This window comes from Elaeis guineensis, chromosome 3 (genome assembly GCF_000442705.2).
Source record: "Elaeis guineensis isolate ETL-2024a chromosome 3, EG11, whole genome shotgun sequence".
Classification (NCBI taxonomy): Eukaryota; Viridiplantae; Streptophyta; class Magnoliopsida; order Arecales; family Arecaceae; genus Elaeis; species Elaeis guineensis.
In genome coordinates, this window is record NC_025995.2 from 120,607,186 (window position 1) to 120,668,133 (window position 60,948).

General features: G+C 38.2%; 3 protein-coding genes and 1 long non-coding RNA gene across 9 annotated transcripts; 2 read left to right on the top strand and 2 right to left on the bottom strand.

The window, feature by feature from the left end:
* Window positions 1–19,482: 19,482 nt before the first annotated feature.
* LOC105040495 (uncharacterized) lies at window positions 19,483–21,013 on the bottom strand. The gene is made up of 3 exons (XM_010917044.4): window positions 20,718–21,013; window positions 20,319–20,448; window positions 19,483–20,232 (listed from the first exon to the last, which is right to left on the bottom strand). Exons 1-3 carry the CDS (start codon window positions 20,851–20,853, stop codon window positions 19,641–19,643), a joined length of 858 nt encoding a protein of 285 aa, XP_010915346.2. The 5' UTR covers window positions 20,854–21,013; the 3' UTR covers window positions 19,483–19,640.
* Window positions 21,014–22,761: 1,748 nt separating this feature from the next.
* Window positions 22,762–30,525, top strand: LOC105040494 (uncharacterized). 5 transcript variants are annotated; one of them, XR_012140208.1, is made up of 5 exons: window positions 22,762–23,006; window positions 23,089–23,195; window positions 24,678–24,745; window positions 24,973–25,239; window positions 28,873–30,525. It is a non-coding gene; the product is annotated as an uncharacterized lncRNA (long non-coding RNA). The 5 variants fall into 5 exon arrangements; XR_012140207.1 differs by lacking the exon at window positions 24,678–24,745 and having other exon boundaries at window positions 28,854–30,525; XR_012140206.1 differs by lacking the exon at window positions 24,678–24,745.
* A 6,811-nt stretch (window positions 30,526–37,336) lies between these two features.
* LOC105041457 (zinc finger CCCH domain-containing protein 2) lies at window positions 37,337–39,096 on the bottom strand. Its single transcript, XM_019848924.3, has one exon. The coding sequence runs from the start codon at window positions 39,004–39,006 to the stop codon at window positions 37,801–37,803; it is 1,206 nt and encodes a 401-aa protein (XP_019704483.1). The 5' UTR covers window positions 39,007–39,096; the 3' UTR covers window positions 37,337–37,800.
* Window positions 39,097–46,948: 7,852 nt separating this feature from the next.
* On the top strand, window positions 46,949–51,027 carry LOC105040492 (probable inositol oxygenase). Of its 2 annotated transcripts, XR_012140212.1 has the most exons (12): window positions 46,949–47,100; window positions 47,222–47,327; window positions 47,511–47,592; window positions 47,685–47,889; window positions 48,354–48,413; window positions 48,496–48,548; window positions 48,652–48,774; window positions 48,883–48,952; window positions 49,060–49,138; window positions 49,281–49,362; window positions 49,508–49,612; window positions 50,499–51,027. XR_012140212.1 is itself a non-coding variant. In XM_029263197.2 (11 exons), the coding sequence occupies exons 1-11, from the start codon at window positions 46,971–46,973 to the stop codon at window positions 49,532–49,534; spliced, it is 1,017 nt and encodes a 338-aa protein (XP_029119030.2). In that variant the 5' UTR covers window positions 46,949–46,970; the 3' UTR covers window positions 49,535–49,752. The 2 variants fall into 2 exon arrangements, 1 of the variants encoding a protein (XP_029119030.2); XM_029263197.2 differs by lacking the exon at window positions 50,499–51,027 and having other exon boundaries at window positions 49,508–49,752.
* The last annotated feature ends 9,921 nt before the right edge of the window (window positions 51,028–60,948 follow it).

Genomic DNA, 60,948 nt, shown 5'->3' on the forward strand with positions numbered 1-60,948 from the left:
CACAGTAATCAATGAACTCTTTGATTTAAAATTTTAAAAATAAAATATTTTGCTTGGTATCTTATACAGACAGTCGCATCTCTACATGATCAGGATGAAATATAAAAATCATATATATGAAAAAGTTGCAGATAAATGATCCTAATAATATAAATCTAGAACCTCTCCTAGAATCAACCAAAATTGGGATTACTTAAGTATCTAGATCCTTTACTGGTCGTAAAACTCCTAGAGAGAAAATTTAAAGACAGAAAGTGGAGAGAATTAGAGAGAGAAAGTGAGCTTTTTAGAGAGAGAAAGTGGGGACTCAAACTTGGAGAAATAGAGAGGGGGAAGAGAGAGAAATTCTCTATCTCTTTTTCTTTTTTTTTTTTTCTCTCCTTCCTATGTTCTTTTTTTTCTTTTCTTTTCTTTTCTTTTTCTTTTCTGATTTTTTTCTTCCTTCGTTGAAATAGGGGAAGGGCAAAAAGGGAGTCTTTAAGGCCGCCACCTCCCACGACGGTGACTCTCTTGTATAGGTGATAGTTGCTCTAGCCCACAATGGTCCCAGCAAGTGGCCACGTCCGACGACAGCGGCCAACTCAACGGAGGGAAAGGGAAAAGAAGAAGATTAAAAAAAAAAATACAACACAGAGGAATATATTTTCCATGGATTCCAGCCATGACCCTTGCTAATCTTACTAGAAGTCAACTTTAGAGCTAGAGAAGGTAGGAGAAGAAGGTTTGGAGGTTGTTACCTCGACTCTGATGAGGTCTTCCGATCGAATCCGGTGGAAATACTTCACGAAATCTCCATGGAAATAGGTTGAAATCAAGAGCTTTTAAGGGTGGAAATCGGTGGAACTCGAATTGGGATACTCGATAAGAATGAAGATTGATTTTTATAGGCTAAATCCAAGATTAATCAAGTCAAAAACAGGGTCCTATTTCCCTCCTATCGGAAGGAGTCCAATTCTTCCTTTTTTTTTTTTTTTTTCCTCCTACTTTAATATTCATGTAGAAGAGTTTAGGAAAATCAGGGTCCTTACAAAAACAATATATAGCTTATCATCACATGTTAGAAGGATTAGGAAACAACAAAGCAACCGGCCTATTCTACAATCTCCAATTCGCTGACGACACCCTTCATTTTCTGTGGGATGGATGGAAATTATATAACAGCTCTCAAATTCATTCCCTACTCCTTTGAGTTACTGTCGGGTTTGCACATCAACTATAGCAAATCCAAAGTTTTAGGAATTGGTATAAAGCAAGCACACAGAAATAAGATCGTTAGGATTCTCGGAAGCAAAACAACTGACTTCCCCCTCTTGTACTTAGGTATGCCGTTGCGCCATGGTAAACTCAAGACGACAGACTGGAACCCGCTCACTGAGAAAATTACAAAAAAATTGGTAGGCTGGAAAGGTAAGCTTTGTCATTTGTAGGCAGAGTCGCACTCCTAAATGCAGTGATCTCGCCCACTGCAATGTTTTGGATGGCAAATTTCATCTTACCCTCTAACGTCATTAAAACAATAGACAAAAGTCGTAGAACATTCTTCTCATGCGGAAATGAGCGATGGAAAAAATGGCCAGAGCCGACTCAACTGGCCGTTGATCTGTCGCCCAAAATAATTTGGGGGTCTTGGAATCACAAACATCAAAATACTCAATCAGATTTTTTTCCTTAGATGGTGGTGGAACTTATTCTCAGCCAGCTCTAAGCCATGGAAGATGATCATTAAAAAATATACCACTTCAAAGACCAGCCGATATCTCTAAAATCATCAACATGTCGAAACCTTTCTGATTTTTGGAGGAATGCTCAGCAGACTATGACGCTATTTCAAACATTGGTTAGATTTCGGGGGGGAGATGGAACCCAGATATCATTCTGGAGTGACACATGGCTTCTTGACCAACCACTCAAGGATAGGTTCCCCTGGTTATTCGTCTTCTCCCCTCATAAACTGTAATAACCCAGATATAAAAAAAAAAAAAAAAAAAAAGAAAAAAAAAATAGAGGATATCGGGAGGAAGAAGACTCCCGTTGAGAGTCTTCTTCCCACCGTGAAAAGGAGAGGGGGAATCCGAGTAAAAAACGAATTCCTCCTCTATAAAACCCCCTCTCCCCCTCCTAAACAACCCATAGTGATCACCGGTTCTCTCTCTCCTTTCTCCTTATTTTCTCCGGTTGAAGTCAAGGTCTCCCGTACTTGTGCTCGCCGGAAATTGGAGCCGACGACATTGCCGGAGCTCGAGGTAAGCCCCTCCCCTTTTTCCTCTCCCTCTTCCCTTTCTCCCCTGGCCCAAAGTCTCGCCGCCGGCCACCGTCTTCGTCGGAAAATCCATGAACAAGAAATCCTCTGTTTTTCGATCTCTTTTTGTTTCTTCCCGGCCGAACCTTACCGCCGGCCGTCTGCTGCTGGCCACTGTCGGCCGAACCCCATCGCCGGTCGCTGCTGAATCTCCAGCCAAGCCACCGGAGCCCGAGCCACCGAGGGGGGACCTCACGGTCTTCCCCTGTTTCAGCCAAGGGTGGCCGCGGGAAGAAAAGAAGAAGGAAGAAGAAGAAGAAAAGAAAAAGAAAAGAAAAAGGAAAAAGAAAAAGAAAAGAAAAAGGAAAAAGAAAAAGAAAAAGAAAAGAAAAAAAAAGGGAAAAAGAGAAAGAGAAAAATAAAAATAAAAAATAAAATAAAATAAAATAAAAAGAAGAAGAAGGAAGAGAATTTTTCTCTCTCTCTCCTTTTTCTCTCCTTTCTCTCTCTTTTCTCTCTCCTCTCTCTACCTTCTCTCTCAAGATTCTCTCTCTAGACTTTTCTCTCTCTTTACGGATTTTGTCTCTCTAGGATCTTTTCTTCCTCTCTGATTGCATCATGAACCCTAGAATAAACTTGAAGATGAAAATAAGATGATTTGAGATTGCACCGAAATTCGTGCGATAGATCTGATCCCAGCTGATCCTATTCGAAATTTGTAACACTTGATTCATTTGAGTCATCCTGATAGGACCTCTGATGATCTCGATCATGAGTGCCTCATCGGAAGGATGCGAAAGTTTCTCTCTCTACTTTCTCTCTCTAGAAATTTTTTCTCTCTTCATGGATTTTCTCTCTCTAGAAGTCTTATAGGTTAGTGGAGGATCCTGATACATAGATAAGTCCTAATTTTGGTTAATCCTAAGAGAGATCCTCGATCTGTGTTATTAGGATCGATTATCGATAATTTTCTCTATATATGATTTTTATGTTTGATCAGGGTTATGAAGAGATGATTGTCTGCATAAGATATCGAGTGGAATATCTTGTTAGAAAAATTTATAAATCAAAGAAGAATATTGATTTCTGTGTTTGGATCAGTCACCGGTAAAGGTAAGAATCTCTGTACGTGATCATCATTATATATGTTATTTTACCGTTGGTTTTATCTCCTTGATTTTGCATCGTTGGATTTGAGATCGATGAATTTGTTATATCTGAGACATTGTTATTTATTTATGTGATTTTGAGCATGAGTATGCTATATCAATACAAATGTATCAGCGATTGATGGCATGATTATGTGTATGACATATTTATTACATTGCAAAATTTGAATTGATTAATGAAGTCAAATATTATAGTTTCATGAAAAATAAAAAGAAAGAGAAATATGGTTTGGACTGGCCTTGTCATGTGGAATAGCCTGCCAGGAGCTTATGCCTGGGACAGCCCCCACAGGCTTATGTGTGGAAGAATATGATCCGAGAAAGATCATGAAGAATCTGATCCGAGAAAGATCATGAATGATTTGATCCGAGAAAGATCATGGCCACTTTGATCCGAGAAAGATCATGAATATTTCGATCCGAGGAAGATCACAGAAATCGATCCGAATAAAAGATCGTCGCATGATCCTGGTAGTCCAAAGCCAAAGCCAAAGCCAAAGCTAAAGCTAAAGCCAAAAGAAAAAGATTAAAGATGATGTGATAATAGAAGGAAAAAGAAAGATAAGACATGAAACAATCGTTGAACAAAATTATTTTACTTATTAACATATGATGATGCATCTCTTTTGATAAAACAGATAATCTATCAATGTTTGCAGTATTTTGGACAGTGAACATCGACTTTTATGTGTTATTGCTTATCTTTATTTTCAGATTATATTATTATATTGGTGTGATATGGGAATTCTTACTGGGCTGTAAAGCTCACACCCCTTCATCTTTCTTTTTCTTCTCAGAGTTACAGGATGCTTATGATTGACTATAACTTGGATTTACGGGTGAGCATAAGGATAAATAGAGTGTCATAGTATCTGATCAGAGAATTGAAGAAATTTAATTTGTAATTATGCAAGATTTTACGAATTATTATTGAAAGTAATTGTTATGGATGTTGAGATTGTAATGATTTATTTTGGCCTTGCATATTCTTTAGGACTTGCTCTAAGGAGTATGCGGCCATCACGTATCCGACCCGGATGTTGGGTTCGAGGCGTGACAGAATGGTATCAGAGCTTAGGTTTAAGATCACTAAGATTATGAAGTGATATCAAAACTTTATGTAAGATCAGTAAGATGTGACAGAGTGGCATTTGAGCTTAGGACTTAGGTTACGTTTATTCGGAGATAATGATACAAGTGATTAGGATATGACAGAACAGTACTAGAGCCCAAGTTTAAGGTCACTAGGGATTGCCATATAAGTGATATCAAAACTTTGGGATTATAATCACTAGAGTATGATTGATAATATCGAAGTTTAAGATTTTGATCATTAAAGGTATGATAGAATGATATTAGAGTTTAGGTTATGATCACTAGGAAATATGATTTAAGTGGTATTTGAGTTTAAGGTTATAATTATTCAGAATTGTAATTCTAGTGATATCTGAACTTAGGTTATGATCATGAGGAACATGATAGATATAAAAGAGATGATTCAATATTTAGATTCGAATCAATAGATATTAAGATGAAATTTATGCATAAGTGGCATATATATATATCTATAATAGAATTGATGAGTTATATCTTAGATTTCAATTAGTAAGGTTGACCTAAGTATGAAAAGAGTTGATCCTTGGAATGAAGTGGGAGGTATTGATAAGTTATGTTGAGTATACTAGATGATTTTAGAATGTTAAACTTATAAGATTGAAGATCATGATACTTTTCTAATTTCGATGATAATTGTCTGATGCGTTATGAATTTTAGACTTATCAAAGAAAGTTAATTAGGGTATGGTCTAAGAAGAAATTACATCATATGAGAGAGAAATATTTTTGAACACTGAACCTATAAGAGGTCATACATGAAACTCAATCTTAGATGAAAAAAAATATACTTAAATTTTATTATGAGAATATGAGATACACATCTTGGTGAAATTTTTGGTTACTCAAAATATCATATTCTGAATATGATTCCTTGATCTTTCAAGTTGCATTGAATTTCAAGTCAATAGTTTATTTTTCTAAGTGGATCAAAAGTATTTTGATATTGTTGTTAAATTAAAGAAAAAAATTTATTTTGTCAAAGTATGATATACAGGTTATGATGAAATCCTCAATAATTCGTATTACTATCTTTGGATTAGATTTTTTTTTTGTGATTATTGAAGATGGTGAAGTGTATTAATTATTCAAGTCAAAATTGAATTATTATTATTTTTTAAATTGAACTAAGACATCTTGCTAGTGTTAAATTTTGAATGACTTATACAAGGGACAAGATTTTCTATGGATTTATCAATTAATATTAAGGGTTGTGATGAAGGGAGCTCTATAAGAAATAATCAAGTTGATTCTACTTAAGCATGTTGGCTTGAGTTCTTCTAGTTGTCAAGTTAGAATTAATTTTCTTTTTTAAAAGAAAGATTGATTTAGAAAATCATCTAAATGATTGTAAGATAAATCTAAGGTTAACTCCAATTGATTCTAGATATGTTGGATTCTTGAAGAGTGATGAAACTTATGCAATGATTTCAAACATAGAAAGTGAATCAAGATTTAATTTTTATATGCTATGCCCAAAGGTAGTAAAGATGAAGAAACTTAAAATTTCGTCCTAAGTCTTATACGAAATTTGAAGGTTGGATATATCCTGGATTGATCTAACATATAAGGATATTTTATCTTTGATATAATTATATAATTTGATAAATTAAGATCAGAGTGCGCAGCAAAAGCATGGTGGGTTAAATTGATTAAAAATATTAATTCTTTGATTCTGAAGATATTATAGAATACATTAGTTGTAAATAAAGAATGATCTAATCCGATCATAGCTGGATAATTTTTGGTCAGTAGGTTGCTTCATTGTAGATAATATCAAGAAATCCTATATATCTCAAGTTTATTAACAGCTTGATAGTTCTGATATTAATTCAAACTTAGAATGTCCTGACATAGATCTCATATTTTTTTTAAAATTTAATATTGTTACTCGAACTGATATACAAGATTGAGATTTTTCTTAAGATGAGAGTCTACATATAAAATTTGTTGGAAGGTCAAGAGAAGAAAGAAATCGATGATTGTGAAGAGTGCCCGATGTTTGATCTTTATTTATTTTTCTATCATAGGTAGTTTGAGATAATTATGAATTTTTGAGTGAAATATATTAGACAAATAACGGTGGTATATTACTACAAGTCCAAAATGTTACAGTTCTTCAAAAAATTGAGAAATCAATAAGAAGGGATGAGTTTGAGATTTCAAATAATTTTTGTTATAACAAGATCATGAGAAATAAAAGACATTATTGTAAGCTTGAGAATGACATGAAGAATGTATACTTTGAAATAGGTATCTCAAACGACATAACCTAATTTCGAGGACGAAATTATTTTAAGGAGGGGAGAATGTAATAACCCAAATATTAAAAAAAAAAAAAGAAAAAAAAAAAACAAAGGATATCGGGAGGAAGAAGACTCCCGTTGAGAGTCTTCTTCCCACCGTGAAAAGGAGAGGGGGAATCCGAGTAAAAAACGAATTCCTCTTCTATAAAACCCCCTCTCCCCCTCCTAAACAACCCATAGTGATCACCGGTTCTCTCTCTCCTTTCTCCTTGTTTTCTCCGATTGAAGTCAAGGTCTCCCGTACTTGTGCTCGCCGGAAATTGGAGCTGACGACATTGCCGGAGCTCGAGGTAAGCCCCTCCCCTTTTTCCTCTCCCTCTTCCCTTTCTCCCTTGGCCCAAAGCTTCGCCGTCGGCCACCGTCTTCGCCGAAAAATCCATGAACAAGAAATTCTTTGTTTTTCGATCTCTTTTTGTTTCTTCTCGGCCGAACCTTGCCGCCGGTCGTCCGCTGCTGGCCACTGCCGGCCGAACCCCATCGCCGGTCGCTGCCGAATCTCCGGCCAAGCCACCGGAGCCCGAGCCACGGAGGGGGGGACCTCACGGTCTTCCCCTGTTTCAGCCAAGGGTGGCCGCGGGAAGAAAAGAAGAAGGAAGAAGAAGAAGAAGAAAAGAAAAAGAAAAGAAAAAGGAAAAAGAAAAAGAAAAGAAAAAGGAAAAAGAAAAAGAAAAGAAAAAAAAAAAGGGAAAAAGAGAAAGAGAAAAATAAAAATAAAAATAAAAAATAAAATAAAATAAAATAAAAAGAAGAAGAAGGGAGAGAATTTTTCTCTCTCTCTCCTTTTTCTCTCCTTTCTCTCTCTTTTCTCTCTCCTCTCTCTACCTTCTCTCTCTAGATTCTCTCTCTAGACTTTTCTCTCTCTTTACGGATTTTGTCTCTCTAGGATCTTTTCTTCCTCTCTGATTGCATCATGAACCCTAGAATAAATTTGAAGATGAAAATAAGATGATTTGAGATTGCACCGAAATTCGTGCGATAGATCTGATCCCAACTGATCTTATTCGAAATTTGTAACACTTGATTCATATTGAGTCACCCTGATAGGACCTCTGATGATCTCGATCATGAGTGCCTCATCAGAAGGATGCGAAAGTTTCTCTCTCTACTTTCTCTCTCTAAAAATTTTTCTCTCTTCATGGATTTTCTCTCTCTAAAAGTCTTATAGGTTAGTGAAGGATCCTGATACATAGATAAGTCCTAATTTTGGTTAATTCTAAGAGAGATCCTCGATCTGTGTTATTAGGATCGATTATCGATAATTTTCTCTATATATGATTTTTATGTTTGATCAGGGTTATGAAGAGATGATTGTCTGCATAAGATATCGAGTGGAATATCTTGTTAGAGAAATTTATAAATCAAAGAAGAATATTGATTTCTGTGTTTGGATCAGTCACCGGTAAAGGTAAGAATCTCTGTACGTGATCATCATTATATATGTTATTTTACCGTTGGTTTTATCTCCTTGATTTTGCATCGTTGGATTTGAGATCGATGAATTTGTTATATCTGAGGCATTGTTATTTTTTATGTGATTTTGAGCATGAGTATGCTATATCAATACAAATGTATCAGCGATTGATGGCATGATTATGTGTATGACATATTTATTACATTGCAAAATTTGAATTGATTAATGAAGTCAAATATTATAGTTTCATGAAAAATAAAAAGAAAGAGAAATATGGTTTGGACTGGCCTTGTCATGTGGAATAGCCTGTCAGGAGCTTATGCCTGGAACAGTCCCCACAGGCTTATGTGTGGAAGAATATGATCCGAGAAAGATCATGAAGAATCTGATCCGAGAAAGATCATGAATGATTTGATCCGAGAAAGATCATGGCCACTTTGATCCGAGAAAGATCATGAATATTTCGATCCGAGGAAGATCACAGAAATCGATCCGAATAAAAGATCGTCACATGATCCTGGTAGTCCAAAGCCAAAGCCAAAGCCAAAGCTAAAGCTAAAGCCAAAAGAAAAAGATTAAAGATGATGTGATAATAGAAGGAAAAAGAAAGATAAGACATGAAACAATCGTTGAACAAAATTGTTTCACTTATTAACATACGATGATGCATCTCTTTTGATAAAACAGATAATCTATCAATGTTTGCAGTATTTTGGACAGTGAACATCGACTTTTATGTGTTATTGCTTATCTTTATTTTCAGATTATATTATTATATTGGTGTGATATGGAAATTCTTACTGGGCTGTAAAGCTCACACCCTTTCATCTTTCTTTTTCTTCTCAGAGTTACAGGATGCTTATGATTGGCTATGACTTGGATTTACGGGTGAGCAGAAGGAAAAATAGAATGTCATAGTATCTGATCAGAGAATTGAAGAAATTTAATTTGTAATTATGCAAGGTTTTACGAATTATTGTTGAAAGTAATTGTTATAGATGTTGAGATTGTAATGATTTATTTTGGCCTTGTATATTCTTTAGGGCTTGCTCTAAGAAGTGTGCAGCCATCACGTATCCGACCCGGATGTTGGGTTCGGGACGTGACATAAACAGATTTCTATTGCAGAAGCCCTCAGTCATCCATCAAGATTTACCAGTTAGCTAGTCTCAGAAATGCTGACATCCCATCCAGATCTTCTTACACTTGAACAGAGTCTGTCAAAAGTTCAACTCACCAACACTATGACAGTATTGAATGGAAATGGTTCTCACAAAAAAATTTCTCAACCAAGAGCTGCTATGAGTTCCTTCTGGACAAGGGAATACGACCATTTTTCAGCAAAATAGTTTGGAAAATGAGAATTCCACCCAAAGTACAATGCTTCTTATATCTGAGCAATCTTAACAAAAATCTCACCAAAACAAATCTAGCCAAAAAATGCTGGCAGGGTGGTTTAAACTGCACGCTCTATGACTCTGCTATAGAGACCTCCGACCACCTATTCCTCCAGTGTTCATTCTCTACGAAGGTATGGTCATCTTTCCAAACTGTTTTAGGCGTCAAGACGCTACCTCAATCCTAAACCCTGTTATGGAATTATTGGAGATCACGAGAACCCATGCACTCGCTTAAGATGGGGTTAGACATTCTAGTGGCAGCTGGATTCTGGTGCTTATGGAAGGAACGCAACAAAAGATGCTTTGAGTTCCATGTCTACCTTCCCAGAGCAATGGTTCAGCAAATTGGAAGACTTTTCATGATGTCGACTGTACATATCAAAAATGAAGAAACTGATCAACTCCATCCAATCAGAAATGCGGTCCAGGATTTACTAGATAGATCGATTGACAGAAATCAGTATTACTAGCACACGGAAAAGAAAAATTCTAAGACGATGAAGGTGAGAAACAAGGAGAACACAAACCAGATACCGATATCCAGAAGCCAGCACAGTGAGGTCACTGATTTTGATCATAACAGGCGAGTATTCTTAGAGTCGGGCTGTTAATATTCAGAAGCTGATATCACACCCTGTAAAGTTGAATTTTGTAAGCACCCGGGAGAGTTGATCTCCTGCTTTGGATATCAAACCTAGACCTACATGTATTGGAGAAACTCCGAGGAGATACTAAACTAAACTATGAGGAAAATTGTTTTAAGTAGTAACAGAACCTGAAAATCTGAAGTTAACTGATAACTATAACTTCAGATCTCCCCACCCAAACTCTGAAACTGAAAAAAATTAACTCCTGTTGTATACATCACAATCATATGTACCAGCTCTAATATGTATTGCTAATTTTATTAATATAGCATCTCATAAGTTAGGTTTTCTCTAACTCAATTACATAAAAAAAAAAAAAAAAAGTGCCCAGCAGATATATCCTTGTGAAAAAAAAAAAAAAAAAGGGAAGTTCTCCACAGATTTGCAGCGGATACAATCTTGACATCAGGTTGAGCTGGTGCAACACTGATCTAATCCACTTCTTTTGAGGGATGGACTGAACCTAGGTACTTGTCAAGGTTTGGATCAGCAGAAAATGATGAAATCTGTTTAGGATTTGGCTTAAGAGTCAATCTGCTACCATTAAATTTAGGTCTCTATAAATCATTTTTTATTTTTAGACTGAATAGTTTTTTTTTTTCCAGATGGAGATCGGGGTTTATGACATCCCAATCCTTGCTTAGCTTACCGAGCACCCAGAACCTTAAAAGTCTTCATTGGTAGAACCACGTCTCAGTTGTGTATTCAGGTGTTGTAAGTGGCATTCAGATTGTTTTCCAGGCTCAAAAGGTTCATATTCTTTTTGAGTATCCCCTCTGGTTTGCACGTCTAATCTAGTTTTGCATATTTAGAAACAAAATCTCCTTGGTTTTCGGGATGATGTACTTGACTACTTCTGTTTTAGTGCCGTTCTTTTTTTTAATGAAAGCTATCTTTTGCATAAAAAGAATCCTCTGGTTTAGTTTTGCTGTGCCATATAAGTTGTTTTAGACAAAGGGAAATGTATCTAGCTCGGATCACACCCTAAACTGTGGTGTCAAAGGTCGGAGTTTTAGGTGGAGTTAACTTCGAAGATATTTGGCGTTTTAGTGACTTTCCTGAGTGAAAATTTTGGCCTGCGTGTTCGTGTGTACGGCAGACCCAAGAACCTTCTCACCATTGGGTGGAACTTCCATTCCACATCCTTTTTTGTTTCAAAAGAGAGGAGGGGTGACCATTATTTACATCTCCTCCCTCTTTTGGAGAGCGAAGGCCCACGCATAATTCACCATCTTTTTTCTTTATGTTTCCGGAGTAAACTCAGCCAATTCATTGTCGCCATACCAAGGAAGCTTTTATAATGGTTTCAAACGCCTTCCGTGGTGACATAATGGGCTTTTAAACGGACTCAGAAAGGCTTTCGAATGATGGGAGTAGTAGCTGTAATTTGGCAATTTTACTAGGCATCGTATATATAATAATTCTATTTTTAAATCTCATTCCATCTAGAAAAATGTAAAGCGAATATTAAATCATTCAGATAAGCAGTGTTCAATCAAATAATACGGTAACTTATGCCATAGTGAATGATGGTTGTATTTTTATTCTCAAATAAATTGGTCAAATGATCAAAGGAACAACTTGCAAGGGAGAATAAAATGATCATCATTTTTTTCTAAATACAAAGGATAAAAAAACATAATAATAGAAGGCAGTACAGTCCTGTGACAGTCATATATAATAATTTAAACTTTGAAAAAGATCAAATGTTATCTTTTTGAGGATCTTACAAGCATATATTTAGTTGCACATCGGCAATATACTAGATAAATCTTAGGTATTTTATAGAGCTAATGAATTAAAATTAAATCTTTCAGGTAGTATTTTTGGATGATGTACTAGAGCGGATGAGCCCATAGTCTATATAGATTAAAAAATACTATAACACTGATCTATTTAGATTGATCACAAGATGACTATAGTGTTTGTAACTAATTCCTTGTATTTGTTATTAGATTTGAATCTTTAGCTTGACGCTTGAACAAAGAGAATATGTCAGGACCTATATATGTATATATTTAAATTTATATTAACTATGTACCGGATAGATCTTAGATGCTTATGCATGGGTTATAAATTAAAATAATACCTTTCGGGCTACTCCTTTTCAATGAATTTTGAAATTGGTACACCCTTTATTTGGGATATGGGAGCATTGAAACATTGCCAAGAATTTTGTGACAACCAGACTTCAACAGACTACGTATCAAAATGAGTCTAGCTCCGATGGCGCCCTTAGGTCGAAGAGCACTTTCATCTGACAATTAAAAGATTAAAGCTCTATAGCTTTCTTTCTTTATTGCCTTTTTTTTTTTTTCAAGATGTGACATTTGTAGGAGCGTTGTAATGGAATCCAAGAAATTTGAAGCCCAAAACTTTGACGTTACCCAGCTTGCATGAAAATTGAACTCGAGCTTGCGTCTTCTTGTGCAAGATGCCAAAGAAGTCGTGTCATTGACTTCTTCCATCTTGCATTAATTTCAATCAAATAACTTCCAACTTAGTTATCCCTAATGTCCAAGCTTTTGACCAGAAAGGAAGGAAAAGATGAATCAAAGAGCATCCATGCCTTCCTCATGCATTCACATAGGCCGGTTGTATAAGAAATCCATCCAACGGCCATGGAGGGTTCAAGTAAGCCACTTTTATCCCTCAAAATCATAATCATAACGGAAAATTTTAATGACATATGATTGCAGTCCATGGCTCTTGCTTCAGGACAGATAGACATGGATCAGTAAAAGCTATGCCCCAGTCATTGGCCGCTCAAAAAACTTAATAAATCCATTGACCCATAACTATGTCCTGATTGATCATACCAAGTGGAGCGAATGCCTTATTTTAAGTAGTTCGTGTATAATGTGATGCGTATGGTTGAAGAAACTCGGTCTTCTTGACTTTTAAACATCGCAAGTTGGTAATGTCTACAGAGGTTTGGACTTTAGCTATTGGCCGATTATATGATGCCTCCTTCGAGGTGCTGACAGTGTCTAGTCCTTAACCTTAAGCCCAAGATTAGGAGACCAGGTCTAAACTTTTGATACAATGACAGACTCATAAATCTAATATCCATCAGCGCCCTTCATGAGGTCATTGATAATGTCTTCAAGTTCGAAACTACTTTCTAACGTTCAGCCCATGAGCTTGTTGGTGGCTTTCTGAAAAATTTATCAGGATGCTTCCATTTTGAAAGAAGAAAGAAATAAAGAAAAAAAAAAAAAAGTAAATTTGTTTGGAGACTACTACGAGCCATTTGATGAATGAATTTTCTAAGCTAGATATGAATAAATTACTCTCAAACTTGTCATCTTCCAAAAGTATATAGAAAGTTCTGTCATCCCTAGATACTCAATTAGGAAACCACACAACTTATTTAAATGGCTGATTGAAGAAATCCACATTAATTTTTAATTAAATGATTAACGCTGGTGAGCAAAATCACTGAACTAGCAAGTATGTCATCCACCAAATACTTGCTTATTTGTGAGGTTAAACACTAAGATGCATAATTAAATAAATATTTTTTGTGCTAGTTCTGTACTTTTTTTAAGTTGTAGACGAGGACTTGCTATTTTTTCAAGTCAGTTATTCTTGTGATATTACCCACTTTGTCTGAAAGTTTATTAAGGGAACAAATTGCAAAAGAACTCTATCCTTTTGCAGTTGCACTTCCATCTAAAATCCTTAATCACCTTCCAGTCCGTAAAGCAACCCAAGCAAGGAGGGAGAGTAACGTAGGTGACAAAGAGGTCAGGATCCTTGGTCAATGTTCGGCCACTGGTATTTGTTCAGTCACCTTTAATTAACAACAATTAATATGAGTTAACCTATTAAATGAATGCCAAAGCTTACAAGCTTAATCATGGCCTCCTTGTAGATTACTTTAAGTCTTTAACCTTATTAGACCCCATCTTGGTGGAATCTTCTAAAAATTAGAAACTTCAAAGGAAGTAGGAGATGGAGGGGGTTAAGTGTATTGGAATATATTATGTTTTGGCTCTAGATCAAGGCAAATTTTCTACTATCTTCCATTCATTGTTAGTCCTGCATGTAGTGCTTTTTCAACATATCAGATATACAGGCCCATCACTTGTGCATTCAAGCCCTAGTGAGAGGCTGATCTCCTACCATGTACCTTGGATTTCTATGCCAAAGGGGTGGCAATGCTAAACCGTTTGACCCGTTTTTATAACTTGTTTCAACCAGTTGTAGGTCGAGCTGGACTACCTATTTAATAAAGGTTGTGGGCAAATATATTATTGGAAACTTCAAAGGAAGAAAGAGATGGAGGGGCCGGGTAAGCATATTAAAAGTATATTATGTTTTGGCTCTAGACCAGGGCAAATTTTATATTTTCTTGCACTCATTGTTAATCCTTCTTGTAGTGCTTCTTTCAACGGATCAGATACACAGGCCCCACTCAAACCATTCAAAAGTTTGAATGACGTTGGCCCATCACTTGTGCACTCATGCCCTTGCGAGAGTCCCTCCTACCATGTACGTTGAATTTCTATGCCATATTGTTAGTCTGCAAGGGGTGGCAATGCTACAAGCCTACAACGTTTAACCCATATAATTTGTTGCAGCTGGACTACCTATTTAATAAAATATAAGATTTGGATCTGGATTTTTGATCCTTTTAATAAGGTTTCAATCAGGATTGACAAACTTTTGATCTATCGTGTATCCGATCCAATTCATATCTTGACCCAAGCTGATTGCCACACCACCCCTAGTTTGCATGCATGTTGTTGCCCTTGAATGAAGGAAGCTTTAGCTACAACATGGAACAAGCCATATCGGTACGGATGTACCACTTGTTCAACGTGCGGGACTATAATTAAAACTGCTAATTGCTTCCTCATATTTGAGACGCTTATTCCATTGGAGTTTTCTTTCTCTTTCTTAATGGACTGACCTTGCATTCTATTGCATTCTTACAATAAAATATTAGATGTTTGATTTGCAACGGCTAGTTGGCCAATCGATCTGCTTGCCACCTAATGCGAGTTATTGGATACTTTCTGTCCTATGACTTTTGGAACCTGTAGGCCCGCAAAATTTTTCTTCATCTGGACCTGTCTTTGGAGTCTGATTTCAGGTACCTAGATGCCTAAATATGTATGCCTCTAGGGGCTCATCATATATCTTCACAAATTTCAACCTGCCGAGCATGAGCATGAGTTTTCAAATTTAAGAACATCAAAAATATCTCTGTCGGTCCAATGCTAACTATTTGCTACCGCATCAGTCAGATTGCAATCTTATAAAATATCGTTTCAAGCATTAATTTGGCCAAAAGACATCACAAACTAACCCAAAAAAAGAAAAGTTTGACTGTAGTGTTCTTCGTTTGCAATTTTGAATAGGAGTGTGGGAATGGTCCCCTTTTCCACTATTCGAACTGAATGTCATTGTGGTAAAATTTTCCAGTATTTAGTTTGGTTTTTTGCAAGTTTACAAGTCTTTTAAAATCTTGGCATCAAAGCCATTAAAATTTCCAGGTATTTGGTTTGGATTCTTGTAGATTTAAAGACCTCATCCTTTCTTATGTTAGAAGAGAGTGGTGGCCCAACTAGTGGGATTATCCGAGTCCAGATACATAGAGAAACACATCCCAAGGTTTTGAATTTGGAACTTCCACTGTTAGAAGCCCATATTGTTACTTTATGAGAACCACGACGGGAATTGAGTGGTCATAATTCTGTCCACCTTCGCAAAAGTGGATTAAAATAAGACCATGCAGAGTCACCTTTTCCTTGAGATAACATTACAAGGATCATCTTTATGGTGAATATCATAGCCACGCTGTGAAAATTGACCCTAGTAACTTTCCCAGTCCATGCATTTTTTATAAATGCGTGGATGGTACTGCTTAAAAATCAATATTTGGATTAAATAAAGTATTGCCACAACAATATTGTTTCACATTCTAGAAGAACATCCCTGAAGACTTTTTGGTGCAGTCTCCACCTAACAGTGTCATAGTCTAATCGTGGTCTCGTAAATGCTGCCTCAGACCAATTCCATCTCTTGTTGAGGAACTCTGTATCAAATTTTCCATTCACTCAACAAAGTCGTGGTTAATTACTTAGTCAGAGGATTCACAGAAGAAGCCTTAACTATTCCTTCTTGCTTTATTGGGGATCTTGGACAGGGATCAAGAAAACAAACACGTCAAGATAAGACTTAGCTATCACATGTCCCCAAACCTTCGCTTAAGGTGGTAGTAAAGCCTGGTCCCTCACTTTCTGAAGATGTCTTAGTCCAGCAAAAATAGCTTTCAAGTGACAGGTAGTTCCACCCTCCACACATCTGCACTATGTGGTGGGACAGTTTCGAGTACCCCCTTCGAGTGGCCATGGCTGGACCACCAAAAGGCAGAAGTCTAGCAGCTGACAAGGGTCCTCACTTAGATGATCCCATGCAACAATGCTAATCGAGTATGCCCCAACACCAGTGCTCATGGTGCTCTGAGGAAGATGATCGACACTCTTATGTCAAGAAGGGTCGGACATTTTAATGGTGTCATGTGTTCTACGTGAATTGCTAATCTAACAGACCCAGTTCTGTGGGTCAGCTCCGTCATTCAAGGGAGAAAGGAGAAGAACAGCACTAGAAAAACAAGTTCTCAAATGTTCTGTTTTAGTGTGAGAGAGATGGGACCCGAATACTAAGGCCCATCGAGATTTCATTGAGATCATGCAATACAAATAAAGTTGATGTTAACAAACAAAGAAAAAGGTTACCATTGCTCTAAATTCAGATAGCTGAGAAGAAAACTAATTTTGAATCACAAGCCAAAAAAAACTCACTCTTCCCATAAAGATCATATTTTCCAAAATTAAAATGGAAAGAGTTTTAGCAGTGAAGTTCGAGATCCTGGAATTCCTTTCCTTCCAAAGTTTCCACCAATTGACTGCAGCAAGGATATCCCAAGGAATTCTGAGTTTCTTTAGAATATTTTTTCCTTCTCCAACACCCCAGGAAGAGATTAATGAGGGAGCACGACCCTTCCACTTGATCTCTTCCTGAAGAACTTCCAAATACGTAGAGAGTATGACCAGGATGCAAAGAGAAGAGAAGCAGTCAAGGTTTGACATTTAGTTGCCGGCGGCAAAAAAATCTTAACTTTCTCAGGGATCAAACGATTCCAGATTTAAGAGAAAGTTGAATCCAATTTATCCCTGAAGTTGACGAATCTGTAAAAAGATTCTACTGTGGCAACCTTACTCGAAGTCCAACTCCACTGAATCGAATTCTTTGCAGCTGAAGATCTAAGCAAGCTAACAAGATCCATCAAATTGATATTAATATATTTGATTCCCTGATAGAGATCTTCTGAAGGGTTTACCCAGCAATATGGAATAAATTAGGAAAGAGATCGGAAAGAATCTAAAAAAAATTGCATCTAATTAATTGTATTTACGGGTGACGTGCAAAGTGCCTGGCCGGTAAGCCTCTCCTACGGGCAAGTTTTGGGGTATAAACCTTGTCCTCAATGGTTGTTTATTAGGAGCATTGCACAATCCAGTTGTCGAGGCGCGGGGGGGGCGTTGTGGGGCGGCGCAAAAAAAAAGACCCTAAGAGACCGCAAAACCTTTTTTTTATTTTTTCCCTTACTGTTATCACGGGCTAACTTTCTCACCAATCTATAAGTGGGTCATTTAAGTATGTGATTCACATGCTTGATAGCGACCAAAAAATTGTAGCAGAGTGACCTCAAAGCATTTACTTTGACCTTAGAGCACAAATAATTATGGTTCATTTTGTTTGATATGCCATTTCTTGCATGGTTTTGATGTGTGTTGTCTCTTGTGAAGGTTATCGCTTTGGACAGCATTTCGGAATATTCCTCAATAAGATTGTGCCATTCTGATAGTTTCATCGTGACACAATCCTACCATGTGACAAAAATCTTGAGGACATGGCTTTATGCAACACTTTTACCCAAAAGGAGCAGTTTCTTAGCAAAGAAGAATAAAGATGTTTTTCTTGGGGTTGGAGAGAAAGGAAGTTTAATTCTGCTGTCTGGTCGGAAAAAATGCTTTGGCTCTGTAAAGATTAAACACTACTAGTCAATTACAACTTCAGGATCCACAGTTGAGTATAAATTGCCAAGAATTTCCTAAGGCTTAAAAACTAGCAAGCAAATAACGATAATAATATCAATAATAGAACTCAATTATCATAATCTCACTTGTTTAGTTATATTCAGAAACTCAATTATCATAATCTCCTATCTTAAGTCCTTTTTGTTGTCTTTTGGTACAACGTGGAGATACATGGTCGGAAGTTAAAAGGAAATAACAAGTTAAAAATTCACTGTACAACTGAGATTTAACAATCCAACCCTTACGGACATTATAAGTTCTTGACCAGTTAACAGGGAGAAGGAAATGGACCATGAAAGATCTGAGAACCCTTCAGTTAGCTCGCAGATACTTTAGCTCCCCTCTAGAGGCTTCAGAAGTGGGATCAAGAAGCGTCCGTAGGACCTCGCATATCTTTCAAGCAAAGTAACAAGAAATATGCAATTGGGATGAGAAATTGTAACTATTTGCAGCAGTGAACTCAGAACTGATTAGGTGAAAGGCATACACACAACTCCCTCAACATTTCAGCTTGCCCCAAAGATATCCCTAGTCTTTTAAAGCGCCCAACAGGTGCGGTGGTAACGAGTCAAAGGGTGCTAAAGGCTGCTAAAGAGAAAAAACGGGTAAGGAACATGACAGGCATGACTGAAGCTTCTTCGAAATTGATACTCTGACTCGTTCAAACGTCCATCTGGCACGTGCATGAAAGAGATATTTGGGTGTTTATATATCCGAAAAATTAAGAGAACTGATAGAATTATATTTATAAAAGAAAAGCTCTTTTTTTCCTGTATTCATTATAGATGCGCCCATCTCGTGTCTGCTTTAATAAGTGCAGAAAAAAATTATTTACACCAACAAGGGAATCCCGTAATTTTGTTTTGTTTTTTTTTTTTTTTTTCGATGGGCACGCTCTGTAACCCTCTCTCTCTGCTTTGAATGAGTCATTCCATCACTCATGCAAGTTTCGTGACCTCTGAGCAGGCTGAGCCAAAACAGTGTCGCTGACACGCATCCACTGTTCATTAATAGCTTTGCCTCTCCAAACCGTAGCCATGGTCTCATGAACATATCACCCGGACCTTAAGAATAATGTAGCAATAAATTGAAACAAACCGTAAAATATCACCAGTAACTGCTTAAAAACATCAGAGTAATTCATGTACATCAAGATAACCCAAAAGCCACGCAAAGGTTGAAGAAAAAAAGAGATGATGATGATGCTGTCTTTTCTCTCAGGACTTTCTTCTATGGCTTTGCTATGAGTATGTGATCTGTGGCTTGGTGTCGGAAGAGACCAACATGGAAGCGAGCGTAGCTTGATTGGGAGCACTCGGCCCAATCTTCTCCTGATAACCGAAGTAGCCATTGAAGAACTCACAAGGCGATTCCAAGCCGAAGTCCGCGAAGAAGGCATCATCCCCGCCAGGCCCGTTTGCTGACCAGTTGACATAGCTGCAGGAAGCCGTGGAGGCATCGTCGTGCGGCGCCGTAGAATAGTGATGAACGCTCCCATTGAGACCGGAAGGCCCGGGAAGCCCCGCCACTGGAAACGATGTGCCGTGGCCGAACACGAAGCTGGGGTCTGTAGGTGCTAATGCGGAGGTGGCGTCGTGGTTAAAAGGAGTGAAGAAGTCGTCGCAGGTGTAGGACTCGGTTTTGATGGTTGGGATGACAAGAGGAGGAGGTGATGATGGTGAAGGGCTGTGAGTAATGAGATTGGTATTGGTGGTGGTGGTGGTAGAGAGGGATGCTTGTGCTGCCATCATCTTCTTCTTTAATTTGGTGTTCCAGTAGTTTTTGACATCGTTGTCGGTTCTCCCAGGCAATTGGGAAGCTATAACGGACCACCTAATCCAGTTTAAGAGAGGGATTGTTAAGCAGCTATTAGATAAAAGCAATTAAAAAGATATATTAAGAAAAGCTTGGAATTTTACCTGCTTCCTATTTTGTTGTAGAGTGTACAAATGACGTTGTCCTCTTCCTCGGTAAAGCCTCCATGTTTGATGTCTGGTCTCAGGTAATTGAGCCATCTCAGGCGACAGCTTTTGCCGCAACGTTTCAGCCCTGAAGTGAGATCAAGAAATTAGAATTGGGGACTTACAAGATGGTGCGTTTGCGAGAAGAGAAAATGTACAAAATTCTAAAAACGAAACTAAAACATTCGTATTGGAGTGAAATGTGGAATATGAGAAATGGAATGGAGGAGAAACTTGCTAGAAGAGCCAAAATCATGAAGGGAAAATTTTAGCAGAAGGGCAAATTTTTTTTTTTTTTTTTTAAGAAAGGGGAAAAGAAAAAGAGGAATTAAAGGCTTGGAGAGGGAAAAAGAAGACCTGCTTTCTGGGGCAAAGCAATCCAGTTGCCACCAGTACCGTGTCTCTCGAGGTAGGACTTGAGAACCATGTCTTCCTCCGGAGACCATGGCCCTCTCTTCACATTTGCCTTGTCACAGCATGGAGCTCTCCCCATCACCAAGGCGAGGAAGCAGAGGAAAGGGAGGAGAAGATGGCTGAAGTGGAGCGGATAAATTAGGAGGTCCCTTGATAAATAGATACTGGGAAGAAGAGTTTTGGTGAAGCTTTTCGGGAAAGGCTTGACCGCATACGACGGGCAACGAAACTGTGTACAAAAAGGAAGCCCGGGGCCTCCTTTTATATTGCTTTGTCCGGTTTCTTGCTAGAAGAGGGAGGAAGTGTGAGAACCCGGTCAGCGTTGGAAGGACTAGTTTTTGTTTAAAAGCTGAGAACGGGGATCGGTGATTCTTTTGCAGAAATATAGCAGATAAACAGAATACGTTGCATATAAATGGAGAAATGTTTGGATCATAGATTGAAATTTACTAGATGCAATGTGCTTGAACAATTAAAAAATTAAATTTGCATAAATAATCCAGTTTTGGTGAAGAGATTCCGTGAGGTTTTGAATATATTATTATTTTTTTTGGTTTTTTGGTGGGGGAGCGGGGGGGCGCGGTGGCATTTCAAATGGTTGAACCTTAGGTGCCTTTCATGACCAGTAGGATAGCTGGTTTCCGATGAGATTTTATTGGACTGGCTACCAGGTGTATTCAGGTTAGAAGGTATAAAGCTTTGTTCTCATGGAGAAAAATTAAATTACCTGGTTGTTTTATTGGAGGATCAAGTTCAAATTTAATTTGACCTTATGAATTACCAAATGATATTATGTCCTAATTGAGATGAAGAGATTTTAAGATAATGAGAGACCATTATGTACTCTTCATTATAGCAATCAAAAGAAGTTATTTGCGTCTTGGATATTAGTCAATTATTTGTTAAGAAACAAAGTAAAATATTGATGGCTTGGTAAGATTGCAAATGAACCATGCCGTCCTTGATAGTTATTTGTTGAAGCTAGACTCAACTAAAATACAAGTTAAGCTCCACCTTTTTTCAGAGGTCGGCTCCATAAACACGTTGAGTCTAGGCAACAGCCCTATTCAAAACAATAAGAAAGCTCAACTTGGCTTAATCAAAGTTTGGCTTATAGCTTAGCCAAGCTAAACAATCTGATGCTCAACTTGGCTCATTGACAGCATCTTTATAGCTAGTCAATAGAGTGAACTCATAAAAAAACAACTAAGTTTCAAGAATGAGTATTGTATTTAAGTTTATTTTAAACTAATAGAGTTTATTTCATTTACCTTGCAAACTACAATAATGAGTGCCAAAACATAGCAAGACATTTGTCCTTTTTGCTCATAAGTAAAAAATAACCTAATTTTGATGCATTTCATGTTCACATTGCTCGGCCAAAAAGATTACCAATACTGATAACCTAAACTAATATTTGTTGAAAAATAATAGAAAATTTAATCTGATGCATTTGCTTTAACAAATTCAACAAAACATAATATAATCCGACTCAAAAATATATTTGTAGTGGAGTGCTTGCTTTAAAATCAAAAGGAAGCATGAAAAAAATGGTGAAAATCCGATTATCTACCCTTTAACTCACTATAAATAATATCGTTCCCATCACTTTTACTCAAATACATTGAATCACGGAGGACCAGGAAATGGACTCAACTAAAAAGCAAATTTAATCAAGGACACATGGAGCCAATAGTAACCAAGCCTTAACTCCAGTAACGTTTTCGTACAAAGGTTTTAAATAACGGTTTCAATAGTGCCATAACGATGGTTGTTAGTAACGGCCAGAGAAAAAAGTCATTATAGTCTTGTTACTGTCTATTTGTCTGTCTAGCAGCGGCCATCGTATGTAACAGCTATTGTTATTATTCTTAAACAAATCAAATCCGATAAAAAGCGGTAAGTAGCGGCCGTTTTCTAGAACATATCCGATTCCGATTTCCGAATCCACGTGCCGCTGGTGGTTAGGCGGCTCTTTCCTTTCTTTTCACCACTCTGTTCAAGGTACCCTTCGAAAGAGGGCGGGCGGAAGTTATCCAAGAAAAAGAAAGAGGGAAAGGAAAAGGAAAGGAAGAAGATGAGTGCGATCGATGTACTGACGCGGGTGGACGTCATCTGCAAGAATACGACAGGTACAACATCGACAAGCACCGCGCCGGCGGCGGCTCCGGCGACGATGCCTTCTCTCGCCTCTTCGCCGCCGTCGATGCCGAAATCGAACTGGCCCTCCAGGTCTTCCTACTCCTTCTCTTCCCCCCCTCCCCCTCTTTCAAACCTGTTCTTGATCGGCAATTGGTTCGTCTTTATGGGGTAGAAATCGGCGATGGTGTCTTGGCGGCGACCAAGAACGCCGAGATCCAGCGAACCAAAGCCCTGTTGCTCGAGGAAGTCCCAAAGTTGCGGAGATTGGCCATTAAGAAGGTCGGTTGCGTTTCTTTCCTCTCCCCGTTCTCTTGCTTGTATTTTCGATGATTACGTTCTTTTAGCGATTTACGAGCAACATGTTGTCTGGAAATTTAGTAAATTTAGTCTGGGAAGAGGATAATCGGACATAAGATGGTGAGGGTGCAGTGCTAAAAAGATTATGATATAACATGTCTTCGTACGGCGTAAAGCTTCTTAAGCTGTAATTGATGGATGTAACTAGGCGTCTAGGTCTTGTGTCATGTACATAATATTTTTCTTGTTTTTGGATCATGACAGGTTGATATAGATGCTTTGGCTTATAAGGAAGGTGTCAAGGGAATCCAGGTGGTCGGGAGTGTAGAATCACAGGCCAAAGATTAGCAGAGCAAATTCAGTAACATTTAAGATAGGGTCGACAGGGACTTTCGAGAAAGCATATTAGATCGGTCTTTAGAAATAATAATATATTATGATCTTTGGTTGTAGATTTGGTGTTTTATACAGAAGTTACTACAGATCCGTCACATCAACAATTGATTATGAATAAGAGCATGTTAAGGATCAAAAGAATATTTGGATTGCATAAGATAAAATTCAAAGTATTTAATAAAAAAACATATTTGAAAAATTGGTAACAAAGTAAAACAATACTTTATTTGAAAGATATTTTACATTCATCACAAAGTTCTAGTTTTATTTTTTATTTTTTATTTTTTTGCACCCTAAGTAAGATTAGCAACATTGTAGCTTATTTTGCCTAGAGAGTAGATACTGTAGTTTTGGAAAAGGGACCTACGTTAAGAAAATTTATCCAGATTGCATTTTCAGTGAATCCAGTAAGAGATTTGCTCTAGGTCTACTTAACTCATATCTGGGAAGATCGGAGAAAGAAACATTAGATTCAGTCAACGAATATGAAAATAAGCAAAAGTGAGCTGAGAAAAAAAGATAGGGAATGAAGAGCTGAGAGTGGATCCCCAACCTACGTAAACTGAGTTTCAGGGGTCAGTTTGGGTCCTTTCAGGTCAAAATTGATCCATTTTACTGAAAACCTTGAACTTCGATTGTTAACACTTATTTTTTCTAAGTTCTGTTTGTGATCCTGAGAGCTAAAAAAACTCTTGTTGGTGTTTCTTAAATTTTGGTAAGCCCTTGCACCACATGCAACTTCCTCAATGCTGTGTATGAGGCAAATAGTTTATTCTCCTTCTTGAATCTCTTCAATATTGATTGGCTAAAAACTCAACTTTGCTTCTCATTAAGATTCAAGAGTTTGATCCTAATGCTTTATGCACATGCTGCATAGGAGCAAGGAAAATAATCAACCATATGTAATTAAATATTGTTAAATTTTCTATTTCCAGTAAACTTTATTGAATTAACATGCTGTTGGTTATTTTTTAATAATCAGATTGTAACAAAGTCTAGGTGTCACGCCATGAATATGAGCTTCATACAATTTCTCTTTCTTTTTCTTTTTCTTTTCTTGTTTTGCAGTTCACTTCTTCCTTTGGAAATTGGAAGTGTTTGAATATTAAATGTATCCAAATCTGGAACATTTTTAGGTACCCTCCTTAATGCACAATTTTGCTTGACAATAACTGTTTATTCTTGACCTATATAACAATAATTTGAAGTCCCTACATAGATGGGCTGGATAAAATATCAACATGTTCATGTACAACTTTCTTTTGACCATTTCATTGGTGACACTTTGCCAAATCGGTTTGTCCATATCATTATTGATATCCAAGATTCACAATTAGAATTATCCAAAGTAAACTTATTTCAGGTCAGAGGGCTTTCCAAGAACTGGCTGCACGGAATATTCTGGTTCTTCCATTATCAGATAGATTCAATCAATTTCAGTTGAGAATACGGCTGCAACCAAACAAACCAGAAGTTGGACAGCTTCATCCTGTCTAACAGAAATCAGATTTGACTCGATTTATGGTCGCCACTTCTCAACTCACTAAAGATACATGCATCTAAAAATTTATATATGATGCGTAGAAAGCTGGATGTTGGAGGTTATGCAACTGCAACTCAATTTTACGAGGTTAGAGAACTATTTTTCATGACTATATTTGGTTGCCATGTGGAATCTCTTTCATTTCTTTTTCTAAGTTGTGAAGTTTTTGAAAGGTGCAACTTTGCCAGATAATTTTTTGATAGCCTCCAATCTGAAGCATAGCGGAACGGTTACCCTGATTAGATTATCTTAAGTAGTATATATGGTTGTTTAATAGTCAGGATAAAGAGCTAATATAAAATAGGATCATTAACTTTTTATGGTAAATTAGCCTCTAGGCTGATCTCAGCCATTGTAGACTATAATCAGGTCAGAAAATACTTCTGTCGTAACACTGAAACAAGCTCCAGGAAAATATACACTGTCACACAAGCTTAATGGGATTAAATTTTTATGGTAAATTAGCCTCTAGGCTGATCTCAGCCATTATAGACTATAACCAGGTCAGAAAATGCTTCCGTTGAACACTGAAACAAGCTCCAGGAAAATATACACTGTTGTACAAGATTTGGTATCAAAGTACTATTAACTAGTAATATATTGTTGAAGAGTAATGCGATTTCATTATGATTTAATGTAACAAGTACCATTTTCCTCTAACTTGTTTATTTTTTCTTGATTTTTAATAGGTGACACTACGCATGCTGCAAATTTAAATTCTCAAAATAGTAGAAGGCAATAAATATATCGTGATGATACTTATGATCAAAAACCTTGTTCCTATTTGCATATGCTGTCATAAACTAACCAATTATTTTTCTTTGAGTGAATAGGTTGAACAAAAGAAAGTCTCAGATGTTTGTCATTATAAAGATGTCACTCATATTTGGATGGAAATAATGGCACCAAACTAGATCGTTCTTGTGGCAGTAATCGAGGAATTCGATGGAATAAATCATTGATCTGAAGGAATTAGCAGTTCTTTTGTCACCCTTGCACTGCAAAAAAGAGGTGCAAAGGGCATTAAAAATTTTCTGTTAGCATCAGTAGCTTTTACAAAATGAACAAATTATCAGGAATTGTTTTCAAATTTTAACTATTTCAGACTTCTTATATTATCTACTGTATCAGGTGATAAAGATTAGCTTTTTGGTTTTTATCATGATGTGAATTATAACTTGGCAAGAAAAATGGCATGAACTAGTAGAAACCATGCCTAGAAAATTTAAGATAGGAGAACTGGTGGTCCTGTTGGATGCCTTAGAGTATCCTTGGTTCCCTTTCAGAGAGATGAGATTAAAAGAACATGCTTCTAGTAGAGAGGGGAAAAAAGAGATCGTTTCAACAAGAGGGAGTACATCAGATTGGCAAGAAGGGGTAATAAAAAGGAGATAATGAAAAAGAATGTAGAACAAATAGGAAAATAACAATGGGAAAGAGGGTACAAGTAAAACAAGAAAGATGGAAGATGAGATTATCAAATCTTGGTCCATGAAAAACAAGCAAAGACTTGAGCCATGTCCAAGCATCTATTCATTTCTGCAGACTAGTAATTTTCAACTCTGGCTTGTTAAAAGCTAACTTTGAAAATTGAGTGTTCTTTTAGATCTTTTACTAATCTAACTAGCTTGAATGACCTTATTATCAAGCCAAGCTTGATCTGTTCAGAAATTGATTGGTTCGCTTGCGAACACGATGGCTAATTGGAAGTTTTTGGATGGATAATAAATTAGTAATTCAAGGCTGTTTCTTGTGCTTCCCTTTCAAAGTTGCAAGGATCTCTTGTAACTTGGATGCAAAATCAAGGAGTCGAAAATAACATCAAAAGCTTTGTTAGAATTCTAAGGGAAAATTTTGATGACTAGATTTCCTAGGCTATTGGCATCATTATTACACATTCTAGTATTGAGGGCATGCAACCATCATCCTCAAAGCTCGATGGGCAGTATGCAATTTATGGACAAATGCTTCTGCCCTTTCATATGCATCTCTCCTGCTATATGACAAGATTTGTCAGACTCAAACTTTTTGCTTAATCAATTTAATGAGCATAATCCTTACAGTTGATTAATGAAGAGTCGAGTCATCAAATGTCCTGATATACACATTCCTTGGGAGATAGATTAGAAGAGATGAGCTGCTAATTTTTTCATGTTCGTGGGGTAAAGTTATTTGGATATTTTGGCTAATTACTTGGTTGCTAGACCACTCCTCAGTGGAAATATGTCTTGGTTATTTGCCTTTGTTAGTTATGCTAGTTTGGTTATGGGAACTAGTTTTTTTTCTGAATAGAAGAATATGGTTATCCTTGAAAGAGTAAGGGACTCTCTGTTTTCTTTGGTGATGCATAATACTGGATGTTTTAAGAGTTTCTGCCTCGGCCATCTTCCGGTGATGGCTTAGTGAAATTCCTCAACTGAGTTTTGCTTTTTGGACTAGGATTTGATTTAGAGAGTTACTGGCTTATTAAAGTATTAATCAGAAGAGCTTTCTATCACCTCCATACACACCTATATACCTTTTTATTTTTGTTCAAGGAAAGGTGAGGACTGAGGACTCTCTAGTTGGTCTTTTCTTACAAATTTTATTGCAAATGCTGTGAAATCCAGACTAACCATTCTTATGAACTACCAGCTGCACATGTTGATCTACATCGTTTGCATATCTTGCTGGAGCTCATTCCCGCAAGATTCTACTTGTAGTTACCACAGTCAGATGTGTATGGTAGGTGGATGGGGATAATTTTGTCAACATGCAGACAATTAAGAGGGTAGAGCAGAACTGGAACCCTTTTCTGCCTAGAGTTGTCACACATGGAAAAACCACTATTTAACTTTGTCACTCAGACTATGTTTAGATCTATATAGGCAAACTACAATCAGTGGAACTCCAAGGAGTTTGCTTTAAATGCAGTATAAATGAAAGTGTAATGAGAAAACATAATATATGGTTCATGGTTATCACTTATGCAATATATTATTGCAGGGTTGTAAAGGTTGATCAGATATATCAGCATCAGATGCGCCACATTTACTTTGTTTCATTGTATGACCAAAAAGTCTTGTTGATAACAATATAACTAGCAACAAGATGGCCTTAATCTCAAAAGGAGCCTTAAGTTGTTCCCGCATCCATTATGTAGGAGGCTAATGATTAAGGTTGTGGAGTATTTGTAAAAGCCATATCTAGTGGTCCATACTCTAGGTTATGCCCTAATAACCCTTTGAGAGAGAGGTATATCGGGATGCTGGAAGAGAAGAAATTGCTGTGGGTCACTTACGAGAATCCAAGGTATGAATCATATGATTGCTTTGATGAGTAAGCTACAAGCTTGCCATTGTTGCTTTGTTTCACCTCTGTTTCTCAGACTACCATTTTTGTTATGATTCTTTGCATTAGATGCTTCTGATCAAGTCTCTTTACTTCCAGTTTTTTTGTCATCATGCTTTGCTTAAACCAATAAGTGAACAAGAAAAGAGTGAATATATAATAACTTCTACCTAGTTCGATCATTTTTCTGTCAATGTGATGTCGCTGTTGAACAAGTTGCTATCTTTTGGAAGAGTCATTATAGTGTCTGTTTTAGTGGACTGCTCATTGTTGATGGCGATTGATAACAAATCAAGTTGCATGTGGCTTACTATTTAGCAAATGATTTGCACGATGACATTCTAGAAAACTGACCGCTGATGCTTAAACAGTCATGCCCTAACTGTTCAGGATGTGATAGCTGAAGGACTGGATACCGTGAAAAACATGGCCATGACATGAATGAGTTACTGTAAGTGTTTTATTTGCTACATTTCCATGATCAATCATGTTTAATGGATGAAATACTGGAACCCTCCTACAATTTTTAGTGTGCAGAAGTTGACAGGCAGGTTCATTCAGCTGAGATTGAAACCAAGGCCAAATCTTCTCCCTAGTATTCTGCAATCTTGAGGTTGAAGTGCAACATGGTTAGGTATTATTTAGTACAGTTTTGTGGATTGTGGGTGGATAGGGCTATATCTGCCCCAAAAAATACTAACATGCAACTTAAAGATACTGTTAACCAGGTAAAGTGCATAGAGTTATAAATTAACAGACTCGAACCTAGATCTGAATCAAAATGTTAGATAATTATTTTCCCTTTGGGCCTGCTGACTGCAGGCACTGTTTGGGCTGAATCCAAACATTTTCAAGCAAATCGGAGTAACCATCTTACTTAAATGTCGATTTTAATAAGCATGTAATTGATGTTCAGCTGAGATCCAGTCTCAATATTTGTATTGATATTATCCTGCTTTTTATTATTCTGGGATTCGCTGCATATCTTTACAATTGAGTTGCATTTCCCTGATGTAGTTTATGCCGCTTTATGCTGATTACTGCATTCATGTCATTATAGCAGTAGTCCAATTGCCCTAAAGTTTTGCCGGGATGAGTATCTGGCACCTGGCAACTGTTAAACTGTTTTCAATTCTTTGTCATATTATGTTTCTCTTTGCTTTATATTAGCACATAATTTGTCAATTCTGCTGTCACTTGTACTTATCGAGCGATTGCCTAAGAACTTGATTTTGGTAAACCCATTTTAGTTACAGAGAAAACATGGCCTGAAATTGTTGTGGACTGTTACAATGTTATGATTGTCCAAATGTCGGGCAACATCATACAGGTACCAAATTTCTGAATTATTTTATTGCTGCATTGCAGCAGCCACTGTAGCAGCATAGCAGCTTAAAACTGTCAGTATTACCCTGTGAGGAATAAATTTCTTGATGAATATTCATATAAAAAGATAATTAAGTTCCATAAACAGTGAGGAGTTAAATAGAACCATTGTTTTTGTTGAAAAAAGAAAAGGTATCTTGATGTATGAGGCTCCCGTGCTTACTGGATCTGGGGAGGGTCCAATGTATAAACACAGCCTTATCTCCATATGCGGAGAGGCTATTTCCATATTTTGAACCTATGATACCCATCTTTCGAAAGCGAGAACCATTGTTCAAAACCATGGCAACAATAGATGTGCTTAGCATTTAAGATATCATATCTGATATTTACTTCTTTTGTTTGTATTTTATTGTTAACCTCATTCCTCTTTTTCTCTTTGCCCTCCATGGTGTGCACCTAATTTTTCAGTTTGGTCCTTTTGGATCATTTCACCTGTTTGATCGTTCCCCAGGCTGCTATCGTGATATAAATCGAAGGCCTTCCAATGTGTGCAGACATGTTTCTTTTATTATATTCTATCTTGGTTTCCCATGTTTTCAGTTTGGTCAACAGGTTGGCAGCTGTATTTATGTGGGTGCTTGTTTATTAGCACCAATTATACATATGGTCTGTGAAGTTTTCTTCATTTTCAATATGAGATAGAACCAGTTGTTATGTTGGATATGCTGGGCATTTTATGCCAAGAGCACACGTACACGATGCTTCATTTCTTCGGCTCTTACTCTATAGGTTCTATTCTCAAAGTCCTAGGTCGGTCAATCCGACCATAAACGTTCAGTGATGGATGATGACAATCCTGGTTCTCCAAGACTCTCACGCCTTATCTTTCAGTTTATTGATGCTAGCATGGACTTTGAAATATCGGAATGTCCAATTACTTGGTTTGAGGTTGGTAGTCAGTTTAACAGTCCTGTGAATTCTGATTTTTATACAACGCAAACTTTGAAATATCATATGTTGTAGACAATTTTTAGACAATGGTCTTCCATGATCATATGGGATGGTGAAAAATCCTATTTTCAAGTGTAGCAACGTAGTATCTGTTTGTCATAATCGAAATTAGATGTCCGTTGAATCCAATGTCTATTCCTAGTGCCCCGAGACAGCTTCTGTGTAGATTTGCCATGCTCGTGTTGTATCTGAACCCAAACTTTATTGGCAGCCGCTAAAATGCAATATAATTGCTGATGAATTGTTTTACCACCAAGCATGTGTTCATGAGTCGTTTTTTGTTTTTGTTTTTTGTTTTTTTTAAAGGTTGGTTGTCTTGATCGGAACTGCCTGGTTCGACGTGTACCAGTCAATTTTGAGCGAAAATTGGATTGAGGTGTAAGTTTAGTTTGAAAACAATCTTGAACCTGTTTAAACGTATCCAAACTAAGTAGGACTATCTAATTCTGCTTGGTTTTGGGTGGTTCAGGTGGTTTGCTATCTTTATAAACCAACCCACTCCCTCCTAATCTTAAGTCACCTCACTTCTCAATCGTTTTCTCCCTCTCATCTTTCGCTGAGGTTAGGGTTCTATAGCCACCGCCTCTAATGATGATTATAAATATACGCTTCGCCGTCATTCAGTCTCTTTCTCACTCTGTTGTTCGTGCAGATGATCTCAATGACTTCGTCCTCTCTCCCTCAGTCCCTCCCGAAGATGAACATCGATGACGTCACCTCCACCTTTACCCCCTTCTTTATTTCTCCTTTCTCTTCCTCCTTTTCTCTCGTCTTGGTTTTGATGCATCTTGGGTTGATACCGAATCTATCGATAAGATATTGAATTGGTCATCAATCGATTCGGTACCAGTTTGTGGAATCTAGGTTTTTTCATTCGACCTATATTCTGTAGATGTTATGGAACCTTTTCCACTTCTTAATGGGGTTATTGCGTTAAGAATGGACGCCATTTTTCTCGCATAGTCTTATATAAACATGACGCATGGCTGACGAATTAAAAAAAAATGAAGAAAAAAAAGGAAAAGGTAACACCGACACAAATGCTGACAGATCATCGACATGGAGAAATCCATGTGCTTGGTATTCCGTATCTAATATAGCCAAACCTTCACAACAATGATTTTCTGTGGAAAGAAAGGAAGCAAAAGACGTCAAAATTTGCATAATTGCTCCCGAGGAGATCCAGGTAAAGGCATCAAAAGGCATTGGAGGACAAAGACTTGCACTAGTAAGTGTTTGCTGTCAAATGGTGTTTGTCCGGACAGCTGTACCGCTTTCTCTTTCATTAGAACAGTCACTGAACCTGGAAGTGTGTGATCAACAGAATGGATAACCTTACTGCGGGAACTAAAATTAACGATTGAGCAATATGAGAGTCAATAGACTTTAGCAATTTTGTTACTCTTTTTCGGTCAGAAAATTGTAGAACATATGCTGGGTAAAATTTTTATAGTTGGTTTGATCATAAAAAAAAATTATAGGCGGATCGTCATTATCTGCCACATGTCCTTCATCTCACGGATCATAAAGCAGAAGTAGAGAGGAAAAAAAAATCATGGATCATAAAGCAGAAGCAGAGAGGGGGAAAAAAAAAAAAAGAAGGGGAGGAGGGTTGGTGGTTCCGGAGCTGGAGGCGGGGAGGGGTGAGGTCGTGGCGGAGGCGGCGCGGGTGGTGGGAACAAGGGTGCAGGTGATCGGGGACTGGGGTGCAGGTGTCGGGGCGGCGGGCTGGGGCGGGGGCATCGGGATGGGTGGCGGCAGGGATGTCGGGGGGTGGAGCGGGGCGGAGGGCCGGGGTGTAGGCGGCGATGGGGGCGGGGGTGCAGGCGTCGGGATGGAGGGTTGGGGTGCAGGCATCAAGGCGGAGTCGTCGAAGAGAGGGTTGAGTGTGGAAAAAAAAAAAAATATATATATATATATATATATATATATATATATATATATATATATATATATATATATGAATAAGGAATACGTAACAGATGATGACAGTTTGATCATAATTTTTTTTTTATGATCGGATCATTCCTATAAAATTTTTATCTTATGTGGCTTCTTTGCAGGTTTTCTTACCATTAACATTACTGCAATACAGGAAACGTGAGCTGATCCTTTATATAATTACGCGATTGAGAATTACGCGAGGTGCTGCCTCTTTTGTCAGTTACCGCCCAACTAGGGTGAATGAGAAAAAATCTAATGGTTTAGGAACATTATCACCCTTAATTAAGTACTTCATGACCCAAAACATGATTAAAATAATCTAGCAATTTGAAAAAAAGGCATTATCATCCCGAAATTAAGTACTTAATGGACCGAATTAACGTTAGAATAATAGTGTTTCCTCCAAAAATTACAAAAAGAAACATTGCAATGATCATTAAGCGCTTCCTTTTGGTCATGGCAATAACTTTCCAACCGATTAAACATCATATGGATATATGCAGTTCGTGTAATCAGAAATCAAGTTTGTATAATGCTTTTTGAGATATCACTGGCAAAAGATGTCGATGTTACCATCGCTTCCACCACCACCAACGCAAGCTGCACTGCCTCCACCTTCACCACCGCCATGATCCTCCTATCCTATGCCACCTAACGTTGGGTCATCGGTTAGGATTGTTCGAATAACCTCAACTAGCACAAGTCATGCTTGTGGTCCACTTGAAGAGCTATCCACCTGAAAGAGACTCTTCATCTTTGGCTTGGAATTCATATATTGAACAACAAGGAAAACAAGAACATGAAAGATATTCAGCAGTATTTTCATTAAATCGGTGTCTGGTTGCCTACTTTTTATCTCTGAAACCTCCCTGTAGCAACCGCTTTGTTGTCCCCTCTTCTTCTACGGCTCGTTTTTCTCAGCAAATATTTCCTTGCTAACCATCACTGTAAAATTTCCTTTCTTGTTCAATAGAAGTCGGGTGGTAGCATTGCTGCCTCCTTAATCATCAAGAAAAAAGAGATTGAGAAACATCATGCCTTTCGTATATCATGTCCTCGTAGTGATTAGATGCATCTCTTTTACTAAATAATACTTGCAATGCTGAAATTACAGTCAAGAAAGTTAATTGTCAAGTAATGGGTAATGCTGGATTCGGAATTTCACCTTTTTCTTTCGTTAAATTCTTATAATCTGGATTTCGATGATGTTGGAATAACCGTAACTTTCTTTGCCAAGACATTTTTCGCGTAAATCTTGATGATGTTTTCAGGCAAGGAGAGAGGTAGTCGCCCTTATTTTTCCTCATAAAACTAATGAAAAGAGACAAGTGGGCACATTCTATCCACTTCTTAACAGTCCCAAGATCCAGACTAATCTCTGGGGATCATGAGGAAAGACCTCCTGCTAAACTTTGTTTCTCTCTGTGCAACCTCCCATGTGATCATGTGCATAACTTTTCAAAGCATGGCTGCACATGCAGGCAAACTTGTACAGTTTCCAATCCAAAGTATAATGTCTTTTAAGTTGCGTCCCTGTGTCTTTATAGTTTTGGTCACCAATAATATGTGGTGTCTCGTCTTTTTCGTTTTCAGGTTCATGTACCTGCCCTCGCCTTCTGCCGGTTTAAACCGATGGTCCCTGCCCGTGGAGAACGACCCGAGGACCACGACAATTGGAAGCTTCATGGCTGATGCTATCGGCTAGCTGTTATGGGGCAACATAAGATCATGGGTTGTGCCATGGTTCTAACACCCAACCTGTATGTCGTTGAGCTAATGGACGGTTCCGGATGGTTTTAATTCCTGGTTCATCAGATGGACCTTTCTACGCTGGAGCTAGCTTTCTTTCATGCATTCACGGTTGTTGAGAGAGACTTCTCATGGATGTGTACAATTACATGCAGTAACCATTTTAGACTTAAATGGCTGGTCAGCATTGTTCTCTGCGCCCAATGTGGAATGTCTACTTAAAAAAGGACTAACCACACATGCACAGCGACAGGACGAGCAACATCTGGATGACTGGTGAATAGAAGACTTGACACCCTTCCTTATTTTTGCCACTCCTGCACCTCCATTTAAAAGAGAACTAGAGGATCCAAATAAAGCATCTTTGGGAGATGAGAGGGATAAAGAGAGAGAGAGACTTCCTGCAATAGTTTGGCTATGAAAGGAAGGTGATATGATAGCATTCACCAACCAACCATCATGTAATGGATTAGCAGGCTCTGGCCTATCCACGAACACCTTCTGGCTGGAGATATCAAAGAGTGGGGACTACCAAGGAAAGGAACAGTTAGGTAGACTAGGCCACGGGTACGCTTGATGGGAGGCCATGTGTGACTACTTCTGGACTATGCGGGATGTTAGGTTAACATCAAAGTGAGACCGGTCCCATTTGTATGTTTGCTCGACAAGGCAAAATAAAATTCCAAGATGACGCATTCCTCCTAACCCCACCTGCGCCGGAAAAATTGGAGAGATTTACTCTCCACCAAGGAATTTGTGTAGGAGACGGTCCATGGAAAGGGACAGACACCACCAAGCCACTTGTATGCTCTCGCTTAAGCTTCGTTTCTTTAAGGTTAACTACCAATGTAAAAGGGACAGACCAGAGAACTCACGGTTTTAGGCTGTTAAGAATAATCGTACATGTTGACCGTGAGTTCAAGAATGCTGGCTGGGAGGCCACAATTTTTACCTTGGAGTCGCATGCTGTTTCAGTAGTAATCCAGAAATTATTTTTTTTAGGAATCATAGCCCATTTCATGCACCGGGCAAGTCTTATTTGTCTCATAGCAATTGGTGCAACTTACGAGTATTTGGTGGACTCAGGAAAATCCTTGTAAACATTATGGGGCACCTGAGAGTACATTCGTTTTTCTGGCTAGTCTAGCTTCACAGAATAGATTTAGGGGAAGATATACACGGATAGGCCTGTTGTAAAGAAGAAACCGCCCATTGAGGCCGATGATGCGACCACTTCCCTGTTCTTCTCACCATTTTATACTTGAACAACTGATTCAAGATAGCTCCATGTACCAGAAGTCATGGACAAACAAGCAGGATTTGTGGATACCCAGAAACTTCAGTCGACCAAAAGGTTGGCCAAACTGCACCAAGCGAATTAACCATGCTCCTGCCCCAACCAAAGGTTTTTACTGAAGTCGCATTTATCACATGAAACACTGCATCGTATTTATTTTCAAGGTCTCAACCGTACGATGTCTGGTCGATCCGCACATACTTATTTCCAGATCAATGGATCGCACGAAGACATTTGCCATTTGTTCTCTCTCCTGTCCGGTTCCACCTTAGTAAAGCATAGACTAACTTTCCCATAATACCCCTGTGGTCTCGAAAACCTACAAGGAGCCGCTTTCCGTTTGTCCCATGGTGTGGTGCATGGCCGCTCGGTGCACGCCGTGTCGGGTATGATCTCGTAGATTTTTTTTTTTTTATTAGATTTAGGGATAGATTTTCTCATCAAGCGATGGCGACGTCCTTGTGCGGAATGGATAATACCAACACGATGGACCGTAATACCGCACAAAAATAATTAAGTAAAAACGAAGATATCCCCGTCTCGCTTTATTCCGGGTGCTATCCTTTCTAAGCTCCGCGACGCTATCCCTTTGGGGAAAAGCCTTCCCCTTCTCTCCACAAAAGCAGGAACCGGGTCCTACGCTTTAACCACGTGAAAAGACGCGACGACTAAGTGATTCCCACCCCATTCCTTCCTTTTTTTTTTTCTTTTTTTCTTTTTAATAATCTTCTGAAAAATAATACTAATATAGAAATCCCGTCCCTTGTAATTATTTATCTCAAATATGTCACGAAAAAGAGTACAGGATATAACGAGGGGAGAGAAGCTCCATTCTTGCGTGAGAGGAGGGGCGTTGGTGGTGGGACTCAAACGTGAACTCCAGAGTTCGCAGGCTTTCTTTAGCCTTTGCTGCACGTCTGGGTGGAGGAAGGTACGAATCTTCCAGAGTTCTCATGACTCTAATTAATTCCAAGGAGGGACCCGGAGATGAGTAAATAATGACATCCTGTCCCTCCGAACCCATGCAAACATCTCTAAAGCTTATTAGTTTAAACATTCTTAAACACAAACGATCGTGTTCTTCTGAAAATGCTCCTCGTCTCCCTTCCAAAGAAAACTCACAGGTTTCCTGTTTGCCAGCCTTACCATTCATAGCCCATCCAAGATTAGATGTTTGATACTTATCTGAACTCTATCCTGCGAATAATATAGTGGGTTGTTTATAATATGTATCCACGTCAGGAAAGCGGTGTGTTCCTGCTCACCCACGATAGAGCCGCGTCCGTGTGCCGTGTATTGGAGGTCGCCATCCGACCTCCCCCAACCCCAAGGGGAAGATCTTACCATGATAAATATCCGTTTAAAAGTAACGATCGCCACAATCTGATGTCCCGATCATAAGGTTCTTCGCTGCCGCTTGGCCTGGATAACATCACGAGCGCATACTCGCGAATATTTTTATAGCCAAACCGACTGTCCTTATTCTGACAAGAAACAACCTTTTGATCTACTAAAGTTCGGATAGACAGCAGAAAGATATATATTACAATAATATTCGGAGTAACATGAGATATGAACATAAATACAAGTTCACAGCGGAATCAGAAACTTTGGATAGACACGAAATATCCAAAATGGAGATTTGAAGGAGAGATAAACCATGGATGTGCTTGGAATAAATCAAAATAACATGATTGCCAACTACCCATCTTCGGCAGCTTCCCTGTACAAATGAAAGCCAGAAAGCCATCATCGTCAGTAACTTCTTCAATCTTCTTGATCCCTCTTCCTACACCACCATGAGCCCCAAAACGGAACCTCTCTTGCCATCCCCACCCATCATATTTACAGAATAACACCTTCTTCCAGTGTTTTAAACTCAAATATTCACAATAATCATTAAAAAAAAAAAAAGGGCGACCGAACCCAAAATATAAACTCCCTCCTTTCCCTCAAGTTCTTTTTTTCCCGCAACCCAGAACTACCCACTACTTCACCAACTCGGAAACCCAACCAACGTCCGGCGCCGGAGCCGCTGACGTGGCGACATCCGGTCTCTCCAGAACGCTGTCCTTACTAAGCCTCTCGAACATCTTCGCCCTCAGCGGCCTCCCAGACTCCACCCTCTCCACCGGCTCTTCTCCCTCGAGCGAGCCTCCTTCCGGCCCCTCCAGCCACACGGCGCCCCCACTGACCGCTGACGTCCTCGTCGGCGTCGATGGCAAGCTACAGAACCCCACCCTCAAACCCGTCCCACCCCTCGGTGAACCAAATCCAGATCCGCCACCCATTCCATACCCCCAGGAACTCGGCGTGGACCTCACCTTGCTCAGCTGCAACTGCCTCAACGACGCCAGCACCTCGTTCACCGGCCACGACGACCGCCGCACCGCCGGGCCACCGCTCGGAGACATCGGGGGCGAGTCCGAGGGCGGAGATATCGGCGGCGAGATCAGCGTCGAGGTTGGAGACGACGATATCAGATTCTTGGAAACGTAAGACTCCAGGGTATGCTGGTGACGAAGCGGAGAACCATCGTAGGAGTCCGCGGCTGCAGTCCTCGGACTTAGCTGTTGTTGCTGCTGCTGCTGCTGCTGTTGCTGCTGCTCCGGAAGCACGCGGAGCTGCTCGGGCGTGTGAGCGAAGAAGCAGACGCGGCGACGGCAGGCGGTGCCATCTTTGCACGGCTGGGTCCGATAGCGGGACGGATGGAGCCAGCACTCGAACACCCCATGCGCGAACTCGCAGGCGTCGCCCCGCTTGCAGTTGCCCTTCCGAAAGTCCGGGCAGGCGGTACCGGAGTAATGGTACTTCCGTGGATCCCTCCGGCGAGCCTTCTCGCCCGGGTGGGCGTAGGGGCATTCAGTCCAGTCGTGGGAACGCCCCCTTGCGCACCGCCGCACCTTGAACTCGTACATCCGGAACTCGTCGCACGAGTAGGCGTCAACCGGTGCGTCCGCCAGGTCCGACTCGTCGGAATCCTCCCCCGCTGCGTAAGACTCGTTGCAGGGGAGGTAGCGCTGCAACGCGGCCAACGCCGCCTCGCCCAGCGCGTACGGGGAGCAGTGCCCGCTGTCGCCGGTGACCCCGCTCACGGGGAGGTTGTACGCGCCACCCGCTGTCGGATCGTCGAAGGGGGTCCACGGCGGAACGTGAACCGTTGGATTGTAATGGCTCCCTTCTCCCATCATCATTATGGTTCCCTCTCCCTTCCCCTTAATCTCGCATCTATATTTCCTATTTACCCTCTCTCCCTCTCCCTCTCCCTCTCCCACCAGTCTGGTTCGGACATGGAAAAGAAATGGAATGGAGCGGAGAATATAAACTGATGTTATAACCAGGGTTAGGTTAGAATGACCTTGGTTAAAGTAACCGGGGCAGAGTACGCATACGGATTAAAAAAAAAAAAGAAGAATTGACGGCGTTTGCATGGATAAGGCGGTGGAAGTGTAGACGTACCGATTTGTTGGTATTGGTAGGAAGAAAGACCGAAAGAGGAAGGCGGGACGGCACGAGATAACGGACGGAAGCGGTTTCGAAGGGGCATGATGTGGTGGGACACGTGGACGACGCAGAGAGTGGTGTCAGACATGCGCATGGCGATGTGGTCCGTGGCAGCGCCAGTTCGAGGACACGTTCCCCCTTTGGCCGCTAGTTGGGTCGTCTCCTAAAAACTATAAAAATATTCCATGACAGGACCTCTTGGGCTCCCAGCGCGCATCCAAAACCGGCTCGAACCCAATCCGAGTCCATGGATCACTTGGGCTCCTGCAGCTTGGCTACCAGACTGGGTTGTAAGATTCCCGCTATGGAATGGAGAGGCACGACTTTAGTGCGCTCGCCGGCGGTGAGGGGTCCGAATTTGGCTACGTGGTAGCATGTGGTTTGATGGCTCAAAGGCTTTTTTGGAGCTCTTATAATGAACGCTAGCACATCACACGTGACTTGCCTCTTCCTTTAACCTGGTGTGGCAGGTTAAGAGATTTGGGATCTGATAATTTTAGATATGATACGGACTGGGAACTGACCCGTCGAAGCATTTTGCGGGCCTCGCATAATGACCGCTTGCTCCCAGGCACATAGCTTAGCAAGTGAAAAAACCGAGAGGTGACCGTGACCCATCTGTTATTGGCTTAACGCTTGACTTATCCATCAATCCTTTTTGTTGCCAGTAACCAAGCGTCTAGAAGGTGGGAATGAGTCATTCGAATGTAATGGGACTCGAGGGCGGATGTGGCTCCATCATGACCGTCGCGTAGAAGTCGTACGGCTTTCCATGGGCGGGGAGACACATCGGTGGCCGTTCCTTTCGAAGGATGCTACGTCGTGGTTGGTGGTGAGCCCCACGACATTGAGCGGCATTCAATGGAAGCTTGGACACCAGCAGTGTTGGCGGGCCATATATTGGATCGACAAGGCGCAGTCGGACATTCGGAACCGGGACCTCAAAAACACCATTACGGCGATGAGAAACGGTGTGCACCATGGGCGTTCACTTCTTCTCTTCTTCTTTTGTGCATCATGGGCGTTCGTAGAGTATCGATGGTACCACTGCATCAACATTCAGTGAATGCGAGGAAAGAGAAGGGTCCATCATAGGCTATCGATCACCGACTCCATTATGCTGTTTAAAACTTCAAACTCGGGCACGGGGAAAAAAATTTTCGAAGGCTTTAGACCTAATATGTTCCTCAGAAAAGTTTTCTTCGTTATTCTTGGAATAGAACAAGATCAAACACATTATAACTTTATTATCACCCAAAAAGGGAAAAAAAAAAAAAAAAAACTTCCGGGATGCGCCGTTAAAAGTCGTGCTGGGGCAGGGGGGCCGTCAGTCCAGTACGCAAACTCGTTACTTGCTTCGCGTTCCGATAGTCGAATCGAGGGGACGCTAAGCTTTGGTCGTTTTATCAATCAAACCAATCGATCAAAAAAGAAAAAAAAAAAAAATAATCGATCAAACGGCCGTCAGTCTAAAACATATGAATCTATATATAATGCAGGGCAATTCGGTAAACTTGTTAGGGACAAAGACATGATGCCAAAGAGTCCGTACGTGGCGGAGGAGCCACGTAAGAGTCCGGACCACGTGAAGGGAGCGAGGGGTCATCCCCATCCCGGAACGCATGGGGCGCCATGCCCTCGCCCACACACCCGGAGGAGCGGAAAGCGAGAGGAAATTAACGCCGTCTGGTCTCCGCCTTGGTCTAGACTCAACCGCAGCTCGAGGTTCGAGAAAAACAATGTAAAGGGGAAAAGAAAATGATCAACCCAGCACTGGGCTATCAACGCAGGACGTACGGGTGATAACACGCGGCTTCCAGATCACGAGATCCGGGCCGGAGATCAGTTCTGACGGTACACGTGTCCCCAGCTACAGCCTTATGTGACCCCTCGGGCCCGTAGATGCATCCACGTGTTCGTAAGAGTGGTGCCCGTCCCTCGGGATTCCCGTGAGTGCTGACGCTTTTGACGCTGCTTTTGTTACATTATGTTATAGTTATGATTTTCCTATAGATATTTTTCGTTGCGAAGACGCCTTTGGCTGCTATTCGGTGACGGGTTGGGGAAAAGCGGAGCATTTTAGCGGGCTAGCCTACCTAAGCTTATGCTACATCCCCGTCTCGCTTGCTTTGTTTCATCAAAGCTAGCGAGGCCGTCATCTTGATCTCATCCGTTGGTACGGTCAAATCGAATTGCTAGAAATATCCGGGTTTCAATACACAGGAACGGGTTGGCCTGGGAAACAAGAGGAGATGGGGGACGGCACGTCAATGCGCAACAAAGGGTGGATGCCGACTTCGGAGCAGGCTACGAGCTAGATAGATAAAGGTAGGTTAGATTGGATTAGGATTTTTTTTTTTAAAAAAAAAAAAGGTAAGGCTTGTAGATATTTTAGGCCGGACTTTGTTAGATATTTAAAATAATCTGAGCTTAACTGGGTCCAAGAACAAGGCCCGAAATAAGGCCCCATTGCTAGCCCGATGGCTAACCCTCCGATAGCTTTACACAAAATGGCCTGGGCGGCTATCATGTATGCGACGATGATCGTGGGACGTATCTCATCATCATGGAGGGAGACCTGACGATTGTTATGGGTGGATGCATGGGCGAGCAGCTCACATGCATCCAATGTTGCATGACATTTGAAGAGTAGTGACGTAGTGCTCCTCTCTGGACATCAGGCATGCCCAACAAGCGGAGATTGGGTCGCCATTTTTGTTATAGAGTATTCAAACAAAATTTTGTAAATCGACTTCCGAAATATTTTTGTACCTTTTCGTAATGCTTTATTTTCTGACTTTTCTGTTGTATTCATATCACACTTGTATGATTACCCTGCCGCATCAAAAGAAAAGAAAAAAATTAATTTGATTTGTTGAAGTTCCTAAATTAGATACAACTTTGACCGTAGCCACATGAACGAGGGACAACTGGATGAGGGGATACCCTGTCCAAAATTTTTGAAGGCCAGCGAAAGTTGATCTTCTTTTTTTAGCCTTCATTTTACTATCTCCTCATTGCTGAGGTTATTCACCTCCACCACCTCTCCATCCTCTTCCATCTGATCATTTGGTCCCTAAATACCGGATGGTGATGGTCATAGCAATGCCCCTTCCCCTTTCATCGTCTCTGGCCTCAAACCTCTCGCTTGCCCCATCACCCACCTCAACTGTCTCCCTTCCAAACTCTGAAACTTCTTCTTCTTCCTCCTCCTCCGCCATTCTCCTCCATCATTCTTGGAGCTAAAAGTAGTCAATCACAATCCTATATAGCATGACCTTCCTTAAGCTACTTTAGAGTGCCATCCAAGTACTCATCCCTCCGACCAAAGATAGAGTTCTGGTGCTTCGTCCACTACAAATAGGTCACCGCCTTCTACTACCACCAGGGGCATGTATAGGTTGACTTGGGTCGGTTTGGAGTTAAACATGAAATCAAACTGATTTAAATTAATTTTCTAAAATCAAAATTAAAATAGAACCGTTCATCTACAAAAATTGCTTGAAACCACTCCAAAAACTTCGATTCGATTTGGTTTACTATGTTCAATGGATTAGGCTAAATGGGATGGGCTAAATCTAAATATATAAAAAAAAATCTATTTTATAAAAATTGATATTCAATGGATTGGACTAAATTGGTTAAGTCCAAAGATAAAAATTTATTTTATATATAAAAAAATATAAAAAATTAAAATTAAAACTTATATGCATAAGTATATATGGATCAAATCGGATCAGTTTGAATATATGTATGTATGTGTATAGAGACATGCTAGAATCAGATCGATCTGATTTGGACTCAAATAAAATCAAATCAGAACTCTACAATAGAGATCTCACATCAATGATCCAAGCTGTTGAATATAATCTGCTACCTCAAAACTACTTTCATAAAAAAAAATTATATAATTTAAAAATTCCTAGCCTATGTATTAAGTAGCCAAAAATTAGACAATCTAAATAAAATTAAATTAGATATATTTTTTGATCACTTGATACATAGGCTAGGGGTCTTCAAATCATATGATTTTTTGGTGCAAGCAATTTTGAGATAGTAGATTATATCTAACAGCTTGTATAATTATTGTAAAACCCCATTGTTCAATTTTAATCTAATCGAATCTAAGCCCAAATTCGATCGACCTTATTTAAATTGACCCAAGTATATGTATATATATATATATATATATGTATAGAGAGCATATCAAGTGAGAGAAGTGGCTTAATATAAGAGATGAGAGGATATAATAATACACATATATATATTTAGTAACATCACGAAAAGCAAAAAATTAAAATCAAAAAATTAAAATAATTACTTTATATGCAAAGCAATTTTTTTTTTTAAATTTATTTTTCTACTTTTTTTGCTTTCACACATCTAAAATATCAAATCAAAAAGTAAAGAGTCTGAATTCTTTTCTCTCGTCGAGCTCTTCACCTCCCCACCCCTTTCTCCCTCTTTTCCTAAACTTTTCTCCCTCTCGAGCTCTTCACCTGCCGTCTCCAAATATTACTTTTGCTTTATAGCAATGTAGTTACCAAACATATTTTTTATTTTTTTGCTTTTACTCATACCAAAAATAAAAAAAATAAAAAATATTTTTTAAAAATCAAAAATCAAAAGTGTAACCAAACGCACCCTAAGTCAATGCATTTTATGGACCATACATACGTATTGCTCTGCAGTAGAGCTGATCATAAGCCGAGTTTCAGGCCTAGACTATATTCGTTTATCAGTCAGATTTTGGGCCGGGCTCACTCAAGATTTGACATTTCTGCGTCAAATTCCCACCAATGATCAGCTCAGATTCTCGAGGCCTAGCAGGCCCACCATTGTATGGCGAGAGGAAGGACTTTGGTTTAATATTGTAACCGGTATGGTCTATTTGGTTGCACAGCCCGGTAAACTGAAAACTTTTTCACTTTTTCCCCCCATTTCCAGCAAATTCCATTGTTGTTCTACCCTGTGGCGTCACTGCCTGGGGCACCCAACCCATGTTTCAGCTAAGCTAAGCCCCCAACCATTAAATACCTATTCAAGCTGGTGGTGATCTATACGCTTTTATAGGAACAAAAATAGTCATTTCCAAAATTATAAATCAGTCTATCATCTCACTTGATTTGTTTTAGGTGTCAAAAGAAGAATGAAAAAGGGTGATAAAAACTTGATCCAGTTGCCAGCTGTGGTGAAGCAAGTTTTCTTTATTCGGTAGAGTGAAGTTTTCTTTGAACTCGAGCAGACTCTTGTACGATAATTTGATATAGACATTACCATAAGATACATCCTATTATTATTTTATTATTATTTCTACCAAAAAAGAAAAAGAAGGATCAGAATGCATTTGCTTTGTATTAGCCCAGATTGTGGTTGCCATCTCAATTTTTATGACATAGCAATTTATAATCTGCGTCTAAAACTGTTGCAAGGGAGGTGGGGATGGATCATGGATGGCTGTTTAATACCTAAGCGGAGTTGAATATAGGCTATGGAGGGGTGGAGGGAGATGGTGGAGAGACTAGGGAGGGAGTGGATGCATTTTGGTTAGAGGAACTAAGGGCATATTTGGTTAGAGAAACTAAGTACCTGCAGATGATTTTGATGAACAGGGATGTTCTTAAGGAGTAGTTAGAGAAAATAAAAGCATGTTTCATTGGAAGGAGTTAGATGCTAGAATGGAAATAAGATTAGGTGATTTTTATTTCAATCATTTGCTTTGGAGTCTCGTTCTTATTCTAATTTCAATGAAAAATGAGAATACCCAAATTTTCCAACACTCAATCCATGCTTTTTTTTTTTTTTTTTTTTTTAAGATTCAAATTTCCTTCCGACAAATATGTCAAAAGATATAGTTATTTCGACTGCCGTTCCATTTCAATTTTAATTTTAATTTTGGTCGTAAACCAAACATATCTTAAAAGGAACAAGCAGGTGGGTGAGAGATGTTGATGATGTATCTTTCACTTGAAAGAAGGATTTACCTCTCTTTGTGTGAATCCACCGTTGGATCATCCATGATTCGTGGTTCTAGCAGGAAGAACAAATGGCCCATCATGCAGCTTAATTAAGTTCTTGACTCGGCCCAGTCGCATGAGCCGTTCGGTTAATGCTCATAATCAACGCACATTGCACCTAGATCCAATGTGGAACCAGGCCAGTTGTGAGAATCATGTTGGAATCGGAGTTTGTGGTCAGCACCTTGTATAATTTAAGGATATAAATTTTTAAATGCTTTCCAATTAGTTTATACTACATCAAATTTAAGAAAAATTATGCTTAATATTTTTTCCCGTCCAAAATATGATTAGTCTGTTATTGTAATTATTTTGCACAATTGGTTGCCGAAAGGAAAAAAACCGCCCTACAATCTTCCAAATAATCTTGCCCAATTGATATCCCGCAGATATCTCAAATTTCTTTATCTTTTGAACTTAATCTATTTCTTTGCATTTTTTAACCTAATTTTATAGAGTTTCCTACTATCTGGGTTATTGAAGAAAAAATATTGGTCATATTCGAAAGTATTGCATAAAAAATTATAGATAACAGCAATATTCCTCGTAGACAGGGGCTGCATTTTTTTATAAAAGAAGGAAGCACCTTTTTCCATACGCATCCGTTATAAGATTGCGCAATGAATTTTTTGAGATCTATGCAAATAAATAGCATATGAAATTTGGAATGATTTGAGAGCTAATATGGAGTATCATGGTCCATATCGTGAAAAAATATTAATTATTTTTTTACACAATTAATTTTTTTTGCATATGCAAAAGGTACCATCCGAATCACTTCTTCATTTATTTTTTGAAAAGCTCCTAATTTAAAAAAAAAAAAATTAGACAAAAATAAGCGAGATAACATCCATGAATCTAACGCTCTAAAAAGACGAAGGTTAAGAACAAAATCATGAGATCCATTTGATTAAGGTATACCAAATTATAGAATAATTTGATAATTTATTAGAATCATTATAAAATTGAGAATAGATCAACGGTTACACATGCATTTTATTGAAGATATTTTTATCAAATATAAATTGTTATCATTCAAAAATTTATCAAATATCAATTTTTTTATAATATCTATTATATTTTTTTAAAAAAATAAATATAAAAATTTATCAATTTTTTATTATTTTTATTTTTTATATCAAATATAATAATATAATATTATTTTTATTTTATTTTTAATTTTTTCGCGTCAGAATATCTCCAACCGAACCGACCATGGAGTAATGGTTCCGCAGCACCCACGTGTCCCCAGCTACCCTGCTTCGTTTGACCTCCAGCTAAGCCCGAGATATTTTCCCCACGTGCTCCGCCCTTTTCAATTTTTGCCGGGCCCGCCGCCCTGCCGCTCGGTCACCTCACCTGACTCGACGCCACGTCACGCGGGGCCTACCTCTTCGGCGCATTTCCGGGGTTCTGATGGGTCCTCCACGCCATAGCTGACTCATCAACCCCGATTTCTTTATCCTATTCTCCCCCCACCCTCCTAAATTCAACTCGTTCTCCAATTTTGTTTCCATGTGAAACGTCCCCTCCACCAAATCCCCTCTCTCTCTCTCTCTCTATGTGTTCCAGCTGGCCCGTGGTCATCGTAAGCCGCCGTAAGTGGTCATCTTTTCCACTATAAATACCTTCTTCTCATGCATTCTCAAATCTCAGGCAAAGGCCAACTCTTTTTTGTTGGATTCCTCTACATTTCTTGCTCACCGTTCTTTTTCCTAGTCCTCACAAGTTCCAAGATGACGATCGCCATCGAGCAGCCTCAGATTGGTAGGCTTCATTTGTTGATAGATCTAATTATCTAGAGTTTTTTATGTATGTAAAGCTAGCATTCCGTTTGATTCATTTGGAGTCCCCCCCCTCACCTCCCCTCCTCGTTTTCTTGGCTCAGAGGTGGAAGTCGAAAACAAACAAATCCCCTCTGATGATCCTACGGAGTTGGTATTGGATGGTGGTTTCACGGTGCCCGAGACTAATTCGTTTGGCCATTCCTTCAGGTGCATCTCCACTCCCATATGTATTTTTATTTGACTTTTTGCGGAACATTTTGGATGGCGCGGTACTTGACATGGCTGTGCTTATTGGGCTTTTATTAGGCTCTTTTCAAACATGGGCCGACCAAGAGGGGCCAACTTGTGGGTCCTTTAGAACATTCTAAAATGAATAAAAAAACAATGCAGGGAATATGATGCCGAATCTGAGAGGCAGAAGACCGTCGAAGAGTTTTATCGCACGAACCACATTCACCAGACCTACAAATTCGTAAGTACATGTAGTGTCATAAATTTCTTTAGTGAAGACCTGGGATTGGGGGATTGGCTTGGAGCTTGCTAAAGCGTGATATTGTGGTTCAGGTGAAGAGGATGAGGGAGGACTACGGCAAGTTGGATAGGGCGGAGATGAGCATTTGGGAATGCATTGAGCTCCTCAATGAGTTTATTGATGAAAGCGATCCGGATCTCGATGAGCCCCAGATCGAGCACCTGTTACAGACTGCTGAAGCAATCAGAAAGGACTATCCTGATGAGGATTGGTTGCAATTAACTGGCCTAATTCATGGTATGACTCAAAAAAAAAAGAAAAGAAAAGAAAAGAAAAAAAAAAAGATAAAGCCTCTAGTGAAATTTGAAACAATCAGTCAAATTTATTGATGCATCGTTGCTCACTTGACCATCCATACAATTTTTCTGCAAAATTCTTCCTATTAGCCCTTTTGGCTAATATAGATATTATACAATAATAAATTCTAAGAATATGTCTTGGTAATTTTTTGAATATTCTTTGATGATTTTTGAATATTTGATTGTATGATCCTGAAGATTTATATGGTCAATGACTAGACTTATACGATAGTTTAGCTAGTTTCATTTCACAATATGATTATACCGTTGGGTTGACAATTTCCCAATGTCCTCCTGAAATCCAAGGATGGATGGATGCCTATGATTTATCTGTTGTACTCTGGCTTCTGGAATTTAAATGGGAATTGCATCTGATGAAATACTTCTCTCATTGGAATTCAGATCTTGGGAAGGTCCTTCTCCATCCTAGCTTTGGACAACTTCCTCAGTGGGCTGTTGTGGGTAAGCATCATCTTCCTGTCTCCATTCTTGTTCTCAATAATATGCTCTCATTGCTGATTACTAAGTAAGATCCATCTTTCAGGTGACACATTTCCTGTGGGGTGCGCTTTTGATGAGTGCAATGTTCACCATAAGGTATCATCCATACTGAACTACTTACACCATGCTTTTAACATCAAATTTGAAGCAATCATCTTGCTTGCGTCATTCTAAAACTCTACCGTGATAATCATAACAGTATTTCAAAGAAAACCCAGAGTACAGCAATCCCATATACAGCACCAAACTTGGAGTTTATTCTGAAGGATGCGGACTTGACAATGTATTGATGTCTTGGGGACATGATGATTATATGTATTTGGTATGTATGTTCTTTCGGTAGCCTCTCATATTTCCTTGGAAAAATCATTCAATGATTGAAATGCTCTATTTATCAGTGGATGTTAGTTTAACTCCTAAATAACCTCAGGTGGCCAAAGAGAATAAGACCACTTTGCCATCTGCTGCCCTGTTCATCATCCGCTATCATTCCTTCTACCGTGAGTTCATGAACTGACGTATTTGCATCAAATTTAATCTTATCATACTTGGAGTCTGTCTCTCCCACTACTTGAACTCAAAATGCCATGTTTCATGTTTGTTTCAGCATTGCACAGGCATGGAGCCTATCAACACCTCATGAATGATGAGGATAAAGAAAATATGAAGTGGCTACATATATTTAAGTAAGATCTTTCAACATCCATCTTTAAAAGCAAAAAAAAAAATTCTATCACTACAATTATGCTGCATTTAAGTTTCAGAACAACAGCCATGTCAGAGAAAATTCAAATATGAGGACTAACGGGTTTTTCTTTCCATGTACAGCAAATATGATCTTTACAGCAAAAGTAAAGTTAGAATAGATGTAGAGAAAGTGAAACCATACTACTTATCACTCATTGAGAAGGTTAGCATCTCCATCCTAAATTCCATCAACCTTTGCTAAGTCTTTTATTTCTTCATTTTCTCAAAAAAAAAAAAAAAAAGAGAGGATGCTCTTCTTCATTTCATATTTTCTTTCCTCTAACAAAGTGATCAAACGTTTGTTGCAGTATTTCCCTGCAAAGTTGAAATGGTGAGATTTGAATGATGATTCATTCCAATGGACATCCCTCAAGAAATAGGATTCATTCATGGTCCATCTTCGAGCAGCTGATGTGAGAAGTTGCCATGTCGACTATTAAATTTAATATTGTATTTCTGTCCTCTGATATTCGTTATCATGTTCAATGATGCAAAGCATTTGTTCGATGTAAGCCATTTATCTTAAAATAAAAAGAGTTGCACTAAATTCACATTCTTTTGGGTGTATTGAGCTAAAGATAATGGAAAAACATCATTGGTCTCAATACAATAAACCAAATTTAACTTAGGCATATATAAAGACATATTGTCATAGCAGAGCACCTGTGAAACATGATGAGCTCAAGAATTAAGCTTATGAAAAGTGGTGTAAAGACAGCTGAGTGTTGAAGTAGTGTTAGACTTGTGGTTATTGAGGGCAGTCATCTGCAGTCAGCTTCAAAGCGTCATTCAAAATTTGCTCCTTCAACACATCCAAGTTCAGTCTAAACCGGTTCAGATATGAATAAATAGATTAAAAAGTTGATCTGTGGTGTAAACATCCATGAATAGTCCATTTCCAAGCGCACAAACTTGTTTGGCCGTCTCTGGCAAGTGGAATTGAGTACTCGCAATGAAATCACGCCCTCTAAACCCTATGATCAAATTTGCGTGATCTAATTTTATATAGATGTGTTTAATCCTATATTGACTATACATTAGGTAGGTCTTGGATAATTAAATAGGGTTAAGAAATTAAAATAATATCTTCTTACTATTTTTTTTTTTGAGCGATGGTTGTTATAGACCTCTTTGGGCAAATAACCATGCTGTCTCTATGATTGGGACCAATAAAGAATGATTATCATGTGGAGAAAGCATTCGACTTGGCATGGATAAAATATGCTGTCTAACCTCACCGACGCAATGGTTTCTGCTGGACAGCTAATAATTCCTCACCTATAGGGTGTAATATTGCAGGAGGACCTACTAGAAGTCACACATCTTTCATGGACAAAGTCTGATTACCTTTTGAGTATACTTTTATTATTGCAAGACGACCTCCAGACCAGGGCACAGAAAGTCATGTTTGACTTGGTTGAAGCGCTAGGCCCTGGGGAAACTGATTTTGTCCCACAGCTTGCAACTTGCATCAACATTTCAACTTTACGATAACCTTTTGGCAGAGCAAGAACTGAGTACATGCAGAATGTGGAATCTTCAACTGCAGCCATGAATAGTCTTCAAGGATCTTTAATTGCTAGCATCTTCTGATCGTGGCGGCATGCATACGGAGTATCCTGCCATACATGCAATCCAACTCTCTTGTTTTACCGATCATGAAATCTTATTGGATTCTTAGATTAATGAGTCAACTCTCTTGTTTTACCGATCATGAAATCTTATTGGATTCTTAGATTAATGAGTCATTGGAATATTGAACATTGCAATCCTTGTGGTGGCTGCATGTATCAGTTGAGCCTTCCTCAGTCATCCACCACGTCTGAGTGAACCATAAGGTGTGACATCTGAATGAACATTGGTTTTGGCTTTCAATAGCTCAGTCTTTTCCTGATCATTTGAATAAGTTCCCATATTAAAGCACATCATTTATAGTTTCTTTTAAAAAAAAAAAAATTGTCAAATAATTTTCTTGATTTCACTTTTATAGATATGCAAGGTCGCTAACCTCACCGAACGCCTGTGCTGCATATCTTGGATCATCAACCTCGGACATTAGTATGGGATAGATCGATTGATCCTTGAAGCATGAATGGGAGAGACCATTCTGTGGTTTTTGGTCATCTGACGTAACCGTTCAATAATTTTGCTACTCTCCTTCATGTAATTTGAGAAATTTTCAGTAATTATTCAGTCAATCGTTGTTGGGGTTTTATCTTCCAAGGGACTGGCTGTTGGTAAGATACCGATTTATGTCTTTTAATCAGTGGCAATCTGCCATCATATCAATTATCCATTTGCACCCTAAATTATTTGTGGATGTGTTAGCTGCCAATGGTCCATTGTTTCCGTAGCCCAGCACCCACCAGCCACCTGGGCATCCTGCAGTATTTTTAATTAAGCATCGTAGAGAATCCCGTTCCACTTGGATATAGTTCAGCCCGGCCGTGTGCACAACTTTTGGTGGGATGCATGAATTTTCGTGTAAAATTCCACCATCATTTCACACGTTCGGTGTCCGGGCAACTACTTATTTTATGCGTTTGTGTTGCGGCAACAACCTGATACGTATTGCGGGACGTACCGCCGTTACCACAGCATCTTCCATTGTTACTCTTGACTATTCAGCAGATGACTATAGGTTATATTTCCCCACAATGTTTGTGATTTCATGCTAATAAGATAGTCGGGCATCTTCAACCTCATATATAATAATTCTAATGTTTTTGGTTAGGTTTTTGCAACTTATACTTTGCAAATATTTCGTATAACAACACTTTTGTAAACCGATCTAGATAAAATTATAATGATGCATGCACACAATATGGTCATTGGGTTTACTCTAACGGATGAGTGGATTATCGTTTTCTTGATATCTGGTGACAAATGACCCTCCGAGTTTCCAGGACTGATCAAAAAACAGTCTAACTTGTATGATAAAAAGATGAATGTTTGGAATTAATTTAGCAACACAAAGCATTGATATAGCATCTTCCATTTCTGATTGCGAACTGGCATCTTCCGTTGGGGTTTTAAATTGCAATTGAAGCCAAAGATTAACTTTCGATTCTCATTCATATTTTTACTGATGTACAATAATCTTGATTAACCCTTGAGTCCAATATCATATTTGAACCATCATATAGATTTACTATAATCAATATGAATCAAATCTTAATTCTCATATCAATTCAATTCGATAATTTTCAAACCAAAAATCCTTATAAGTCAAATTAATGAAAAAAAATCCTTCAATGCTCCACCAAATTTGGATATAATCAGAATATATAAGAATTTCAAATCATTATTTTTTTTCTAAAATTTCTATCATCAGGATCTTCAATATCTATCAAATATTCTTTCATAACAATCATACAAGCTTCAAAAATCAAATCTCCATTTAATAATAGATTCAATTAGGGACCTCGTTAACAAAAGCAAAGGAACTCCTATCAATTCCTAAATCCAAAATTTCTAAATTGTAAATTCACATGGATCCCTTAATCTGAAGTAAATATAAATCAGATCTTTTATCTTAATCTAAAGATATCAATTTTTCATTAACAACCTCAACAATAATATCAAAAAATCTCTTGATCAACTTAGATACGAAATCTTTAAATTAAAATTTCATACACATCATGTACTCTCTAAGAGATATAATAAGATCCATTATCTAGATCTAAGGATGATGATTCAAGATTTCAGTATGATGAATATTCTACAACCTCATAATCGATTTCATCAATAAGAAATATGTTTCTTTGCAATATCCTCAAATATGCATTCATCCTATTATGCCACTTTATATATAATCCACATACCAAATTCAATTTCGATAAATATTCCAATCAAGCATCATAAAAGATTTTTCTTAGTCCATTCTGGAACAATATTTTATCGTCAAATCTTTATCTTGCCAATAATAGTCAACTTCTCAACTAGAAGTAATATCATAGTATTATTCTCACATCGAATTTGAACTTACGATTCACTTGAATAACCAATGATCAAATTAATAACCATAATGCACAATAAAATTTTATGTCAATCCTTTTGTGATTACTTTCAATCCAAATCTAACTAATCATATCATGATCAATAGATCATCCATCATATTTCAAATTCTATATGTTATAATCTCTTGTGATCCTTTCATATATAATCTCAATGTTTAATCAAAATTTATAAATATTTTTTCTACTATAATCATCAAAGATCTACACTATAATGTCCCTAGTGTCTATCCACTTACACTCATTCTATATCTGATTCTATGTTTCATAATTTATCCACTTATGCTCTGATACCACTATAATTGTCACGCCCCCGACCCGAGATTTTGAATCGAGGGTCATGGCAACCGCCGCATACTCATAGAAAACTCTTCCCATAAGCATGTAAGGCATCTTATCATACTATCCTAAAACAACAGCGGAATAATTAATCAACAATTTAAATCTAAAATATAACAACCTAATTTTTTTCCTTTAATATCTCAATAAATTCAACAATGATTCATAGTCCTTACATCAAATTCAATAAGACTTTCAACCAAAAATAAAAGTATAGAGATTCTGCTTTTGATCACTCTTCTATTCATATCTTGTATCATCTTAATTCCTCAACATCTGTAAAAATAGTAAAATAAGAGGTAATGAGCTAGACAGCCCAGTAAGCAATGATCACTTTTCAACAGATTTCATCAGGCATTTAAGTAAATAATCATTTATAGAAAATAAGTATATAGAGTTCATCAATTCGAAATCAATTTCAATTATGCAACATAATTCATGCCAAATTTATTTCTTTTTCGAAAATTTAAGTTTCTTTCCGGATTTCATTTTCTTTCATTCTTAAATTCTTTTCGTCAACCATGAGCTATGACCATATTTTTCCTGTGGCAGGGTCATAACACCGTATATCTTCTTGCGGTGAGCTGCGAATCATCTGGCAGCAAAGTCCTTCGGAACCGCTGGTCTCTCTGGCGGTTTGTCGCTGGTCTCTTTGACGACATGAACCCTCAGGATAAATCAATTGCCAACGTATATGCCCCCATTGACGGGGTCCTTTACATAGTCAGGTTGTCAATTTATAATGTTTCTTATATCATAATTCTTCATAAATCATATTTCATATTCTAATTTCGATAATAAAATATATAATCATGTAGTATCGAAGTCAATCAATATAATGCATCATGGAATCAATATGTTCAATCATGCTTCATCATAATATTTCAAATAAGATATTTTCATAACAAAATATCATTCATCCAATTCATGCATCGTTTCACAAATCATGTCAGAAAAATATATTATAATTTATCGATAAATCTAAAAAAAGTGAAACATTACTTACCTCGAACGCATTCCAATAAACCCACATAATTCTATAAATTTTTCTTCCAAAAATTCTGTTCGTAGATCATATCGTGATATCTCATGATCAAACATCCATAATCCTATACAGAATCAATTTCAATAATTAGAAAGAATACGAATACCATATTTCAACGGTTTAGATTGGGTCCGATCATCTAATTTCATCTAATCAAAATCTAATTAGAACCTAAACGATCCAAAATTTGACTATCAGATCAAATCGGATTCGAAGTGATAGGATCGAGATTTCTTCATCGATTTCATAAAATCAAGTAGAGAGAGACAATTAGAGGAGAGAGAATTCATGAAGTACAATTCGAATTGATCAGGCGACACAATCCAACATTATGATTGATCCAATATCTCGAGTGGTAAAATCAACATGATCAAATCAAGTCATGACTAGATCGAAATCATGGATGATCAAATCTAAAGATTCTTGGTCTGATTAAGGTGGGTGCCAGTACGTTGTCTGACAATCATGGATCATGGTTCTTCATTAGAATCAGATCAAGACTATTAAAAGAAATTCCTTCATTCACTAACCTTTTTAGGGAGAGAATCAATCAAGAGAGAGAATATTTTAGAGAAAGAAAATTCTAGAGAGAGAAAACTCATATTGAATTCTTCAGACAATATGATTCAACAAATTCGATCGATCAGATCAAATCATGTTAAGATTATCATGTGGATAATTCAATAAAATCATGAGAAATAAAATCTAAAAATACCTGATCTGATCAAAGTGGATGTCGGTGTACCGTCCGACGATCACAGATCAAAATTTCATCACGAGAATCATTTAAATTCATCATCATTCTTCTCAAAATTTTAGAAATCTTAGGAGAGAGAAATAATCTAGAGAAAAGATTTTAGAGAGAGAAAGTAGAGAGAAAGTTCAATTCTAGAGAGAGAAAATACTAGTTCAGACTGAAGGGAGAGAGGGAAGAGAGAGAAACTCTCTTTCTCATATTTTATTATTTATATCATTATTTATTAATTAATTAATTTTATTTTTTTCTTTCTTCTTTTCTTTCTTTCTTTTTTTTTTTCTTCACGAAAGAGAGAGGAGAGAAAATCCTATTTATTATTATATTATATTATTTTTCTTCTTCTTCTTTTTTTTTCTTTTTCTTTTCTTTTTCTTTTCCTTCTTTTTCTTTTCTTTTTCTTTTCTTTTCCTTCTTCTTCTTTTCTTCTTCTTTTCCCGTGGGTTTCTTTTGGGCCGAAACAGGGGACCCCTCGTTGGTGTTCCGACCGGCGGCACAGCCGGCGTGGGGCGGCCGTCGGCAGGAGGAGGGCGACTCGACGACCAAAAGAGGGCCAAACCGGTGGTCGGCGGTGACCACCGACGCCGGAAATTAAAGAAAAACGGAACCGAAAACTCTCCTTTTTCTCAAAGAAATCCGGCGACTCCGATCGCCGGTGAGCATGCACACTGGCATGGAAAGGAAAGGGGAGAAGAGAGGAAGGGGAGGAGGCTTACCTCCGACGCCAGCGAGGCTTTTCCGGCGAGCAATTTGACGGGCACAGGGACGGGTCTTCCGCGGTGGTTTTCCTGCGATTGCTGCCGACTGAACTTATGATCTTTGATGGAAGGGAGAGAGGAGGGATCTCCTCCTTAAATAGAGCCGGAGGGAGCTCGTTTCCGACTCTGATTGGGAGCTGCGAGAGGAGGAAGAAGACTCCCTTCCTCTGTTTTCTTCTCTTTTTCTTTTTTTTGGGCTTTGATGGGCTGAGTTTGTTATATGGGCTGGGCCATCACAAATGTACTGGGTTTTTTTTTTTTTTTTGGGTAATAAGGTATAACTTGATTAGTCCATATAAAAACTGTACAAATACAAAAGAAACCTGCGACACACAGACCAAAAAACAGGCCCAAGGAAAAGAGCAGAAGAACATTACATCAAAAAGGAAAAAGAGAATATGAACAGAAGACCCTTGAATAGATGGCCTCACAACAAAAGGCATGAAGCTATACAAAACAGAAGAACTCAGCGTGGAATTAGAAAGCACAGGGGTAACGCCCCAAAGCCAGCTGTGGTAATGTAGAAATCCAGACGCTTCTCCTTTGGAATTGGATGGCACGGGCTTTGTTGAACAATTGTCGAAGCCTTGGAATGAGCAACGAAGAGTTAAAATCCCCTGATGAAGAAACAGAAATTGAAGCAGCCGCTGAAGAACTAGGAGCAACCGGCCGTATGAAGAAGATAAACACTTTGAAGTGAAGCTCCAACTATTTGACCACAGATAATAACATGAACATGCGGAGAAAACGAAGGAACCTGTAAAGGCATCCTGTACAAGCTGAGTTATTCTGAATATAATAGTGCAATGATCCAATGTACCAGAAAAAATTATAGGCGACCCAAGCAGTATAGATACAAATTTGAATAATATAAGCAGTGTAAACTGAGCCTCCAACCGAATGACGGCAGAAAGAAAGTGAGAAAAACCGACAGCGAGCTAAGAAGCAGCACCACAATAAAAACAGTTTATAGCAACGATATTTTAGTAACATTTAAAAAAAATATTGTTATAAATATTTTTTAGCATTAATTTTAAAAATATTATAAAAAATATATAATATTATAACATTTTGTCAACAATACTAATAAAAGTTATTATATAGCGATGATATTTTAAAAATATTATAAAAAGTTATATTCTAATGTAACAATTTTAAAAATTATAATAGAAAATCAATAACATTATGATGGTTATTTATAGATATTACTAAAATTTATAATATTATGATGGTATTGTATAAGAATAATATTCTATAGTTAAATAGAATCAAATTGAAAATGTTTATAATTATATTATTGAATATAAATTATTTATCACTGTAATAAATTTTATCCTCTATATATTATTATATAAAATATAATTTTTATTATTAATTATTTATAAATTATTTTTATGATAAATTGGTATCATTGCAAACTAATTTGAATTTTTTGTGATGATAATATTTAATCACTAAATATGTATTTAAACTTTCTAGAAAAAGATATTTCATATATTTAATAATTTTTAAAATTAATATGATTTTAACTATATAAGTCAAGATAGTTTAATAATTAAATAAAAATAAATCTTGATATAAAATTCACTAGCAATATTGAATACATAATATCACAACTAAATAATGATCTATGATGTAATTACTAAAAAATCTATATGAAAGCAAATTTTTAACCAAAAATTGGATCTAATATAATCTAATTTATATTAAAATATATAAAAAAAATTAAAGATTACTTATATAAATTGTATAATATAAAATTTTAAAATATTATATATTAAATATCATTATTTTTACTTGCAGTATAAATAAAAAAAATCATGAATTATCTACTTTAAAAGAACATTAGAAAAAAATATTTATGACTATAAAAATATGTTAAAATTATTTATATTTTAAAATATTTTAAATACTAAAATTTTTAAAATATTATAAAGAATAAAATAAAGTAATTTATTTTTTAATTTTCTTTCAAAAATAAAAGAATTGATTTTTTATAAAAATAATTAATTATTAAAATTAAAATATCATAATATATTTGAAATAAATTTATTTTATAATATGAATAAGTATAATAAATAATAACTCTATATCATAAGTTAATATTATTATGATGGCTAAGTACTAGGTAACCATCTAATATGTCTTATATTCGATTCTCTATATAGGTGATTAATTAAAATTATAAGTTTAATCCTATATAGGTGATTAATTAAAATTATAAGTTGAATCAAATATAAGAATATCATAATCAAATATGATTTTAAGAGGATAATATTTGATTATAAAAATATTTATTATTTATTTATAATATATATATATATATAGTTATAAATATAAATTATTTTTAAAAAATATTTAATATTGATTGTATTTATAGTGATAGTTATAATCGCGTTAACATATATTTGCTTATACCAACGCTCATCAAAACCATAGCAACAAGTGACAGTAATTTTTTATGGCAACAAATGTCAATAATTTTTAGCAATATTATTTGTTATTGTAGTTTATCAACTGTTGGTATAGATTTTATAAATAATTTTTTATATTTTTTATAATAATTTTGATCATTATTATAGATTTTTTGATTGTAATGAGGCATCGTGAGCAAACCGAGTACCCTGAGCATGGTACTGTGTGATTATCCAATGAACTAGAGACAGCAGAGCCGACCCCAAAAACGAAGAAATCTCCCACAGCAGAACTGGATAAAAACAACGAAGAGAATGATGAACAAATAGCCAGAAAAGTAAAAAACCTTTTTCTCAAACCGATACAACTGAGATGAACCATACTAAGAGGGGTGCCAAAAGTTTGACGCTTTGAAGAAGAGGTAAGAAGTATAACAGCCACAAGTTCATGGATATATAGCTTGATGCAACAAAACTGCCCGATAGACATTGCTCCCAACCTCCATATATATGTTGTCTCTCATATTTTTCCACCCTATTTGTAGCGTCCCAACATCCCTTCCATGAAGCACAACATTTTGACTATGCCAAACACCCACTACATATTCCCACGTATGATTAAAAGTCTCAGCTCCCTCGGCGCCCTCTATTTTCTCAGTTTCCGTTCTGACCTCGCCTCCTTCAATTTGCAACAAGAGCTGTACACCCTCAGCTTCGATAACTCTCATGGTTCTCAGCACCAGCTGAACACCCTCATAACACCCATAACTCTCCCAGTTGGATCGCTTAGCCCAGCTATTGACTCCATAACACCATCCACTACATAACCTCCGCTACCAACCTAAATATAAATAACATAGTTGTTGGGAGATACCCACCGACCGACCGACCGACTGACGGCCCGACTGACCGACTGACGGCCCGACCGACCGCTCGACCGACCGACCGACGGTCGGACCGACCGATTGGCGGTCGGGAGCGACCGACTGACGGATGCCATAACCGGCTAATTATCGGCTCGTGACCAGCTGAAGATATGTCGGACGCACCTTTCCCGACCGACTGAATCCAGAGGTCCTTTGGCCGACTCACGAAAGACTCGCCGACCAACGGAGGGGCCCGACACCACTCAGCTGGCCACCGACTTTGGGTCGGTCGGCTCCGCCAATCGCCGTACAGTCGCCAGACCTTGTCAGCTCTGACAGCGACATGCGGCACGGCTATCTAGGGGCATTGTCCCGCCGGGGGCATTGTCAACCCTGGTGATTTGACGGCCATACGGCGACATGACACTTTCACAGCGACTCTGACAGTCTACAGTGAGTTGACAGTTCCTCACTTGTCTGCGCCATTAATGACGGCGTCATTCCGTGCTCCACTATATAAATCGGGGAAGGCAACAGTGCAGGGGATCCGCTCCATCTCTCCCACTTCTCGACACTCGAAAACCACAGGCTCGCTCCTCTCCCTCTCTCTCTCTCTCTCGATCGAGCTCTCTGTCTACATTTCACTGTTGCCCAGTCACCTCTCTGACTTGACCGTCGGAGGGTCCCCGCCGGAGCCGCCTTCGGTCAGAGTGGACTTCTCGTTTTTGCAGGTGCATGCTTCCCGGCGATCGGACGACGAGGCGATTGGCCGCAACAATAGTTATAGTTATAATATAATAAAACAGATATATAAGTGAAATTAAAAGATAGTCATCTATCGAGAAAAAAGCAGTATAAAATGGTATGTGATTTGTGGAGTCAGCCCACCACTAATAAAGGAGGTTGGTAGTGGAAGAAAGTATATGAGTGTTTGATTGGGAAGAGTGGGGGTTTGGAATCGGAATCAAAATGGATGACTCCCATTCCGACTATTTGATTGGAAGGAGTCCTATTTAGATTCTGATTTCAGGATGGAAGGAAAATAGCTTAATTTATATAAAACTCAATTCTTACTTTTCTCCGTATATTCAAATTTTTATTTCAATTTTAATTTCGATTTCGATCTCGATTTCGATCACGAACCAAATACTTCGGAGAATTTGACCATTTTGATTCTGATTCCAAATTATTTTGATTTTGATTTTTATTTTAATTTCGGTTATGAATCAAGCACCCCTTAAGGAAAAAACAGGGGAAGTAGAGGGAGACGGCTAGGGAGAAGCTTCAAAGCCAGCTGAGAAAAATGAATCCTCATGTACCTTGTACGTTGACATGAAAAAGTGGTGAGTAATAAGGAGAACAAGCTAAAAGAAAACACCCAATGAAACGAGTTCTTTTCTCAAATAATACGAAAAAAAAACTTTTTTATCAAAATATATCAAAACGAAATTTATTTACCAAACTAATGCAAATGGGAAAAATGCCATTTTGAATGACATTTTTTCCCCTTCCACGTCAGCCCCTATTTCCACGCTGGCATCGTCCGAAAAAAAAAAA

Bases quoted from the DNA above. Each gene is read 5' to 3' on its own strand.
- LOC105040495 (XM_010917044.4), bottom strand. From the start codon at position 20,853: ATGGGGAGAGCTCCATGCTGTGACAAGGCAAATGTGAAGAGAGGGCCA. The intron at 20,449-20,717 runs GTCTTCTTTTTC...ATCTCACTTCAG, and splicing joins TGCTTTGCCCCAGAAAGCAG to GGCTGAAACGTTGCGGCAAA. The intron at 20,233-20,318 runs GTAAAATTCCAA...AAACTGGATTAG, and splicing joins TACAACAAAATAGGAAGCAG to GTGGTCCGTTATAGCTTCCC.
- LOC105041457 (XM_019848924.3), bottom strand. From the start codon at position 39,006: ATGATGATGGGAGAAGGGAGCCATTACAATCCAACGGTTCACGTTCCG.
- LOC105040492 (XM_029263197.2), top strand. From the start codon at position 46,971: ATGCATTCTCAAATCTCAGGCAAAGGCCAACTCTTTTTTGTTGGATTC. The intron at 47,328-47,510 runs GTGCATCTCCAC...AAAACAATGCAG, and splicing joins TCGTTTGGCCATTCCTTCAG to GGAATATGATGCCGAATCTG. The intron at 48,953-49,059 runs GTGAGTTCATGA...TGTTTGTTTCAG, and splicing joins CCGCTATCATTCCTTCTACC to CATTGCACAGGCATGGAGCC.